The sequence below is a fragment of the Vicia villosa genome, linkage group LG3 (assembly GCF_029867415.1).
Source record: "Vicia villosa cultivar HV-30 ecotype Madison, WI linkage group LG3, Vvil1.0, whole genome shotgun sequence".
Lineage (NCBI taxonomy): Eukaryota > Viridiplantae > Streptophyta > Magnoliopsida > Fabales > Fabaceae > Vicia > Vicia villosa.
Window position 1 is genome coordinate 44,013,151 of NC_081182.1, and position 72,089 is coordinate 44,085,239.

The 72,089-nt window shown below is 33.4% G+C and overlaps 6 protein-coding genes and 1 pseudogene across 6 annotated transcripts; 3 read left to right on the forward strand and 4 right to left on the reverse strand.

The window, feature by feature from the left end:
- Positions 1-18,506: 18,506 nt before the first annotated feature.
- On the forward strand, positions 18,507-23,709 carry LOC131661192 (uncharacterized). The gene is made up of 12 exons (XM_058930642.1): positions 18,507-18,735; positions 18,898-18,996; positions 19,106-19,276; positions 19,630-19,695; positions 20,602-20,667; positions 20,795-20,911; positions 21,996-22,171; positions 22,325-22,415; positions 22,511-22,579; positions 22,696-22,787; positions 23,085-23,148; positions 23,241-23,709. Exons 1-12 carry the CDS (start codon positions 18,667-18,669, stop codon positions 23,343-23,345), a joined length of 1,185 nt encoding a protein of 394 aa, XP_058786625.1. The 5' UTR covers positions 18,507-18,666; the 3' UTR covers positions 23,346-23,709.
- Positions 23,710-28,552: 4,843 nt separating this feature from the next.
- On the reverse strand, positions 28,553-29,697 carry LOC131655564 (protein MAINTENANCE OF MERISTEMS-like). Its single transcript, XM_058925409.1, has 2 exons — positions 29,453-29,697; positions 28,553-29,364 (listed from the first exon to the last, which is right to left on the reverse strand). Exons 1-2 carry the CDS (start codon positions 29,651-29,653, stop codon positions 28,612-28,614), a joined length of 954 nt encoding a protein of 317 aa, XP_058781392.1. The 5' UTR covers positions 29,654-29,697; the 3' UTR covers positions 28,553-28,611.
- Positions 29,698-29,824: 127 nt separating this feature from the next.
- Positions 29,825-34,482, reverse strand: LOC131657960 (uncharacterized). Its single transcript, XM_058927302.1, has 3 exons — positions 34,444-34,482; positions 30,247-30,390; positions 29,825-30,157 (listed from the first exon to the last, which is right to left on the reverse strand). Exons 1-3 carry the CDS (start codon positions 34,480-34,482, stop codon positions 29,987-29,989), a joined length of 354 nt encoding a protein of 117 aa, XP_058783285.1. The 3' UTR covers positions 29,825-29,986.
- On the forward strand, positions 34,343-36,076 carry LOC131655565 (two-component response regulator ARR17-like). Its single transcript, XM_058925410.1, has 5 exons — positions 34,343-34,671; positions 34,892-34,968; positions 35,430-35,507; positions 35,614-35,684; positions 35,792-36,076. The coding sequence occupies exons 1-5, from the start codon at positions 34,536-34,538 to the stop codon at positions 35,886-35,888; spliced, it is 459 nt and encodes a 152-aa protein (XP_058781393.1). The 5' UTR covers positions 34,343-34,535; the 3' UTR covers positions 35,889-36,076.
- An 8,340-nt stretch (positions 36,077-44,416) lies between these two features.
- Positions 44,417-44,773, reverse strand: LOC131657961 (uncharacterized). The gene has a single exon (XM_058927303.1). It carries the CDS (start codon positions 44,771-44,773, stop codon positions 44,417-44,419), a length of 357 nt encoding a protein of 118 aa, XP_058783286.1.
- A 6,816-nt stretch (positions 44,774-51,589) lies between these two features.
- On the reverse strand, positions 51,590-57,932 carry LOC131661194 (probable histone H2B.1). The gene is made up of 2 exons (XM_058930643.1): positions 57,411-57,932; positions 51,590-52,141 (listed from the first exon to the last, which is right to left on the reverse strand). The coding sequence occupies exons 1-2, from the start codon at positions 57,847-57,849 to the stop codon at positions 51,708-51,710; spliced, it is 873 nt and encodes a 290-aa protein (XP_058786626.1). The 5' UTR covers positions 57,850-57,932; the 3' UTR covers positions 51,590-51,707.
- An 8,707-nt stretch (positions 57,933-66,639) lies between these two features.
- Positions 66,640-67,742, forward strand: LOC131657962 (uncharacterized; annotated as a pseudogene).
- The last annotated feature ends 4,347 nt before the right edge of the window (positions 67,743-72,089 follow it).

A 72,089-nucleotide genomic window follows, 5' to 3' on the forward strand; every position in this document is an offset into this window, starting at 1 on the left:
GGAAGTTATAAGTTTATTGTATTAACTATTTTCTATGATTAGTAAATTTGAACATTAAGAATATAACAAGTAATAATTATAGGTCTCTTAGGGGGAGTACTATTAATAAGTTTTTAAGATTTTTTTATATTTAAAAAAAAAATAGTTATGAATGATAGACAGATGAATTTTGGAATCTTCTAGATTTAAAATAGCGTACTTATAATAGATGAATTGATAAAGAAAACACTTGATTCATCATATTTATTATTAATATGATGTATACAAAGAGTTGTGTCAATGAAACTTTGAGATGTTCAAGATAAAATAATCTTGTTAGTAGATCATTTATCTAATTAGAAATTTGTCTTTTGAAACATTTCCAATTTGACAAATCATGTGACGATGGAAATCACTTCACACTCTTCATAAGGCTGAGAATCACATAAGATCACGAGATCATTATCTCTGATATACTTATCTAAAAAACCCATGTATTAAAGATCATCTAGCTTTTTTACCAGACTCAACCTCGTGTTTATGAGGAAAGCTTGATTCATCTTATACAACACATATCTCAATTCACTAACTGGGCCTTGTAATCCTGATTTGTATCTCTTCAAAGAAAATTACACTTATTTTTCTCAATTTCATCGCAAATGTTCTTATGAATCTTTTCTTACCTATGTGTGGTAGTACATAATGGAGCTAATAATTGATCTAAAAATAATAATTCTTACAAACATTGTTGTGAGAGTCCCAAATAAGGGCAACACAAGGGTCCCCGTCTCGTGAGGTGTCGCCCTCAAAATAACACATGTGTATAGTATCATTATCACACCACTAGATATGCATACTGAGTCATACAATGACTTCTTAAAAAATATGTTGTCAATAATCTTCCTAGTCAATGGGGAACAGCTACCGCTTCTTAGGGTTCCCTAAATTCTAGGCACAATGGCCTCTATAAATATAGAGCTTCTCACCTCACGTGAGCTAGCATTTCTTACCACTATAAACACCATCATACAGGGTCTCTCTCTGTCGCTGGCACGCCCTAACCGTTATAAAATTACTAAGGCCTCTAAGTATCTCCTACTCATGTAGGCATATCACGCATACGTGTACTTTTTGACAATACGTTGGTGTTCATCGTGGGGGCCCAGTAAAACTAACATGGGTCACACCTTCTTCTGTGACTGTCATACTCACTATCACCCCCGCTTTTATCCCCATATATTCTCAACCATGGTCAATAAGAGAGCACATTTCCCTATGTTAGAGGACACCAGGGGAAGTAATGGTGCCAATGCTATGGTGGAAATGTGTATCATCATTAATAAACTACAACGTTCAAATTAAAATCTAGAGAACAACGACCTTGATATCTGACAGCGCCAACAAAAACCAATCCCCTATAGGAGATAAAAGTATTGGATCCCTAACCACTTTTAGATAAAATATGGAAAGCAATTTTCCCTAAAGGATTCAAACCTTTCTCTTTGGCCAAGTTTAACGGGTGCATTGATCCTTATGAGCACGCCACCTCTATCAATACAAATATAGCTATCATTAGAGCACTTGAGTCCCTGAAGTGTTAATTGATGTCTGGCACCTTCAGGGATGCAGCCCTACGATGGTATATGAGTCTGCTTCGAGCTTACATTGCTAGTTATCAAGAACTGATGAAAAAACTTGTACACTAGTTCGCCACCAGGCATCATATGAAGAGGTCCACCATCATGTTATTCAACGAAGCCTGATTCAATGAAGCTACCATTAGGGTCGTCCCTCTAAACTAAGAAATGCTTGTGGTGGCGTTATAGACAGATCTCAAGGTGGAAGACTTCAATGAGTCGCCTACCCAAAAGCCAACACTTTTGTTAGCTGAAGTAGTCACCAGAGCAAAATGTTACATAAAAAGCGAGGAGAGCAATGCTGAAAAGAAGGTGCAAGACATCAAGGAGCGTGTTCCAAATGTTGAAGGTTCGCACCAACATATGAAGAGTAAATACACCTCTCCCATCAAGGACAAAAATGTATTCAAGAGAGTAGGCAATATGGCTAGGAGATTCACTCATATGAATACTCATTGTGGGCAAATTTGGCAAAAGGTCCTTCACTTGCATAAAATCCCCATGCCTCCAGCTCTGAAGGCAGGTGTGATTGGTCCCGAATCAGATAGATGGTGCAAGTTTCATAGAGTTAAAGAGCACCACACAGAAGATTGCTACCAACTCAAGAAATAGATCAAAAGCCTGATCCAGAAGGGACACCTCAAGAAGTATGTCAAGGGTGAATGTTCTTGTGGATCATGCAAATCAAGCTTTTGTAGACGAGATGACACGAGGAACCCTATGCCTGACATGGAAAAAGAGGCATCCACAAGGAAAGATAACAAAGTCGTGTGCCATACACTCAATATTATTGGAGGAGGATTCGTCGAAGGCAGGGAGACTAGCTCTACCCGTAAAAGGTACTCTCACCAAGTTATGAATATGGAAGACCTTTGTAATAAGGAAGGCGAAAATGATCCAAAGACATTAGATACCAAAATAACATTCTTTGATAAAGACACGACTGGCATCCACCCTCACAATGATCACTCCATGGTCATTATTGTTAGGTGTGACGAATGGGAGGTCAAAAGAGTATTTTTAAATTAAGGAAGTTCTACGAATATCTTGTACTGGATACATTTGAGAGGATCCGCCAAGACCCATATAACGTAAAGCCTTTCTAGGGTTCTTTAGTTGGATTTTCTTGGGAGCATGTGCAAGTGAAAGGATACATCATGCTAAATACCACCTTCGGATAAGAGAAGCAAGCCAAAGATATTAAGGTCGAATATTTGGTTATTGATGCTCTTATTCTTACAACATGATTATAGAGGAGGCGACCTTTAACCAGATGAGTGTCGCTCTGTCCACTTTGTATTTGTGCACGAAATACCCATTTTCTAACTAGAGGGTAAAAGTTATCCAATATGATCATGAATTTGTCAGGAGGTGCTATGTAGAGGGCCTTAAGCTAAAAAGGGGACGCAATCTAGGTGCAAACACCCTTAAACCAACAAGTAGATATAAGATTAAAAGCCTGGAAGGAATACTCTCAAGCGCCACTTTCTCTTTTTTCATTTATTTGCTTTCTTTACCACTGTTAGGGACCAAATTGTGTATATATTTATGGATAATTTTGTGGTTCTTAACAACTCAAACTCTAGCATTTATTCAAGTTTGCATTAAAAGTAGCTCAAATACAACAAGTTTGTGTTTTAGTATGTAAATATGTGTATAGCTAACTTTTATGTTTAAATTTGTAGGATTCTTGACTTTTGGCATTAATGGGAACTTGGATGAAGCTTAAAGGAGGCTTTGGATCAATGAAAAGCAAAAAAAATGAAGATGTTCACTGCCAAGCTCGCTAAGCACAAATTCTAGTGCGCTATGACCCTTTTTTGAACCCTTTGGCAGTAGCAAAAGCTTCGTATACTCGCTTAGCAAGCTCCTTCTCGCTTGGCGAGGTCCACTGAGTTGAAATTCTTATTTTCGTGAGCTCGCTCAGCGAGCTCTGTCTCACTTAGCGAGATTTCAATTTTAGGAACTTGTATAAAAAGCACTTTTTAGATATTTTGTGATTAATCCATCCATTCTCTTTGATCTTAAACCGCCCTTCTTGAGAGAAAAACATTTTTCATCCATTTCTTACTCAAAAACAAAGTTTAAAAGCTTGAATCTTTGATCCATTGAAGATTGATGCTTATTAACCTTTTTTATTACTTCTTATGCAAGCTACCTTGGTGATGGGTAGTAAAATCCTCTTTTATATCAAGACAAGATGTAAATATTCCTTTCATTTGTATGTTTTCCTTTTGATTATTGTGTAAGAACAAGTTATTAATCAATATAGATGGTAATATTTGCTTCTCTTAGATATCTATGGTTTAAATGTTCGTGAAATACAACTTTTGTATCTTGACCTAACTTTATCATCTATTAAACACTGAGTCTAGACATGGAATTAATGTTAGATATTCGCTTTGTATTAGTTTATTAATGTTATTTGTGTTGTTTAATTGGTTGAGAAATCGTTGGTTGAACAATACGGTAAAACTTGCTATACCGGTTCGAACACAGGCGGTATAGACTAACGATACGTGATAATATTGATTAGTAATGAGTTTATATGCATAATTATTGGAAGACATACAATTAAGGTTGATGAAATCAAGTCTTGATACGTTTTTAAAACCTTAAAACTTTCTAAAATTTACTCTTTGCTACTATAAACTTGTGAATGAACTTTGACAAAACCAAACCTAAAGTAAACTCTAACTCACAACAATATAAACTGTAGAACAACTGTATTATCTCATCAATCTATGTGGAAACGATAATTAAAAAGTACTCCAAATATACTTTCAACAAAATGGCGCTTTACTGAGATGATTTCTCAAGAGTTGCATCCTGTGGCCTTGAGTGGTCACCAGTTAGGTGGAAAATTTCCCAGTTCCGTTACCTTTCCAGGATTGATAATGGGTTTATGTTGGAAGACTGGAGTGGTGATTCTTACTGTTGTGCATGAGATCACCAGGAGTGTGGTTAATGATAATTATGGGACTCGCCATTGTATTCTGAGATTGGCTGGTGTTATAGCTCCCTAGCCTGAGGCAACTGCTCCTCCGGCTGGGCCCGTACCTTTTGATTAGGAGACTGCTTGCAGGTACATGTGGGATGTGATGGAGGCTCAACATCAGGCCTCCATGGTCCTTCATGATTCTTTGTAGAGATTATATCTTCATCAGTGTGTGATCCTTCACATGTGCCTACCTCCCCCTCTCGTGAGGAGTTCATAGATTATACTAACTGGCCTAGGGACATGCCATTTTTTTAGGAGGAGGATGAGGCCTTTGGTGATGATGGTATTGTGAAGGAGCAGGCGGAGGACACCGACAATGATGATAGCATCTTAGGATGATGATGGGTTTATGTATTTCTCGTTGTTTTATTTGATGTTTAATATTATGTTTTGGATTATGGTTTTATTATTGTTTTGTCCCATCCTTTTTAGCATGAGGTTTTGTGTACTTGTTGAGGCATATTTGTCGTTTGGATATCTTAGCACCATTTTGGTGTTTGTTTAATTAATGCATGTTTAAAGTAATTTTTATTTATAAGTTAGTTTAAATTTTTCTACGTAAGTATTTAAATCAAGTTTGTCCAAATAATCAACTTGAAAGAGCATGTGATTAAGCTTCCTTGTGGAAAAAAAAGTCACAAACAGTTGGGAAGGTGATGATATAATGTGAAAGTTGTACAAGCAAGGTACATATTTACTATTTTCTTTAAGAAACCATGATTTTGATGCTCTTAATTGTACAAATTAAATGTCAAATTTTCCTTGATAAATTAGTTCAATTTTGAATCACTTTAGTACATAAATTAGTAGTGAGGAGACGTTCCATTGTATGTATATAATTGTGCAAGATACCAACAATGCACATTTTAGCTCATTTTAATTATGTTTAATCTTGCGTTTTTATTGAATTGTGTAAAGCATGAAAATGATCAAGGCGTTCTGTTCTTCATTTTGAGTATAACTTCTTAACCAAAAGTGACCTACCCGGTAAGTGTGAGAGTATTTGCTAACCACTTAGAGCCGTTTTGCCAAGATTCACATCGGTTAAAAATTGTTGTTTATACTTATGTAATTCATTTCCAATTTTTGAGTGGATCTTGATGATTTTCTTTATACCTTGAACTGTTTACCATGAAATGGTTGGGATTGATTCCCTTTTTGCCTTAGTTTAGATAGTATTCTAATTATATAATGGGGACATTCAAGTTGGGAAGAAAAGAAACAAATAAAGAGAAAGAATAAAAATTAGGTTGCTCAAGTGGTTGAATAAGAAAAGAAAGGAAAAGAAAAGGAGAAAATGAAGAAAAAAGAACCAAAGCAAAGAGTTTTTTGAATAACAAAACAAGTTTGCCTTGAATTCGAAAATGGTTAACCTCTTGAGTAAGAAAAGATTGAAATTGGTTGGTGAGGTTGTGATGTAATAATTTTGAAAATAAATGAATGCTCTCTTAGGTTTTGACACATTTTTTTCAATGGCCTTGAGAAATGACACTTCCTTGTTAACCAAGCCAAGCTACAACCCTAAAAGTCCTTTGTGATTCATGCCTTTATGCTTTTTAATTCAAGCACTTAGATGATTGCATAATTAATTTTGGATGTTAGTGTCATTGTTGTGTGAGTGCTAGGTTCCTCAATTTTGTTCTCTTATCCTTTGTGATTCATGCCTTTATGCTTTTTAATTCAAGCACTTAGATGATTGCATAATTAATTTTGGATGTTAGTGTCTTTGTTGTGTGAGTGCTAGGTTCCTCAATTTTGTTCTCTTATAAGAGAGGGGAGAATAGATCCCACTAAAAAATGTGTTTGTTTTTAAAATTTGTTTTGAAAGGTGGCTTGCGGAAGCGCTTCGAGATCGACTTGCGTCTATTCTGAATTGCTATTGGTAGAATCAAATATGCGACTAAACCTTTAATAAATGTGAAATACTAAGGATGAGATGTATCTTGAATCAATTGGTTTTGAAATATGGTCGTTTGAACAATTAAACACTCAGGCACCTACTTCCAATGAAATATAATTGAAAAAATTAACTTAGTCAATTTGTCGAACACTTAGTGTGCAAATGTTATTATGCACACTCAATTTCACAAACAGTAGGTATGCAATTGAATGCAAGCAAATATTGTCTAAGTGTTGTTGATTGTGAAATTCAATTTCAATTAACAATTGCAACTCTTTACACAAAAATATTTTTTTCACAACTGGAACCCTTAGAGTTATTAGCAAGTTTTCAATTGTATATTATTGTCAATAGCAAGTAATAGAGAAATAAGAAGAGAGGAACACAAATATTTGTTTAGGAAGTTCACCGTTCTTCCTCGCTACGGCTACGTCTACCCCAAATTCCAAATGGGAATTGAGATAGTTTTTATTTCCTTGTAAATTGTTATTACAAGAGAAGTTAAAGCAACAAACAAACAAACTCAGTTTTGATGTTGATTCTTTATCTTCTCTCCCCTTAATCTTAAGGAAGATCAAGTCGCCTAACAAGGTCGAATTAATCCTCTAGTTACCGTTACTCCCTTGACTGAACCCACCGTTCTTTAAGGCTTTCACTCGGCTGAATTTCAATCGCAAATTTTGTCATCCAAGGACTTCGATTGATCATCCGTCTATGGTTACTCCCTTGACCGAAACCACCCTTCTTCAAGGCTTTCACTCGGTTGAATTTCAATCGCAAATTTTGTCATCCAAGGACTTTGATTGATCATCCGTCTGTGGTTACTTCCTTGACCGAACCCACTGTTGTTCAAGGCTTTCACTCGGCTGAATCGAATCAAAAGCTTCTTGTTAAAAACCCAAAATCAATATGATATTAGAGGACAAAAACCCAATGGTTTTAGTCAATGAAACCCCAAAAATTCTTCACCCAATTAGAATACACAAATCCCTAACTATGGATGTTATCACTCTCAATTTATGATCACTCAACAAGAATTATTATGTGTAATTGATGAATGAACAAGAAGAAGAATGAAGTTGAGAATAATGTTTGTCTTTTTCAAGTTTCAAAGTTGTGTTGACTTAGATGCATGAATCTATTTATATGTGGATGATAAAGGAAGCAAAAACTGGAAAATTCGTGTACAAAACTGCCCAAAATTAAGCAATGCATCGACCTCCAGGGCTGAAGGTGTCGACCTCTACAAGAAAGTGAGGTCTGGAGGTGAGCAACACAGTATGCATCGACCTCTGGCATGCCATGTGTCGACCTATAACATCCTGTGCGTTGACCTGCACCTTCTCTGCGTCGACCTATGCTTGGCAGAGGTGTTTTTCATGAAATTTTCTTTTTCATGCTCAGTGGAGGTCGACCTCCAAGAGCTATACATCGACCTATGGTGTGTATTTTCTCTCAAAACACTATTTTTGACTTATGACACTAATCCACATGCATATGAACAATTTTAGGATGATTGTGGAAGTGTTTTCTTGCATCAACACACCTTAGGCTAATAGGATACCGTCTAATACATTCTACTTCTAAAGACCTAGTTTTGACATCACTCAAAATAGACTTATTGAGATATCCACTTGCAGTGGACCCATTGGATAGAGGAACTCACTGAGATTATTATATCACCTTATTATTATTATTATTATTATTATTCTTTTTCAGGTTGTTTCTTGCAGGTTAAAGACAAGAGTAAGCTTGCTGATGATGTTTCGAAAAATTTCATTATCATGATCTTCCACTGTGAATACTGTGCAATGTGGAAATTATACATAAATCTTCTGTTAGGAGCTTATGTTGTGACAGTGTTACACATGCCTTCTTGATCATACTCCATGTGAAGATCCTATTTGAATAAAATTATTATTACAATTTATCTTCTCTTATGTATCATGCTTCAGTGCTTTAACACCTTCATTAGTACTACAGACAATTGCATGCATTGTCTCTAAACTTGCATACTAAAAAAAGGATATTGTTTTAACTAGAATTGTCACTATTCAGAAAAATAAATAGTAATAAAAATTAGTTTATTTTAATATAGCTTAAAGTTAACGTATGATAAAACCCAATGTAATTAATTCTCATTGAAAAAATGGCAAATAATTAAGCTATAAAATTGAAGTAAAATTACAAAAACATCATAACCACAATGTCAGATGCACACAATATATAGTACAAATGAAATATTGATCCAAACACATTAAATTTCACATTAAAATCAAACACATTAGTATAGTAGAGGTGTAATATTGGGCCAGTTTGTTTCAGCTTTAAAAAAATGGATTTTTTCTTTGTATTTTTGAAAATAGATTTTCTAAAACCGTTTTTCAAAATATTACAAGTTTTTTTATATTCGTTTTTTCTAAAATGAAACACTTAATTTGACATCCTATAACATAAACATACATAATTGAAGACCAAAACTTAGTCAAAATCGTAATTTTTTCAAAAAGTTGTATTTCAAAAATGATTTTTATGAAAATCTATTTGAAATAGCTTCAAAATTAAGTGATTTTTTGAAATTTTGATATCCAAATTTTTTCCCCATAAATAGATGAAATACCTAAAATCACATTTTAAGAATAACTATTCAAACAGATTTTTCATTTGAAGCTTTTATAAAAAGTTTCTTTGTAAAAAAAATTTTCGCAAAATTTGGTAACACTATAAAAATCATTTTAAAAAAAAGCCAAAACAAACGGGCCCATTGATCAAAACACATCAAATTTGCTTAAAGAAAAAGTTGCTTTGAATAAAACACCAGCACATGAATCAATCAATGATTAACCAAAAAGGAGATAAAATATATACGAGGCATACAAAAACTTAAATCATATTTTCACCTAAACACAACCCAAAAGGTAATAAAACCAAAAAGATCATACCTTTAATGTTACTATTCTTAAAAAACGTCTCTTCTTGTTTTTTCTCCTTGTTCTTTTTGGATATCCAAGCTGGAAAAAATCATGAAAACCATAAAATTAGAGAAATATGAAATTGAAAATAGGAAGAAATTAGGTTATAAAATTGCTACCTTGAAAGAAGTTAGGAGAATTCCTAATAGTCCGTGATTCGTTTTGAAAGAGAAATTCAAGGGTATATCGAGCGAGTGCTACTTCTAGATTGGAAACAGAAGGTTACAATGTTGAGGTATTCTTGGTGGTGGTTGGACTCATTGTAAACAAAGGTTACGAGGTTGGGGTTGCATCGTACTCAAAGAAAATGATAGTAATGAGAAGTGAGGGAATGTGAGAAAACAATTACGAGAGAAAGGGGAAAATGAAACTCAGGCACAACATGAAAGAACAGATGTCGTATACGATGTCAAGACACCAGGATGTCAAAATGTAATGTTGAACGCAATGTTAAGACATCGTAACAACTAACAGAAACATAAACAAGTTACAATAATTTGCAGGAAATAAATAACACAAGTCAATTGTTAATCCCGTTCGGTGTAACGTCACTTACATCTGGGAGTATCCAAGCTAGGAAGGAAATCCACTATAATAGTATTAGTTTGAAGTGCTAAACAACCTCTGATTTTACAAACCTCACAACTAATCACTACCCGTGCTATTTCTATCTAAGGCTCTCTTATATATGATACCCTTCTCATTTCCCTTCTACAGACAACATGTGATAAACAACAATGACAATCAAAGACGAGACACACTCCAATAAACAGAAGGAACTATTGCTGAAAAGCTTATAAGGGATTTACAATTACAACTCAACTAACAGTCCAACCCTAGCCTCAAATGATACAAGAGTGGCTCATGATAAACAATGAATATATGAAGCCCTAATAACTGACACTTTTACATATGTGGCTCGTGTTCTTCTTAGGTTTATATACTTCCTTTTTATAGCCAGAGAAATGCTTTGGCTTGGGCTTGGGCTAAAAAACGCAGCAGATCCAATATGAACTTTTGCACAAAATCTCCGGAATCTTCTGCATAAAATCAGGAACAAATTTAAGTTGTTACAAGATATGTTTTGACATTTAATATTGGCAAGCAAATTAAATATGAATCCAATATAATCTCCAAAATTAAATCCTTCTTGGACCGCAAACTACGTGAACAAAATATTCAAAGGATCCTAAGATATCTCACATCAAAAATAAATCTTTCAAGAATAAAAAAAAAAGGCACGTTTTGATGTCGTACCAACATGTTAGGACATCTTGCTGAAATACTTAATTTAACAAAATGCAACCAATAAAACAAAACCTAATAAAGAAAATAGTTACTAAATTATTATTAAATTGAAATTGATTTATGAAAGATGGAAAATAAAATAAATTTATGAGTGAAAGAGAAACTATAAAATAGGTTTGGTTTAAAGTGAGAGGGAAATTGAAAAAATTCAAGATAATCATATTTTTTAATTTGATTTAACTTTTGGAAGAGACAAAAACAATTATAGAAGTGTAGATTTGATGTTGAAATGATTTTGAGGTATTTGATTCTTCTAAAGTATAATTGATTTGTCTCCAGAATTGATTATACTTAAAAGCTAAAATTTGTAATTTTTGAATTTATATATGAATTTTACACCAAAATTTATTGTTCAACTACCTTTAAAATAAATATATTCAATCATAAATCACATCACATTAAACTCACTTTTAACTAAAATCAATTATATCAGAATCAATAGGTCTCTTATACACCACACAAAATTCCAATTTTGCTCTCTGTTTATGTAGATGCACATCCGGAAGCACTCATATTTTGAAAAAATTTGCTTCCTTCCGTAGATGCATCAACGGAAGCCTATAAAACATAGTGAAACTTGAGATTTTCCCAATTAATTGGAAAAATCCCAAGTTCCGTAGATGCATTTACAGAACACTCTATTGGCAAAATCCATCAAATCTTTCCGTAGACGTAACTACGGAAGATTTTTTTTCAAATAATTGAAAATTTGGGATTTTCTCAATTAATTTGTAATTTAATTGGACATTTTTTCAATTAATTAAGAAAATCCTAAATTAATTAAGTTTGATTACATTTACGTAATTGTTAAAACATAATGAAATTTAGGATTTTCCGAATTAATTGGGAAAATCCCAAATTAAGCTACAAATTAATTGGAAAAATCTCAAATTAATTTATCAAATAATTGAAAAAATATCAAATTAATTAAGTTCACGTAACATTCTGATTTTCTCAATTAATTGAGAAAATTTCACGTTTTACTGTGTTTAAAGGGGTTCCGTAGATGCATCTACGGAAGAAACTAATTTTTTTTAAAAAAGGTGCTTCCAGAGATGCATCTATGGAAACACGGGGATAGTTTTGTCAATTCGATGGTGCGTGAGAGATGTATGAGATATGTTGAGAAAATATATATATATATATAAATTAAACTAGTTATAAAAGATATCTTCCTAAACATTAAGCAAAGAAAGGACAAATGCTTCCTCTCTTAAGAAGATAGATGCATAGTCTAAACATTGTGAGAATGCATTGTGCATATTAGTCATGTGAAATGAGATCAAAGAAGTCCCGTGAGTTTACCATCCCTATGTTTTGTGTCACTATGCATATGACTTCTATGTCCTATCCCATCTCCATCCCCTTGGGTTTTATCCTGCAACCAAACACAATAAGACACTCAACTTAATTCTTTATACTCTCATCAACTTTGTTCACTCTGCAATAGAAGCTTAGCAAATATACAGTATACAATTTCCTAATTATTTTCGTATTTCACGCCTCAATTATTGTAAACTAATTAATATCACATGTGTGTGATTATGTTATGCGACAACTAAAGTCGATGCTACGAAGAAGTTAAGCATGTGCAGTAGGATTAGGACCACATGAAATTAATAAAAGAATGAATAAAAAAGAGTAGAACGTGGAAGAACATTGAAGTAGTAAATGTGTAATGCAAGAGAAATGGATTAAAGAAATGGTAGTAAGTACTAGGGTTTGGAGGAAGAATTAAATGCGTTATTGAAGAATGTCAAAGGAAGAGAAATGGCTATGAAAGGTCCAAGAAGTAGACGACAAAACTGTGGCAGTGTTTGGTCCCAGTGAACGAATAGCGACTCCCAAAATCATAGTGGTCGACTAGAGAATCTCACACAGCTTTGGAGTTTGTGTTTTGGTCAATCCTTCCACTTATAGTCGTGGCCTTTACAGCAATGCAATGCAATTTCTCCTCAATCTTTTGCTGCTTAGGAATCTACCCGTCTTTATACAATGATGTTGAAAAGATAATCAGGGTACCTAGCTCGAAGTGTCTTACAGCGGATTCAAACAAACAAATTTAAAATTTTGTGAATTCAAACAAAAACAAAATTTGAAGTAGTAGATAACTAAAATATATATATTTATAGTTTAACAAATCAAATGAATTAAAAAACAAAATAAAACTAAAAATATTTTAAACCGTAACCTTGGGAAATATTGTTTTATTGTTTCTATTTCTTATTGGGTCATATAATAAAGAGGGAATATTGTTTTATTGTTTCTATTTCTCATCAAAAAATTAGTGGATATGTTGATAGCAGTTCATATCACTTTCAATAAATAGACTTATCATCAGTTTAGTGTTCAAGTCGTATCACTTTCTGAATTTGTAACTTCTTTCAACTATTTTGGGTAAAGAAATGCATTTGTATTCAGAAATAAAAATATGTCTACTTGTTCTAGTATTTTTTTTTTTAAAAAAAACTTTGAAAGAGTGTTTTTCCTTCAGACTAAAAGCTATAAAGTTTGCACTTAGTAAATGCCCTAAAAATATTATTTTTTAATATAGTTTAGTTCGGGTTGGCCAAATAATTAATAAGACCAATACCAAATCTAAAAAGAATGTGTCAATTATTGACAAACATGTGAAATCTTATTCTTCAACATCACTCAAGAGCGGGTCTCACTACCATTTTAGCCGTCGATCTACAATTAATGGTCGTCTGCACTCCACTCGGGATAAATCTGGAACAATTCTAATTGTCTCTTATATAAAAGTGTGACCTTGAGTCCTGTTCAAATATTCTTTCACTCTCACTTGCAACGGTCTCGCCTCTCTCAAATATTGACTTGAGTATCAAAGTGCCACTATTTTACAACTAAACTTTTATAATCACCAAAGAACCATAATTGTTGCACTGTAATTGTTTCTATGGTGGTCGTCATCAGCCTTTCATATACTTTATGCTTGAATACACAATAATGACCCTGTTTGTGGAAATTGTCTTTTGATTCACTCGAATTCTTCATCAATTTTGTCAAATCTATGTTGTTGCACCACTACAATTGTTTTTTGTTACACTTGCGACAATTGTAATTCTTTCGTAACTACTTTTATATCTTTTTCACTGATGATCAGTTTCAAACCAGTTCGTACTCGCAACACAACTCATGATCTTCGATCATCTGTTTAGATTTTTCAAGATAATACTCAACCAATTATTTTTATCGTTAATGAAGATCAATGGGTTTCATCTATGATTCCTTAAGCGCCAGTTCAAGAAACTCATCCAAATCTTCCCCTACAGGCTTAAATTCCTCCACCTCATGATTCAATCCTTTCACTACAACCTAACCTTTCTCATCTCCAACCTCATGATTTAGTTCCCCCATTGTTTCTTCTTCTCCAAAATCTTCGTGATTTGTAAGGTGCTCCATACGCTAATGATAATTTATTGAACATTTTCATACTTAAGCAACAATTAAACACGAGGTTTTGTAACACATTTAGAGGTTTTGCAATGAAATAGACGTTTCAAACTAAGATTGCAACATAGTTAGAGATTTTGCAGCGCTGTCACTCCGGAGCCATTATGGGATGCTCCAATCGATGACGATTTGAGATCATCAAGAGCTCAAGTGTTGCCAAATTGGCATCATCCTCTCCACCGTAACAAAAACTGGTTTCTTCGTGACTTTTATGGTGGAGGTAATAGTCATACACTACTTGAATGTATTCATCCAATGAGGCTTCATCCTCCCCATCAACCGCATCAAAGACCTGACCATCACCCCGTGAATTCGTTTGTCATCCATCATTGTCGAAAATTGTTCAAAATGAGAATTAATGGATGTGTCATTTCCAAGTATTTGGAGAAACTCCTTAAGCTGGAAAGTTATAATGCCACCACAGACCTTGATAAGCATGTGTTAGCTGAAGCTTTTGATACTATGTTATCTTAATAAAGAAGAAAAAATATCTCTTGAGATGTGACAAGCTTTCGACAAGAAAGCATGTTTGCTAAATCCAGTCGAAGTCACCCTTACGTAAGAGGGAAACATTGGGTGAAGACTTAGAAATATTTTCTAAGTTTTATATTTGTTCGACGAAGTAGGTGTGACATTCGATGGGAGTTTTGAATTTAAATGAGGAATAACTGATTTTTATCCTTATCCAATTTTAACAAAAGACGCGTGGAGCTTTAGGGCGAAAGGAAGACATACCGAGGGAAACGTGTCATGTTATGAACGAAAGGCCGTTGAAAACAGTTATTTAGATTTAGTATATATAAGAGACGTAGTGTTAGGATTCAGCGTGTTCATCCATTTCTACAAAATCTCACATAAACTCAAAGTATATGCGTTATTGAGAAAAGAGTTCCTTGAAAAATGTATGTGTAAACACCATATTTTACTCAGTTTATAATTCATTATTCCAGAATTTACTTATAGAATTTTACTTTCAATTGCCTTTATCGTACTTTCTTTACAAGTTTCATGAGATTACTTTAAAGATTCACTTAGATTAAAACAAAAATTATTATAAGATTATGAATGATGTCAAAGTGTTCTTCATTTTAAAGAACAAAGTTTAAAGTAAAAAGCACATGTCCTAGGATCAATCTAGTCGATCATGTGAGTAACTTAAAAACATTTGTTTTGAAAGACAAGCACTTGTTTACAAATTTTCACGGTAAACAAATTGGCATGTCGATTGGAACTTGTGCTTCAATTCAAAATATTTGTTCTTGTGAAAAGTTTAGAAAAGTTCTTCATTATTTTCTTGTATTAGACTCCGTTGCATGAGACTTAGAAGTGGTAAATTAGCCACAAACAACGAGAAAATACCTAAAAGAAAATACATTAAGAAAATGGCAAATCAAAACCAGCCAAGTAATCAAAATTCGCCTAACAATAATGAAGTACCACCTCGGTCTCTTCGACAGGGGGAACTACGGTTTCAACGCCTACTTCAAGTGTTATTCCGTCTTCAACAAATTCGACTCCAATGCAGTCGAACGCTCAAACTGGCCCTATTTTGACTTATATAGGACCATAAGGTCCAACAGTGACCCCTCCACCAATGGGGAATGTTTCCCAAAGGCCTTGAGGGCCTCCTATTTTACTTTGCCTTTGAATGGTCGCGAACAACCTTATGGCATGCCAACGTCATTTATGACAGATTTGCATAATTTCACTTCGACTTATTCAAAACCTATAATGAATGTAACTTTGCCGTTATAAGGTTATGGGTCTGCTGTTAATAATTTGGGTCGAATTAGCCAAACTTGAATCGGTATCATCTCGTTTCAACTTTAGGATATGATTTGTGTACTTGTTACTGCTTTTGTATCTTAGATTCACAGATGCATTTCTTCCATCTAAACCATTATCAGACCTCCTGATTACAACTTCAAACCAATTTTGTAGCCTCTATGTGAATCCATTGAAGCATATGATCACGAACAAAAAATTCTTATTCAAATCTAAATTGTTTGTCAACATCTAACTTGACATAAACTAATTTGGCATATGTAGACACAATAGATTTGAGGACAACATAAGAGTGCACCATATTTAAGACCAATCGTAATAGAAAGTATTCAAAAACTGGCCAAATTCAACTCTAAACTAATTCGAAAATACAATTTTGAATGACAATCATCACAAATCTGAAAATGTGTTTCCAGACGCAACATTCATATTTTCAGACTGTAAACTAGATTAATGTAAGTAATGAGGAAGAAAATTCATGTACATTACCTTAAATTACATTTTCTTTTGTTCATTTTAATGTGAAAAAACACCCAAATGTTATTTTGATGTAGAAAAGTATTTTGAGTGTAGAAGTAGGTTTTGGTAGGGTTTAAAGAAGAAATGGTGTTTTTGATCATGAGTGAATCAAACATGCAATGTGGTGTTTTATTTAATTTTTTTGCTTGACATTTCCGAGAATGCACTTTAGGAATGGTAATTAAATTGAAAAATACATGCAAGGTGGTAATTTTTCAATTTTCCACTTGACAAATTCAAAACTACACTTCCGTATTTGTTACTGAGTTGTTAAATAAACAAAATCAATGAATGGGTTTGTCCGAAGACACAATTTCGAATTAATTTTTAGTAAAATAGGGGTGTGTCTCCCTTAGGTGTTTTTCCACCACGTAGTAGGGTGGGAGCAGTAAGAGGATTTAACCTGCCACTTCAAAAATTAAACCTGGCATCCCCCTGATGTGAGTGCTATTACTTTGATGCCCTTACAATTTTTTTTGATTTTTTTTTTGCGTTTACCAGAAATTTCAAGAGAAATAACAGATTTTGTTTTCGAAATTTTCGAAAAAAATTATCGGAATTTTCAAAATATTCGGCAGTTCATTTTCAACAATTTTTTTACATTGGTGACAATTTTGAAATTTCTGGTAAATTACAACACTTTTCAAAATTTACCAGAAATTTCGAAATTTCCGGTAGTACAATATTTTTTTTTGAAAAAATTCATACCGAAAATTTGGTATGTTACCGAAAATTTTATATAATTTATTGAAAATTTCGTTCTTCTCACCCGCAAATAGGGATGACAATGGGTAGGGTTTGGGCAGGGTACTATATAATACTCGTCCCCATACTCGTGGTTTGAAAAAAATCTTTGTACCCAAATCCATACCCACATAGGCACCAATATTGATACCCGTACTCGTGCCATATGGGTTCCTCAATATCCGTACCCGTTTACACCCGTTTGTTGTAAAATAAAATCGATTAATTATTAAAAAATCATATAATTTTAAGTTTTTTAACAATATTAATTTTTTTTATGGATGTTATTGTTGAGTTAGGAAATAAATAAACACTTTTATTAAAATGTATAATAGTTTAATAGCGATATATTTTTTAAAAATTCATAAACATACATTTTTATATAATAATATAAATGACATCATATAAATATGTAGTGCATATATGAGACAGAGTGGGTGGTAAGATACCTCTGCCCGCACCCATACCTGTTTATTTTAGTGGATAATTATCCGGACCTGTACTCGTATCCATTTTGCGGGTTTTTACCCTACCTGTTGTGGGCATTTTTTGCGGGTACCCATAGGGTATGGATTAAATTGCCATCTTTACTCCCAAATTTATTCATGGACAACTTGAGAATTAAACAAAAATGGGGGTGCCAAGTTAAATCCTCGAGAAGTAACCCCTTTATTTTTGGTTGAAAACATTTCGACCCAAAATATTGGAGAAACTAACTTGTCACCCCCAAAGAGTATGAAAAGACCAAAATAATCTTGTTCAAAGTTTTTACCAAAAAATTAAAATCTCCTGAGCGATACTGGAAATTTCAAGCACAAACTGAATTTTTTTTTTAAAAAGTGAGATTTTTACAGAAAATTTTGGATTTTACCAAAATTTTTGAAATTTCCAATAGATTTTACTAAAAATTTCAAAATTTAAAGAATTTTACCACAAATTTTGAAATTTCCATAACTTATCAGAAATTTTATATATACCAGAAATTTTCATAGTACCAAAATTCCGTTTGAAAAAAATTGTTTCTATTCACCAAAGATATTTATGAAATAATGAAAAATGGAGGGTGCCATGTATAATCTGGGAGTGGCAAGTAAATTTCTCAAAATATTGGTTAACGGGCCTTCAAATATATCGGAAAGGCCCAATCTCGAAATCCAGTGGAAGATACGAAACCATTTCTCATTTCTCAATTGAAACAAACAGTAACCAAGAACAAGACAATCCCCAAGAGAAATCAGTCACAAACTCAAACCTAAAACCCTACAAAGCGTGCAGGCACAATTTTGCTGATAGAGAGAATTCGAAGTTCAAAGCTGATTACTAATCATCATTCACCACTCCTCAGAAATGGCGTCCGTAGATTCCAGAAAGAAATCACTTGTTCAGGCTCTCTCCAAGCACTTTTCATTGAATCCTGTAAGTGCATGCTATGTCCCCATTTGACATACCTTATGCAATTTTCAATTTCAACCTGACTCAAGAAATATTGATAGATAGTAAAATATTAGATTGGTTCTTTCAACTTGAATGTGATACATATGTTTCATGTAAATTCCCTGACTCTATCATTGCTTGCAGACTGTTATTCCAGCTGGTAGTTTAGACGGTGATATTAAGTCTCTTTACTTAAGCATCGCCGCCGCGGCATCTGGACACGAGGTCAATCATTCTGATGAGGTAACTGTATCTAATGCAAATTTCGGAATGTATGCTCCATAGAATCTATTTTTTTTTTTTTTGCACTTTATCTGTTAATAATTCCGAGGGGTATATTCTTCATTTTTAGGTGTTGAAGTGGGTGGCATTTGTAGAGTCATTTCCTGTGGCTCTTGATGAATCCTTTGAGAATCTCAAGAGATTAAATGATGAGCTTTCTGGAAAGTCCGTGCTCCTTGGCAATGGATTGAAACCCTCTGAAGCTGATGTTATAGTGTTTTCAGTTGTTCATCCTTCCCTGGTATGCAAATTTTCATATTCACCGTACTTACTGTGATTTTAGAAGAGATAACTACTTCATATTGCCCTTGAACTAAAATAGTAATGACACGTGTGTTTTGTTTTGTTTTGTTTTTAATGACAATCTATGTTTTGTTTTGCTTTCAACATCGATTAGACTTTTGATTTGTGTTGGGGTACTTATAGTTATATCATGTGATTGTGTTAGATTGATGTTATTTTTATTTTCCTTTGTAATAAACAGAAGGCGCTGGTATAATTTTAAGAATAAAACAAAATACATTTAATTGGTTTTATTAAACAATGATTAAACTTTTAAGCTTTAACAGGATGTCTTTGGTTGCTTATTGCCAGATCAGCCTTCCAGATACAAACAAGGAAAAGTTGCCACATGTGTTCAGATGGATTGACTACATCCAGGTATTGCTAGTTTGCTTCTGCTTAAGTATGCTTCAGTGTTGTAAATTAACGGCTATAGCGCTCTAATGTAGTATAATTTGACCAAACCGCGATTGTGCTGTAACTTTGTGAAATTTGAACAAACTGCTATTTTCTGCAAACCTCAATTGACAACACTGCTATGCTTATATGCTCACAACTGTTTTTTTTTGGCTTTAAAGATTGCATTGCATTGTCACTAAGTGATACTGTACACGATATTTCTGGGGATTAGTGCAATGTCCTTTGTAATTTTTTGGCTTCTTGATAAACTGAATTGTAGTAAATGTATTGGTTGCTGTTGGCTTACAAGTGTTTTATTTCCGTGTTTCATTCCTACAACAAATGGCACAGATCTAATGCTATCAATCTCTTTTACATAGTACATAAAGTAAACCACTGGCCCTGGATACTTGATAATGAGAATTGGGTGATACCTTATTTGATGGGAAATGGTGGGAAATTAAGTTTCTACAGTTTGAATATTATTCATTGAACTTATTTAGTTCCACATGGATGCGTGAACCTAAGTTCATTTAAATGTTTTTGGGTGGGAAATTATGATGTTTTTATGGGGCAAGATAATCCTACGGGAAATTAAGTGTTTGCATTTCCAAAAGTTATAGTCATATAGGACCTCAAGAAGTGAGTGCATCACTATGTTTTTATTAGTATGCGCATCACTAAGTTGACTAAATATTCAAGAAGTGTTTTAACACGTTTAATGTTTATATAATACCCTTGGCGTTAGTACACACTTGTTTAGCTATGTTCAATATGCATTAACAAATACATTTATTCAGTTTTGCTCTCACCTTTGTAGTAAAACCATTTGTTAATTGTTCAAAGTTCTGACTTTCTTACTGTTATTCTTTATTGTTTATTCAGCACAAACAGGAATTTGCAAGCTTATTTGAGGAAATAGTGTTGCAGAAGCCCGAATTTGAGCCTCCGGTGAGAAATAATTCCTTCATTACTTCTGTCTTTAGAATTACTATTATGCACTTCTAAACATCATTATGGAGATTTGCCAAGTTTAATCGGCACCGAATTTTTCATTTTCTTATTATCTTTTTTCTAGGTGACTAAATCTGTTAGTGCCGTGGAAACTGATTTAAAATCAAACAAGACTGAGCAAAGCATAAAGAGTGCTAGCAAGCCAGAAACAGACATAAGCAAGGATAAAAACAAAGCCGAGGTAAGTCAATTTTTCAGGAACTGGTTTTTGAATCTATTAATGAAGTGCTTTTATTTTACTGTATTGTATGATAACCTATATAATGACATCTTACAGTATGCTAGTTTGACCTTTGACAATGTTATAAAGCCTTTCTTGGAGAAAAATTATAGCTTAGTAATTGTTGCACTGGCTGGGTAGATATTATTGCATGTTCATCTATCCTGATCCTTATGTAATAATGCCACAATACTTCAATTTTTTTAAAAGCTAAATATTGATCTTGGTACTATAAATCTCACGACATGGTAAGTAAGATTATATTCATTATAGATCTATTTTGGGCATGCTTACCTTGAAATATTCTAAATTATATTCAACAGTGATTAAGAAATTCAATTGAGTGCAATTACTTTTTTAGATTTCCTGCATAGCATAGGTAAAATTACTAAATTATCCTTTTTATACTGAGTTGATAAGTCATTAAACTACCTGCATTAATTGTTTTTGATTGAAATGGATGGTGTATTGAGAATATTAAATGAATGATATATTAGGAGTATTAGCCTTAAAAAATGAATGATATATTAGGAGTATTAGCCTTAAAAAATTCAAAAATAGTGGATTTTTGCTTATAATAGTGATCAAGATTTAAAGCATTTTTATTTGCTTATAATAGTAACCTATATACCTATGCCGATTTCACGAACTAATCAGTGACATTCTAATCACACAAAACTCCATATGTGTTCCAACTATCTCCTTCAAATTTGAAAATTGATCATCATACTTAAATTTGACAAACATAATGCCATAGTGAGAATATAAGAATAGTAAAATGATCTGAATTCTGAATACTACTTTAGCTACGGGCTAATGGTTCTTGACATAGAAGACTGAGAATGCTGATAAATATTAGTAACATTTTATTCATAGTATGAATTTCTCTGGCAGTTGTTACTTATGTGGATAATCAGTTTTATGTTGCTAGAAAAGATTGAGTGTTACAACTGACGATTTCTCCTATTTTTTGTACCTTACTAATTGCATCTCAGTACAGTTGTTTCACCATGGCTTTACAATTCAATTCTTTTATTTTTGTAAGGTTAACGGAAAGCCCACTGGAGACACTGAACCTGCTAAAGCCAAAGCCAAAGCTAAAGCCGCAAAACCTGCTGTCAAAGAGGTAGTTGCTGAGAAAGAGAATGAGCTTAGTGTCAGTTTGCTTAATATTCAAGTTGGATTAATTCGAAAAGCATGGAAGCATCCATCAGCAGATAGGTATGTTACTAGTATGTTGGCAAACCTACCAAAGAATCTTATAATTAAACAGAATGTTAAATTTTCGGCCTTCGAGTTGATGCTTCAGTATTTTGATATGTTTGACATCTGTTTAGATGAAAATTGATAGATCTATAAAATTAAATAATGCAGTTTGCTAGTTGAGGAGATAGATGTTGGCGACGCCAAATTGCGGCAGGTTGTAAGTGGTTTGGCAAAGTATTGCAATCCTGATGAGTTAACGGTAATGTAGTTACCTAACCAAGTGTGGTGATTGCCTGTATTCGTTTTGAATTGTAATTAACTCTTGTTGTCCTACTGTTTGATGTCATTGCACAGAACCGCCGAGTTGCACTTATTACAAATGTCAAACCTGGAAAACTACGGGATGTGGTGTCTGAAGGACTGGTATTTACTTTATCTTGTTGTGCCGTTACTTGTTACATAGTTTCATTGTTTTCCGTCTGTATTGTGATGGCCATTTAGTCCAAAGGGCTGTTTATGTAATTGGCTTCTCTTTCCAGGTCTTATGTGCTTCAAATGAAGGTTCCACCATTGTAGAGCCCTTGCTCCCTCCCGAAGGAGCTAAAATTGGGGAGCGTGTTTCTTTTGCCGGGTATGCTTCTTAAAATCTTTTAGACCAAGCAGTCAGATGCATATTTTTTATTCACATGACATGTTTAATTCTCTAATAAAAGCATTAAAGTGAATATCACTATTTCATCTAAGTTAGCTAGAGTTAGGTGTATATGAACGGAAGTCTACGGATAAACCCCTTAAAACCTGCAGCTCACGCGGGCTTTGGTGACCAAACCCTTGAAACCTGAAGCTCGCGTGGGCTTTGAAGCAAATATTTTTGCTCCATTTAAATTTTAATAATATTTTGCTATTATTCTTGTAATTCATCATTCAGGATTGAAGGAAAGCCAGAAGATGTACTAAACCCGAAAAAGAAACAACTGGAGAAGATTACACCGGTATGTATATTCTTTGCACAAGACTATTGCTTCTTGTAGTTATGATGATGTTCAGTAAAAGCTCATGCATATATCCTATTTTCCCCATGCAGCATCTTTTCACTGATGATAGTGGCGTGGCCACATTCAAGGGTATACCATTTATGACTTCTGGCGGACCATGCACATCATCCATTTCCAGAGCAACTATAAAGTGATCAAGAGATGTCCCATTCATTGTTGTTGACCACTCAGATTGTTAGTACATGGATTATTTAATGTTTTGAACTACGTGAATTTAAACGTAGTAATAACATTTACTAGTATGTTGCTGTTGTTTTAAGATGCTCTTAAATTCTACAAATATGATCTGGAATCCAATGTCTTGGGAAAACTTCAGACACTAAAAATAGGCTTAAATGCATTTTGATCCTCTATTAAATTAACCATATAGTAAAACCATATAGTTATTTATAAATTCCGGATCCAGAAGAGATTGTAGTAAAACCAACCAATTGTTTGATTGCATGTGCAAAGTGATGTTATGATAACTGATTCAATCCATTTGAAAGTTCTCATCGACCTATTTACAATTTTTTGTTTCTTCTTTGATTTCTTCATTCAACACTCCCTCAGTTTTATCATTACCAGTGATAGAATCACTTGAATAATCACCTTTTTCATGAGTCAATTTTTACAAGTAGGAAATTCCTTTTTTCATGAATCTGCTGATTATGTTGTTATTTTAAGGCCAGGGTTTGATTCCCGTTAGGCCCAAAAAAATTCTTTTGAAAATTTTGATTTTCTATTTTTTTAATAAATATAATAATTTTGATTTCATGTCACCGAGAATGAAAACTCCTGGTTGTGGCTGACATAGGCGTTTGAGTCATGTATACTTGATTAAACGAATTTTTCTAAAAATTATTTCTTTAGGAAGTGATTATGGCGGTGAATTTGTTAACCATCATTTTAAAAAACTTTTGCAACAAAAATGGGATAGACCATAACTTTTCATGTTCGTGCACTCACAATATAATGGTGTTGTAGAATGTAAAAATTATGTTTAAGAGTTAGCTTGGACAATGATAAGTCAAATGAGTATGTCTAAATACTTTTAGGTGGATGCTGTTAACACTCTATGTCACATCTTAAACATGGTGGTCATCATACCAATCCTAGAAAATACCTCATGAATTACATAATGGTAAAAAATTAAATATTTCCTATGTTGTCGTTTTCGAATGCAAATGCTTCATTTTAAACAATGGTAAAGACAAGTTAGGCAAATTTGATGCTAAAGTTGATGAGGGAATCTTTAAAGTATTCCTTATCTAGTAAGGTTTATAGGGTGTTCAACCTTAGAATATGTGTTGTTGAAGAGTGTATTCATGTTGCTTTTGATGAAACCATACCCCAAAAGATGGAGAAAGATAGTTCTAGTTTTAATGTTTAAGGCGCGTTGATGAGAGATTTAGTAATTGATGATGATTCGAAAGAGGACCCTCCTAAAAGTGAGGACATTGAATATGATAAATAGGAAAGCGAACAAAGTGATAATAAACAACAAAGCTACCTTAAAATTGGATTGTTAAGAAAGACAATGTGTTAGACAATATTCCTAAGTTAATAATCTCTGTAATTATTTCGCATTCATATCTCGAATTGAACCAAAAGACATCGCTATTGCCTTTACTGACGAAGGTTGGATCTTTGCGATGCAATAAAGGCTCAATCAATTTAAAATAAATGACATATGAGATTTTGACTCGCGTCCTCTAAATAAACATGACATAGTTACTACAAATAAAGCAAGACTAGTGACAAAGGGTTACAATCAAGCTCGAGGGATGGGAAATGAGGAGACATAAGCTCTCATAGTCCGTCTCGAAGCGATTCGGCTCTTTATGGCATTCACGTGCTTCCTGGATTTTAAATTGTATCAGATGTACTGTAAGTTTGCCTTCCTTAATGACTTTATAAACGAAGAATTGTATGTCTCTCAACCACCCGATTTTGAGAACCATGATAATTCTGACTATGTTTTTAAATCAAAATAAGCGCTTTATGGTTTGAAACAAGCTCCTAGAGCTTAGTATGAGCACCTTAGTGACTTCTTACTTAAGAAAGGATTGACTCGTGGTCTTACAATCCCATATGATATTATTTTTGAATCTACTAATAAATATGTGTGAAGAAATTTCGAATGTCATGTAGAGAGAGTCGAGATATCTCTCATGAAATAACTCAACTAGTTCTTAGGTTTGCAGATCAAGCAACTGGATAGTAAAAGTTTCATTAGCCAAACAAAATATTACTTGGAGCTGCTCAAGAAATATACATGAAGAATTAAAAAATAATATCTACTCATATGGCGTCAAAAATATTGATTGATAAAGATGAAAATGGAGTTGAGATAGAGATCATCAAATATCGTTGCATTGTTTATCACTCTTCCCTGTAGTTTTTTTACGTTTTAATCATTGTGTTTTGCTGTTGAAAGTATTCATGTCGTTGTTGTGCATATTTGTTAAATCTAGCATATCTAGAAGCTTGTTCATTTGGGATATAATATATCTTTATTTAGCTATTATTTCACTTTATTTTCTCTGGATTATTTTTTGTGTTCGTTGGTTATTTGAGCTTACACTCCATTGCTATCTATCTCTTTTTAATTTTATCAAAGGGGATAGAAGTTGTAATGAGTCTAGTGTATCGATTTATGTGATTTTCTTGCAATTATGTTATGACACAATGTTTTAGGGGAAACACGAAGGAAAACATTAATCACGCTTTACTTAATGCTCAAGTCAACTCAATTCCAACGTAAATTAGACAAGTTGCCGAGTATAAAAAATTGGAGACTAATGTTACCCTGCTCTTCTAGAGTTTTGGTTTTGCTGTTTATTTCGTTTATTATCGTTTATGGTTTTAATAATTGAGTTTTCTCTAACCGTCTCAAAATAAAAGTCGTTTAAGGTTGTTACACACAGATTAAGAAAATTAATGATTAAGTTTATCCTGATAACACTTTTACAAAATTACCCTTAATTATTATTGGTTGTTATACATTATCATAATTTAAAAAACGTGTAGATAATATTTATTTGGGGTAAAGTTAGTAAAAATTAATTAGGGTCTTGCTAACAAGTGCCCTCAGGGCAATAGTTAAGTATTCTAAAAAAAGAAAATATTTTATAGAAAATTTAATATTTTAATTTTCGAGGTATTAAATACGCGGATTACCGAGATAAATTTAATATTTTTAAAGTCTTAACAATTACCCTGAGCGCACTGGTTAGCATTTCCCTTTATTAAATTATATTTTATAGGGGTGTACGTGGGTTGGGTTGGACTGGGTTTGGCCTAACCCGTTATCCGACCCGTTCAAATTTTAATGGGTTGAGTTTGCTACCCAACCCGCTATTTCATTATCAAAACCAACCCGAACCAACCTGTGCATTTATGGGTTGGGTTGGGTTGGGTTCGTGGGTTGTGTTTTAAATAAAATAATAATAAAATTTTTCAATTTAAAAATATTGTAACACAATTCCATACATTTATACGCATTTCTAACACACAAAATGGATGAAACACATCACATAATATCTAATAATATTTATCAATATGAGATAACACTAGATAATAGTATAAATTTTCACAAGACACGTTATTTTTATAAAATACATAAGTTGGAAATAATACAAAAGAAAATAAGAAACAAAATTTAGTTTTACGTAAACTCAATTATTTAGTAATATTATTGGTGGGGAATAAAACATTTTTAGAAAAATAATGGTTAGTACTGAGATAATAATATATATTTTTATTTAAAATGATAATAAAAAAATAAAAAATTACTAATGTGACATTAATGGGTTGGGTCAACGGGTTTACGGGTTGCAAAACTCAAACCCGATACCCGAACCAAAAGTATATGGGTTGGGTTGGGTATATCTGTAAATGAACGAGTTCGGATAATTTATGAGTTGGGTTGGTTTGGGTTAACGGGTTCGTAGGTCGACACAAAATAAATTAACCCTTAAATAAAAATAGACACAAAATAATTCAAATCAATTGGTCAAATATTTGAGTCAATAAACTCATAAATGCATTAAAAATCACATTAAAAACTCACATAAATGTAAAATATATAGTTGAGATCCTCCATTTCCACGTTTGAATGCCACGGCATGCGAAAAAAATCTCAATGCAGTACCAAACATGCCCTAGAGTTTGCACAAATTTCATTGACTAAACAAATGAACAAGTAATGAAGGACCATCTTAGACTCCACCAAGTTCCAAAATTTGATTTGCTTAGTTAGTTGCTTTATGAAAGAACTCATTCAATGACTCTGGTTGACTAAGAAAAACCACTTTGACACGAATTTGATTTAGATTCTATGGTGAATCTTTCTCTGTAATAGCAGCAAAGCAACAAATATTTTGATGACAAAATCACACGTTGATATACTAAAACTAAGATGCAACCCGTACGGTTAAACAGTCAGTAGAACAAGAAGTATACATAATAGTATATACTATAATTATACTATAAAAAGTAAAAGTAAACCAAAATAGAGATTCTGACCCATAGATACTAGATTTTTTTGTACTTAAAAATCATATGCACATTTTATGATGCAATTCATCTCAATACTCGATGTAGATGATATGCTTAGATTCTATAACAGCTGGAGATATGATATCTGATTGATATATATGGGAAATTATGAAAACATCAAATCCTCTATATACAAGTTGCTCACGGTAATATAGCACAACAAGTCTTTTCCACCTAAAAAGACAAAAGTGGAACATGCAAATTATCTTTATATATACATTAATCATTCGTTCTCCTCACATTCTCACCTTAACTATTTTTTTCATTTCTTCCCATAATTCACATTTTGTTTGTTTCTCTAACCAATTTTTTGTTTCTGCCCCCCTTGAGTTGAAATTTTTTATAACTCAAATTCAAACAAATGGGCAACATATACCGACAATGGATGATGTTGTTTATATTGATAGGTTAATTAAAATGGAAAATTTCTTTACCCATCTCCCTATGGGGGGTCACCTCCAGCGAAATTCACAAACTACCCCTGCTTCGGAAATGAACTTCCGAAGCGTTTTTTTTTTAAAAAAATTTCCTTGATTCGGAAGTTCATCTCCGAAAACACCTCATGGGGGGTGCGTTCGGAGATGAACATCCGAAAACACCTCATGGGGGGTGAATTCGGAAGTTCATTTCCGAATTATGCAGAAACTGTGTTTTTTTTTTATGTTTTTTTCTTAAACGCAACCGCATTTTAATTAAACGTTACCGGCAAATAAAATAAACAATAGATAGACTGAAAACACTAATATGATAAATAAACAAAAAAAAAACTAATATGAAAATATTATATACAAACCGAAATAAATAAAAATAGTGTGCTAAATATACAATCCAAAATCAAAAAATGAATAAACCCCACCACTACTGGGTGTGCCTAACCCGCTCACCCTGGGCCCTCCTCTGCCGCCTGTACCCCGCCGCACGGCCCGCATCAGTGACGATCATCTCCATCACGGCGACTGCCTCTGGTCCGCCCTGATGAATGACACCTCGATGCAACGCGTCCCGCCCAAGCATCTCTATCCGCTGGCAGATCGGAAGGAGATCAATGGCGTGGTCATCCTCCGCCTGCCGGTTCTCCAGGATCTCCTCGTGTGCTGGCCTAGGAGCGCCGGGAACGTCGGGTCTCAAGAGAGGATGGGACACCCGGTAGAACCATGTGACGTACCCCTCCACACTGTGCCAGTCCTGGGTGACCCGCATGCGACGGTACTCCTCCGGTACCACATGATGCTGCCACTCCTCCCATATGGCAGTGAGCTGCACTCTGGTCACTGTGTCAGGAGCAGCCTCGAAGGGTGACCTGGGTATGATCTGCACGAACCCAAACTGCCGCATGCACCGCTCCGGGAGATACCGGACCATGATGCCGGTCCCGCATGCCAACCAGCCTGAATATAGAGCAACCCCGTCGAAGGGGACAACCTGAGCGTAGTCGGCGAACGGCCTCCAGGTGACGTCGTCGTGCATCGTGCGGTCCAGGTACAGGCGGTATGGTCCCACCGTATCGTTCCCCCTCTGGAGGGCGTATCTGGCGGCCCTGGGCATGGCGTCAACGTACGCAAGATCGATGTGGAAGCCGTGGATGCGGGAGAAGTAGGAGATGATCCAGCTCTGAAACACAAATACGATAATGTATTAAAAATAAATACGAAACATAAATAAATAAATAAATACGAGAATATGTTAAAATCAAACGTACCGTAAGCAGAGTGCAGGATCCGACCAGCTGCCTCGTCCTCCAGTTGGAGGCCTCATTCAGCTTCTGGTAGAGATATGCCAGAGTAGCTGCCCCCCAGTTCCACTGGTGAACGGTATCCAGGTCCATGAAATAGCGGAGGTAGGCCACGTCGACGTACCTGGCGCTCTTGTCCACAAAGCATGCAGCGCCTACCACATGCATGTACCAGCACCGAAGAGCGCAGCCGCGGTGGTACTCCCTGAATAGGTCGTTACCCTCCTGCTCGGCCTCGACCGCCGTGTCCAGGTGGAACTCAAAATAGAGGCTCAGTGTGTTGAACCGGACATGAGGCCCAGAAGTCGAGACGCACTCTAGGTGAGCAACCTCGTGCGGCAGGCCCAAATAGTGCATCATCCACTCAATGGCCTCGACCCTCTGGATCCTGGAGTGGTCCAACAGCGGCCCCCTAATAGGCAGGTGGAGAAGACACTGGACGTCATGCAAGGTGATCGTCAACTCCCCCACCGGCAAGTGGAAAGAAGACGTCTCCTTGTGTCAGCGCTCCACAAATGCCCCCTGCATGCCGGTGCTGATGGTGGTGTACCCGGTCATGCAGAGCCCGCAAAGCCCTGAACCTCGCACATGGTCGTTAAACCACTGAGCTGCTGGTTTAAACAGACCGAAAATCTTCCTGGAGTGGTTCACCATTTTCAATGGCTCTCTCTCCTGTTACAAAAAAAAAACAAATAAGCGAGAAATAAACGGTAAAATTATAAAAAATGGTGACAAATAAACGGCTAAGTTAAAAAAAATACCTCTCCCTCCCAGATCCGCCGAGCGACGTGATCCTGGTAGTGAATCAGCAGGGAAGTGTCAAAAGGCCCTCCCGGAAAGCTATCCACCTCCTGCTCCTCCTGCTCCTCCTCCTCCCCGACTGGAGGGTCAACATCCGGTATGACCTCCTCCTCCTCCTCCTCATCCTCATCCTCCTCCTCTCGCTGGCGGGAAGAAGATACCCGAGCCAGCCTACTCCTAGAGCCTGAAGCAGGTGAACTCTCCACCAAGTCCTGTGGAACGCGGACACGGTGTCCCCGTCCCTGCCCCCGTCCCTGGGTCGACGCCAGATGCGCCGCCGCCCGCTCGCGTCTAGCCGACGCAGTCTGGGACTCTCTCCCCTGTCTGATGCGTGCTGGCTGGTCTGACATGATCCTGTAAACAATCTAAATCGATTAATATGCGAGACAAATGAAAAAACAAAAAAAAAATGAACTTCTGGTACAGTTCGGAAGTTCATTTCCGAAAACTGGGATGGAGGTGTTTTCGGAAATGAACTTCCGAAACACCCCCACGCAGAGCTTCTCTGCAACCTCCAATGGCAGACCCAAAAACCTAAACCAAATCTATTTTTTTGCCTACTAAACATCCTAATATCAGTACTAAGCTATCTTAATGTCATTTTTTCAGATTCTAAACACCCTAATATAGTTTAATCAAATAGATCTAAAACTTGAAAAAACAATGATAAACTTACCAATTAGTGTTTAATGATGAGTTTGGTTGAGTTTGGAAGAATAGTTTGGCTACTTCACACTTGCTTCTGCAGAAATTTCGCCTATGGAAGTGTTTGATGATGATTAGGGTAAATGATTTGGGGGAGGGGGAGAGTTCTGCTTAATCTGCAGAACGCGTTTTATTTCGGAAGTTCATTTCCGAAATTGTAGTTTCGGAAATGAACTTCCGAAATAAGACACTTTTTTCAAAAAAAAAGGCGCTTTCGGAGATGAACTTCCGAAAACACCTTTTTCATGCATTTCAGAAGTTCATTTCCGAAGTCAGGGGTATAATGGGGTTTTCACCAGAGGTGGACTAGAAGATAGGGAGGTGGCCAAAGAATTTCTCTTAAAATGTTTATGATATAAAAAGTCAAGCTTAGATGGATTGTAATTCAAATTCAACACTAGTTAGTTTATATTTAGTTTTAATTTGAGTTTTATTTGCATTTATATTTGGGTGTTAGTATATAAACCCAGTGATAATTAACTTTATAACAAAATTTACAATTTCTGTTTTTAATTTGAGATAGAAGTTAGTTATATTGTCTCTCTTCTTTTATTTTTATCTTCAACTTCAATCTTGTACACCAATAATTAGTATCTAGAGTTCTGGTTTGATTCACAAAGTAACACGAGTGTGCATGAGGCGTGTGTGATTGATTTTGTTTCTTGAATTCGCGTTGAATTTACAATCAAAATCGGAACAGAATCACATTTCTTGATTCTACGGGATTGGGAAACACGAGTGTTGGTAAGATCTGAGTGAATTTACACAAGAACGAAGATGAACGGCAGAAACAGTAGCTTGAACACAAAGCTTCCAATATTAGTTGGAAAGAACTGGGATCAAGGGTTTATTCATAAGCGTGTGTTGTTTGGCGCTCAAGATATTCTTGATCTCATCAATGTCGGTTACACGTCGATTGAAGTATATGCAACAGAAGCGCAAAGAAACACGCAAAGAGAACCGAGGAAGAAGGATCAAAAGGCGTTGTTCTATATCCATCAGTGTGTGGATACGAATGTGTTTTTGAAGATCACTGGTTCAACACCGACGAAGGCTATGTGGGACACATTAGTACGGTGTTACGGTGGTGATGCATCAGTGAAGAAGATGAAACTTTAGAGTCTACGTAAGCAGTATTAGAATCTCAACATAAAAAACAATTAGAAAGTACCAAATTACATCTCTAGAGTATTGTGGTCACCAATGAGATGACCGCTTGTGGAGAAACGCTTTACACCTTAGTTTGATTACATTATTGTAGCAATTAAACATTCTAAGAACCTGAGCACTATGAGAATTGAAGAATTGTAGAGTAGCCTAGAGGCACAAGAGTTGCGCCTGACTGAGAGAAACTTTGATAAGAGGTAGAGCGGACTCTGAAAGCGTCTTATGGTAACAAGAATCAGAAGCAGTCTTGGTTAAAGGCCAAGAAAAGACACGGTGGTTCTAAAAAGTCAGAAGCCTCTAACTCTTATGAGAAAAAGCAACAAAAGGGAAAGGAGAATCTTGACAAGAGAAAGGTTCAGTGTTACAACTTTAATAGATTTGGTCATTTTGCTAAGGATTGTTGGTCAAACAAAGGAAGGAAGTCAGAATAAGCAAACATAGCCAGAGGAGATTCTGATGATGAATTTGTGCTATTGATGGATTCTGAATCAGATGGTGGATATTTTGTAGACAGGTGGTATATGGACATTGGCTGCCCAAATTACCTAACTGGAAACAAACAATGGCTGGTTGATTTTAACACAAAAATATCTTAAAACATATAGACTATCGACCGGACTTTAGGTACGGGGATTGTGTTATGATAAGTGTTAGATTAGATAACTTTAGGATCCTACCGTTGTAAATGATTATTGGAAACATTTTCAGTAAGGTAAATATTGACCAAAGTTTGACAATCGAAATGGTTATAGTGTCAGAAACAGTTAACGAAAAACGGTTGAGGCAACGCTGGCTATGTAAGAGATTGGGAGAATGTAATGGTAATTTGTGAGAATTAGAAGCCAATTTCCACAAAGTGTGTCACTATTCTAGCGTGAAATAATAAATGAGTAAATATTGATGATGATCGCTATAGAATGGTTCCCAACACAATGGTAGATGTCTCTAGTGAACGAATATGGAAGGTACCTACAAGGTTAGCACTCTAATGCTCAAGACAATAAAGTGAGAGAAACAAAATTTACAAGTGAGTGAAATGAATTGTAATTTAGTGTGACACACAATCAAACTTATATAGATATGACAATTATAATCGTCATTGGTGGATATAACACCAAATGTGGGAGAACGTTTATTGAATACCAATGGTTGAGTTGAAGAGAATGTTGTGCTCTAGTGCGGTGCTTCAATATGAGCGTCACATGTTGTATTGACCATTCATAATTGGCAGTTAGTTTGCTTAATCAAATTGTAAATAAAATATATTGAATTGAGAATAATGAACGTAATATTAATTATATGGTATAATTAATGTTTATATGGTATAATTGAAAAAAATAATTTGCATTTCATTGTAAATTAAAAATGATTTCTATTTTAATTTTTTTTACTAATGAGTCACTTCTCATAAAAATTGAAATGATAAACTAAATTATTAAATTTTTATTAAATATAAATAATTCTTTTTTTAAAATTTATCCAATGATTTATGTATATAATCTATATATGAATTATATACATAAGTTATTTAATAAATTTTATCTATAATAATGATGGAGAGACTAATTCATAATAATATAACAATTTCTTTTACTAAAATAAGAAAAATAACTTAACAAAATAATTTCAATCATTAAAGTATTATTTATTTTTCTTAATTCTTAAAAAAAACTCAAACAATTCTAAATTTGAAAAAAAAGAAAGAATCATTTTCAATTACCTTTTTAGTATTTAATCTCTATTTATGTTACCAAAAAAAATCTTTAACTTAATATTGGTTTTCACTTTTCAAGAGAAGGATTTAACATCTAACTATGTTATTCAACCAAATTAATTGAGTTATTTCTATTAGTATTGAAACCAAACAAAATCTATCTATCTATCTATCTTACTCATCCCATGCCATAATATTAAGAGCATGCATGGATGCTAGTGCAGAGAGAAGAAAAAAGTATAAATGAAATGAGTCAGAGAGAGATATGAATTGATGACGAGAGATTACAAGATTTGGTAATTGAATATAAAGGGTAAGGTGGGGGACTGAATCGAATCCTTAGATACCCCAAAAGGATCACGAAATATCTGTGACACTCTCTCTCTCTTTAAAATTCTCCTGCTCCATTTCCTTACATATAGTAGGACATAACATCCTTCATACATATCTTGTGACTTTCAACTTTCTTTCTTTCTTTTATGTTTTTTTCTCTCTACGTTTTGTTTTTCTCTTCGTCCTTTTCTATTCCACATTTAAGATTGTAGTAACTTCCTTTATTTATTGCAACTACGTTTTCTCTTACTACTATTTCTTTCTTATTCATTGTCATTATTAGTGAGAGAGAGAGAGAGTCGTTTATTCTTGTCTTTATTAAGATCATTCATGGCTTCTGCTTCATCTTCAAGTTCTTCAAATTGGGTCATGGAAAGTGGTGACATTCCTCATGTTCTTGCTGTTGATGATAGTCTTATTGATCGCAAACTTGTTGAGAAACTCCTTAGAAATTCCTCTTGCAGAGGTATACTATATCATACCATACCTACCTCTTACTCAACCATATTCTGTTTTATTCTCTTTTACTTTTAACAACTTGTTAACTGTTTTACACTACACGTATCTCTTCTCTTGTTGTGTAAAGGAAGAAGAATAATATGCTTAGTTACATCACGTTCTTTGTGTTTGATGCTTTTATTTTGGTGATTCGTTTTGAATGGGCTTTTTGTTTGAATGGACTGTAGTTACAACTGCTGAGAATGGGCTTAGGGCATTGGAGTTATTGGGCTTGACAAATGGTGAACACAACACCTTGAATGGAGTAAGTATTTTTTTTCCTTTTTGAAGAGAAACCAGAGTTCTGTTTTTTGGCACACATTTTACCTAAATGTTACTACTTGCTTAAGTTTGTCATTTCAATATTAAAATTAGGGTCGTCTTCGAGGGTGTGTTACCGCAAATTTACTCATATTTTAACATGTTTAAAATGCGGTTAAAAAAGTCTCGTAAAGTATTTGTCGTGTTAAAATACTTGTCAAAATAAGCCCCGGTCTCATTTGTCACACTTAAATAGTAGGTAACCTACACAACATTTCTAAAAACATGAGTTATCTGCACATTTCAAAAAAATTCCGGTTCCCACGCAACTGCGATTGAGAGGAAATTGAAATTATTTGATGACAGAACTGACTTCAAATCAGATTAGGCAGGCCAAAGAACTGGACACTGGTGGTGAATAAATGATTTTTCACTTGCTGACTACTAGTATTTGTGTTTTTGTAGAGATCCAAAGTAAACTTAATCATCACAGACTATTGCATGCCAGGGATGACAGGCTATGAGTTACTTAAGAAAATCAAGGTACTAATGATAGTGTTGATTTGGTGGTTTCTTCAAAATCTTGTCTAGGAGTACTATTTTGCACATTGGTGCATTAACCACAACTAATTCTATTTTTGTTAAACAGCAATCATCTGTAATGAGGGAGGTCCCAGTGGTAATCATGTCATCTGAGAACATACCAACAAGAATCAACAAGTAATTTGTCTCTACCACTAACCACATCATCCATCAATACTATTTTTTGTCTCTTGTTAGTTCTCTATTGTTTAACTTACTCAATCATTATTCTGCTGAAAAATCAGGTGTCTAGAAGAAGGAGCTGAAATGTTCATGCTAAAGCCACTCAAACAATCTGATGTAAGAGAACTGACATGTCAGTTAATGAATCTAGGAAGGTGAAAATTCATGTTCAAAGAGTATTTGGTTTCCAGTGCCAAATTCTTACCTTAGGCCTTAACCAAAATGTTGCTAATTTTAGGAATTAATGCTTATCATTATTTTGAAGATGCTGAACTCTAGTTTAGTTTAGTCTTGTCTATTTTATGTATACCAATTTATTTTTCTATAATATAAGTCATGTCTTTTTGAATCAATTTCATGTTGTTGGAACAATTTTTGTCTTTGAATATCTTGCAAAAATTCTGAATTGTTTATACAATCATGTGAAGAATATGATTAAAAGCTATTTACAGCAAAAACAGGAAGGGTAATAATGAACCAAAATTGAGAACCATTTTATTCAAACTTGTGTTAATCACCAATCAAAGTGTTTTCTATGGTGGCTATGTTTGTGTTCATCTAAACCAAAACACTGAACAACAGGGTAACATGTGACAAACATGCATCTACCAAAACCTCTAAACATGCGAGATACCAAACGACAGGGATAGGAACAACATCTTTTCATGAATTTGTTCTTTCTCTTCACCTTGTTGCTGCAACTACGGTTCTGTTGCTCATGTTGTTGATCCATTTTATCAATAATAGTGTAACCCTGACTAACAGAATTAACAAAAAGATTCATGAAATAAATATCAGTATTTGAAATTAGAACAAGAAACAACAAAATCATTGGATCAATTAACCTTACCTTGAATTTTTTGTGGTGGTATAAGAATGAGGAGAATAGCATCTGGTGGTGTTGTGACTTTTGGAGGAAAAGAGAAAGAGTGTGATTATATTAAGAATGATTATTTAAGCAATGAATATTCGTTTTGAGAAGCTTCAAGTTCATTGTGTTGTAGCCTAATCTATCTTTTTTTATGGTATTACCTCTTGGTTGGGTTAATGAATTTTTTTAAATACAAATAAACTATATTGAAATAAGGAAGGCCCAACTCAAGAGCCATTGAGGATATATTCTCATCTTATGGTGTACCAAATTCTTTTGTTTATGGTGCTATCAAATTTCAAACTATCATTCTCAATTCTCAACTATGACTAAAGCGTCAAAATAGGTAGCCTTAAACGGGTGGGTCTTGATAGACCTCAGATTTTTAAAAATCAGACCAAATAATTTCAAATATTATTATTTGAGTTCAATCTTGAACGGACTTCGGACTATCCAATCTTAAACAAACTTTTTAGTTTTTATTTATAATAAATCCTATAAGATTTATTATAAATAGGGTTTAATATACTTCACCCCCTGCCAATATAGCGAGTTTCGGTTTGACCCCTTTGAATGTTTTTTTTTAGAAAAAGCCCCTTATAAAACCCAAAACTTGGATTTACCAAACCCTTTTACCACATTTGCTGACTGGACTTTGACTTTGGATGATGTGGCAAAAGGTTGTATAAATAATTAATTAAATTATATTTAACCACTAATACAAAATAGTTTCCACCACCACCACCACCACCATCACCATAACCAACACCACCACCACCACCTTCACCATAACCAACACCACCACCTTCACCATAACGGCACACCGGTCCCGATGTCCAAGATTTTGTTCCACCATTTCTGTTTCGTATCATCATCAGTTGCATGCAAATTAGGTGTTGCTGTCCCATCCGGAATGCTACTGGTTGCCATGTGAACTATCTTACTCTTATCTTCTCTTCATTTGTTCTATATTGTTTGAACCATAAAAAACGCAGTTATATATTGTTTGAACCATTTGAATCTTTAGTTATTCAAAATTCAACCAAAAATTCAAACAATGATGAAATGAAGATTCGTAATCCGTTGCCGCTTAACGTTCAATTTCAAACACAATCCACCCTCAACAGAAACCTCTTTAAAACCCTCGGCGGAGGACTTGACGTCGCCGCCTATGGCTCCACCATTCAACACTGCTCCAACCACCGCCTCGTTCGTCAAGGCAAACAGCTCCATGCGCGCCTCTTCCCATTCTCCATCACACCCGACAATTTCCTCGCCTCAAAGCTAGGGGTGTTCATGGTTGGTTATTTTCAAAAACCAAACCATAACCATTTTAAAACCATTTAAATGGTTTGGATTTATAACCATAACCACATTTTAATCAAAACTGGTTATAAAACCGGTTATAAATTTGGTTATGATTATATAACCGGTTTTTTTTTAAAAATCCAGTTTTAAAAATTATTTTTTCCGAAAATATTTTTTTTCAAAAAAAAATTAATATTTTTAGAATTAAAATATTTGGATTTGGATAATAACCGGATTATAACCGAATCCAAAATAATTTAACCGGTTAATAACCATTTAATTATATCTGGATTATATGAATGGATAACCAAACCATTAATAACTAAACCGGTTAATGACCATTCAATTATATCCGGATATTTAAAAGTGGTTTAGGTTTGGTTATGGATTTGGACATCAAAACCGGATATTTTGCACACCCCTACTCAAAGCTCATCATCTTCTACGCCAAATGTAACCTCACACCACAAGCCCGCAACGTGTTCGACAAAATTCCCAGTAAAAACACATTCTCCTGGAACGCTATGCTCATCGCTTACTCCTCTAACTCCTTCTTCAATGACGCGGTTAACCTCTTCGCTTCCTTTGTTTCCTCCACGGTAACCTCAAGGGTCGTATCTCCAGATAACTTCACTGTAACCTGCATCTTGAAGGCACTGCCCTCGTCTTCTTCTTCGTCGCATAAATCAGTAGAAGCCATTCACGGTTTCGTTCTTTGTCGCAGATTTGACTCAGATGTTTTCGTTCTCAACGCGTTGGTCACGTGTTATTGCAGGTGCGGTAGGACTGAAATGGCGAGGAAGGCATTTGATGAAATGACGGATAGAGATATTGTGACATGGAACTCCATGATTGGTGGTTATTCTCAGAGTGGATTGTACCAAGAATGCAAGAGATTATACTTGGAGATGTTAGGTTTGGAAGGCAGAGGAATTTTACCAAACGCAGTTACTATTGGTAGTGTGATGCAGGCGTGTGGACAATCAAAGGATCTTTCATTGGGAATGGAAGTTCATCGTTTTTTGAAGGATAATGGAATTGAGACAGGTGTGTTGCTTCATAATGCTGAAGTTTTTTTTTTTTGATGGAAAAGCTATTTCATTAAGAGAAAAACTAAGAGGCATTACAAACAACAATAGACTTATGGTATAGGACAAACCCCATCCATAGTTGAGAAGTATCTAAGACATTACACATAGATTTATCAAAAGCTAAAGGAATACAACCAAACCAGAAACAACAACATATCATCAAATCACCAACTCTTGTAAGAGCACCATTAGTGGCAATATAAGAATGAATGGTAATATAAGAATGAGAATCTATTGTCTTTTTCCAAATCCAATTAAGGATGATTTCTTTGACTTGTGTATGCGCATATCGACTTTCTTTGTTCTCAAGATTGTCCATTTTCATGGAAAGCTCAAACCTTTGTTGTTGACTAGAGATAGTGTTGCTCCAAAACACAAAAATCCTTTGAGGCTTTTTATCAAACACCATGAGTGCAGTCTTAAAACCCAAATGACCAAAGCATAAAATAGACAACATAAAGACATAAAAATTTAGATCTGAAAGAGAGACAAAATACAACCTGTTGTAAAACCACGGCGGCTTTGGGGGTGCGCGAATCGTAGCCAGTAGAGCATAAACAGAGGAGAGGGGCGGATTTGAGATGCTAAGACCAACTTTGAGGATATTTTCATCTTCTAGTAGTGGTGGTGGTTCAGGCGGAGGCCGGTTCAATAGAGAGGAGGATGGTTGAGTGGTGGTTTGTGGAAAGAGGGAAAATCCGATGAGGGGGTTAGATCTGATGGACGTATGAGAGTGGGATTGGGTGAAAGGGGGATTACCCTTCATAGAGGGAGGAGTGACCACCATAAAAGTGGTAGATGAGAGCCACCATGAAGGTGGGGGGCAGCCACCAACGAACCCTAAAGATTTGGGAGGAGGTATTCTAGAGAGAAGAGAGAGCATCTCTCTCTAGAATTTCTTACTTCCATAATGTTGTAGTTGCTATTTATGCGAAGTGTGGAAGTTTGGATTATGCTCGTGAGTTGTTTGATGAAATGAGTGAAAAGGATGAGGTTAGTTATGGTTCAGAATAACCAGTTTGACAAAAAAGAAAAAAATTAAATAAATTCTGTCATTAAGTAGCTTTTGCCACATCATCTATTAAGTCAAAGTCCAGTCAGCAAATAAGGTAAAAGGGTGTGGTAAATCCAGGTTTTGGGTTTTATAAGAGGCGTTTCGTAAAAAAAAACATTCAAGGGGGTCAAACCAGAACTCGCTATATTGGCAGGGGGATAAAGTATATTAAACCCTTATAAATATAATAAAGAATTGTTATTTTAAATATAGTACTAAGTACTATATTAATTTTTATAAATATTTTAATATGTTTTTGAAAATAATGCATGTCAAAAAAGCATAAAATAATACTCACATATTTAACTTAAGAAAAACTAATAGAATACCAGAAAATTATGAAATAAAACATAAAATAATTTTAAAAATTTAGTTATGTGGCTCTACCAACTATCCACGGCCTGGGTTAACCCTAGTGAATTTTTTTCACTATGTTTGTTTTAAGAAAAAGTAGAGGGATGAAAGCTAAGTTTCTTGAAATTTGGATCTTCTTTCATTTGGTTACTAATTAAGAAGGAAAGAAAGATTGGTTTAAGTGACTTTCATGCTTAAAAATCTTTCCGTCCAGATTTGAGTAGGGGTGTGTATGGTTGGTTATTTTTAGAAACCAAACCATGACCATTTTTAAATTATTTAAATGATTTGAATTTATAACCATAATTATATTTTTATCAAAATTGGTCATAAAACTGGTTATAAATTTGATTATGATAATATAATCGGTTTTTAAAAAAAATCTAATTTTAAAAATATTTTTTATTTTGAAAATTAAAAAATTTGGATTAATTTTATAATATATTTGTTGTTTCTTTATTGTTATTGAGTTTTAAATAATAGGTTAGTTTGACATGAGTGAACTATATTGCCTTTTAATAAAAAAGTTAATGATTTTTTTAAAACATTTTAAGTAAGATGATTAATAAATTTTATCATCTTATGTAAGGGTATTTTTGTCATTTTTTATTTATATCTCTTTCTTTCCTCTCTCATTCTATTCACTTTCACTTCTACCAAACAACTAAATAATCATCTTACTTTCTCCTCACTTTCCATTCACTTTCATTCCTTAAACATTCTTTCTTATTACTTTCTTTCCTTCAACATTCTTCTCTCATCCAAACAAAGCCTTTGGGACCGGGCTTAAAAAACCTAAAAAATATGGACGCCCCTGTGATTTTTCAGTCTTGGCAGACCGGCCCATATGGACTAGCCCATTTTGACGGCTCTAATTATGATTATGAAGCTGTTGATATAGTCTAACGACGAACATTCTTGCAGGAGTTAAAATTTATGTTGATAGAAGAACGAAACTAAATTTTGGTTTGCACATATGCAAGAAAATTGTATCTCATACCCCATATTTATCCCCCTACCTATACATTTTACTAATTTTGACCAAAATATCACAACATAAATAGTATATTTAATTTTTTTCCCCCACTTTTTTATTCATTCCTCTTTCAAGATATTTGAGCCAGATGAAAAAAATTTGTACCAAAAGTCATTGCAAAAGTATTTTGGTCCATAAAAATCAAACCGAAAATCGTTGAGTAAGTGTTCTGGTTTATGAAACATATCATATCTGTTTAAGAAAGTATTATGGTCCCTTGATACTATCAGAACTCTTTTTAACTTATCTGGTTAGTAGGAAAACAAAACTGAAAAATCTTTATGAAAGTATTTCGCGAAGAGCAATTTTTTAGAAATCAGTAATCTTTCAGAAAGATATTCGGTTTGACTTTTTTTAATTTGTGAATGTGTTTTTTTATGGCAATGACGATAACCTGAGGACATGAAGGTCGGATCCAATGACATGTTGGTGTAAATATGGGTGATAAGAGTCGCTACTTGACAAGATTGAGCATATTGGTGGATTTGCATCTGCTCCACAACCGATAGAATTTCCAGGGAGTCGTACGATACGTCTCTTCTAGTAAAGTATGAGGATCATGTTGCTCGTCATTTATGGATTTGTGAGGTAAGTAAATGATAGTTAGTTTATTTTGAATAATATTTAATTTTTTATTTTGTGTTTTATTTTATATATATATATATATATATATATATATATATATATATATATATATATATACACATATATAAAACGAAAACTCGTTGGGCATAGGATCAAGCTTATAGGAAAGGTTCCTCATTATCTCCCACCAAAGATAGAGAGTTGGATGACTCAATCTAGTATATCTTCACTACAGAGAAACTGTTTAAGGATGATAGACACAAACGTGGAATCACCATTTATAGAGAGACGGGATCCAGAGACATTGTCATTTCACATGCCACTTGATGAGATGAGCATTACACTAGATCGCGCTTCTTATCTGCTTCACCTACCCATTAAAGGCTTGTTATGGACCCTTCGAGATGTCACTAAAAAAGTTGTTGTCGCCCTTGCTGTTGAGTACCTGGGAGTGTCATTTAGTGAGATATAATGTCACGTCTGTTCTTGAATGAGTGCTTATTATAACATTTATTACAATCTACACATGCTTACTCAAGTTGTTGCAATTGTTTATCATACTCAACCTCATCACTAACACATTTAACTTTCATTCATAATATGTCTATCGCCTCTTGCATATCATTCACCGCTTATTGCTTGCATTTTAAATCAATATTTATGTTGATGTGAAATCGACAAAGCAAATTAATCATCCTTGAAAACACAACTTCAATTGCTTTGATCAAGGCAAGATCTATATCAGTCAAATTCACTTGTAGACACAAATCTTTCTTGACCAGTAATTGTTTCAGCTTATCCAACACTCAACAAAAGTTCTCTGTCTGCTCAGATTCCATATAAGCAAATACAACACCAAATGTCAACTCAATTGATGTCATGTCAAAATTTTCAAACAGAGGTTGTCTATATTTATTTATCTTGTAATTATTACCCATAACTAACACATTAGGATAACTTAACCACAAGTTTTCTGGTACACATATATATCTTCATCAGAAAACATTGTCAAAGATATTTGCTACACATTACAAACTGGATAACTTCTAAATTAGTTCTACGAGAAAAACTAAATAGAAATCAGATAACATAACTTTAAGTTATCTGGTAAAAAAAAACGTATAGGAACTCTTTTCTGACAGCTATCCGGTACATACTTGAGGTATAAGCTCTTCCAAATGTTCGAAAAATTTCAATGAATAAATGATAATTTAGTTAAAATCAAATAGGAGAAAGGTTGAAATATTTTACAAAATGTAGGGTACGGGAATAAGTATAGGTGTATGATAAGTTTTCCATATTCAATTATTGAAAAAGACTATTTAAGTCTATTTACTTTTTAAAATGTTTCACCCTTTATATTTTATGTATAATTCACTCACAATTTCTCATCCCATCCCATGAGTCTCTTACGCACCACCGAATTGACAAAAGTGTATTGTGCTTCCGTAGATGCATCTTCGAAAGTATCCCTTTTTTGTTTAACGTTGTTTTGTTCCGTAGCTGCACTTACGGAACTCTTCCGTAGATGCATCAACGGAAGTCTTAAAACACAGTAATTCTTGGGATTTTTCCCAATTAAGTGGGAAAATCTCAAATTAATTAAGTTCATGGCATATAGGAAGCGTGGGATTTTCCCAATTAATTGGGAAAATTCCAAATTAATTTCTTAATTAATTGGGAAAATCCCAAGTTCCACTATGTTTCTACGGAAAAAATTATTTTTTTAAAAAAAATGGGTGCTTCCAGAGATGCATCTACGGAAACTAGGGATATTTTTGAAATTTCACGCGTGTATGAGAGATTCATGGGGTGCATTGAGAAATCGTCTTTATTTTACTTTATGTTTTATGTATAATCTATTAGAGTGTGTTTGTTTCAAGAATTAAAAATATAATTCTAATAATATTATTTTTGGGAACATTATACAGAGAATTTTATTCCTGTCTAGATGTTTGTGAGTAATTTAATTTGCTAAGAATATTTATAAAATATATTTAAATTAAATTTTAAAATAAAAATTTAATTTGCTAAGAATATAAAATAAAAATCTTTGAAAGTGAGAAGTTATAAGTGGTTAGTTGTTATTCCAATAGGAATAAAAGATTCTCAACCTAATATGATAATAGAGAGTGACAAAACTATATGTATATGTAAAATAAGTTTATGAGATAATATCTTAAAACTTGAAACAAACATTGGTTGGAAAAATATTACAACCTATCTTCTTTGGTTTTTTTTTGGTTTATCACCCGGTTTAGTCCGGTTCGAACCGTGGTTATCCCTACCAAATTTAGCGCCAATCATCACTAAATTAATTAACGATTGGTATCTTCTTTGGTAATTTTTTTTTTTTGCTAGCAAGGAGGACCTAAGCCCAAAGAACAACTAAACAACCAAAACCCTAGAAGTAGAAACCCCTCTAATATCACTATCTAAGGCCTTACTTAAAAAAGCAGGTATACTTTGATGGATAGTAAAATTCCCACTCATCCTCGTACCTGCAATAGCTAACAGGTGGGCACACTTATTTGATTCTCTATACTCATGCACAAGCTTGAACTCTTCAAATTCTCCAATCAGACTCCGAATACGATTCACCAGGCTAACCACCCCTTTAGAACGAGGGTTGTTATGGAGGATAGATTCCACTGCAACCTTAGAGTCCGAATGCGCTACCACTCTCCTATGACCATTACGAAGAGCTAGAGATATGCCTTCATAAATCCCCCAATACTCCGCCATAAGAGCATTACAAATGCCAACACACTTGGAGAAACTACCAATCCATAACCCTGTCGAATCTCTTTGGTATTTTAGTTAGTCTATAAATCGGACGCATATCCAAAATACTTTGGTATTTCATTAAACTACTTTATTGCACTTCAAATTTTTGGGTTTCAAATAAAACTTCAAAACAAATTACCAAATCCAAAAAAGATGATAATGCTCCCTTCAATCAATTCAATTCAAAATCTAACTAGAAAACTTAGTACATCCAAAGGATCGACACTAAGAATCCATTTCCATTGGGATCAAATACAAAATCAACGTATTGTGAGAGATTTGCACATATAAAAATCGTGCATCCGTCAATCTTTGCAATGCCGTTGAAACTCAATTGCACTAATGAGCTTCAACTTTTTGGGTGTAAATAAAACATAACATTATGCGGCTATGTAGCATATAACATCACTAATGTCCATTCAAAGTTTGTCCTCGTAGCTAATGTCCATTCATAGTCTCCCTGTCGTCAAGAGTTTAATAAGTATCCGTTCAAAAATCATCATAAAGGAAGAAGCAAAATAAGTTGTTGTTTCAAGCATAGAATTGACGATAGAAGTTTCTATAACCTCTTTTTTTTTAGGTAGATTGTCAGCCTTAACAAAATATTATCAGATTTATAGGCTGATACAGAGATTTGTTTTTGTGAGATGATAATTTCCAAATGGTTATTGGCATTATTCGTATTGTTTTTTATTTCAAAGCTTACATGTTTTTAATACTATAGTAAGATTAGATTACTAAACTTAAACTTGATTATATGGGTTTGTAGGGTTTGGTTGTATATTGTGCAGGGAGTTGATCAAACATTGCTGAGTTTGAGGCAAGGTGGATAGGTATAAACCAGAGTGCAAATTGCTTATTAAAAAAACATTATGAATGGGAAGGTAATATTATAAGCAATCTCTATATAGAATATTCCTAAACATAGACAACATTACTGCTAAGAAAAAAAAAACACTAAAATCACTAGCACTTATATTTGTTACATACATATTAGACCATTTTTCTGAAATTATGACCCTTACTGTTGGATCACGATTTTAACAAGTTTGCCACCGAAGAAATTACCGGGTCGAGTCGCGGATCAGTACGCTTTCTTTAAGACGTTTCGCGGTACTGCCCAAATTATGCAAAGCAGCTCTTAATAACCACGACGCCTCCAGGATAAAACAGCCCAGTTCTATACTATACGATTACTACTTGCACGGTAGATAATCGGTCTAGAAATACACCCTCAGATGGTACTAAGACCATTCAATATGGTATACATACCATCTTAGTATCTGGTATAACAACCAGTCGTAGTAATTTCTCAAACCAAGAGAAATTTCAATAATTCTCTAAAGAGAATCCAAGAAAAAATTATACTTATAATTTCCCAACTCAAACGAGGAGAAATTAACATTATTCTCTAAGGAGAATTCAAGAAAGTACTCGGAAAATTCAACGAGTAGAAAGAAAGGGGGAGAAGTTGGCGCTTCGACAATTCGAAAGACGCAGAGTTATGAGAGTGAGGAAGGAAAAACTCAAAATAAGTTTTTGGTGTATTTTGGAATGAAACAAGTGACTTCTTTATATAATGAAGTAAACTAGCCAAGATTTCTAATCTAAGCAATGTGGGACTAAAGAGTTTTTTCAACTAACATACAATGTGGGACTTTAATTTTTTCAATTCATCAATGTGGGACTTTAACTTTTTCAATTCATCTCCCTATATTGGAATATATTCATAATGTTCCAACAATCCCCCACTTGAATTTAAAAAAGTGTTTCAGAAGTAACGCCAAACGTTTCTAAGATTGTGCATAAGCAAAGGTGTCTACGACTTGAACCTTTGTGTAGCAAGTAGGATTCCGATTCAACAAGAGTGACACTATTGTCTTGAACTCTATCTCAGACATCAGACCCGCACACAACCTTTTCTTAAGGTGTATTCTTAATAGCCCGTGCTTTTAATGGCCCTGCACGTGTATCCCGGTTTAGTGAAGGCTCTAGGAATTCTGCCTCGAAACTCCATAGGAACCGACCTCAGTTCCACAATCACATAGGTGAGTCTATCAAGAGTACTCCTGTAGCCTAGGTACTCCCTCATATAGAGTATAGATCTCATTAAGAGTTTCTATTATCTCATCCTCTTATTACTTCAGGATTCATGCTTATTTTATTTACTCTAGCATGATCGCCTCATATTACTCACAACTTGTTATTACCCATTGAACCTATTTCTTGGGATCTCCAGTCATTTAGGTCGGGTTACCATCATGAGCAACTCATTTCTGTATAGGCATTAGTCCCATCTTTTTGGATGTATTATGGACTTTCTCTCTAGCTAATCCTTTCGTCAAAGGATCTGCTAAGTTTTCATTAGTGCGTACATGATCCACTCTTACAGCTCCTTTAGAGATACAATCTCTAAAGGCGTTATGCTTTCTTCTTATTTGACGTCTTTTACCATTATAATAACGGTTCTCAATTTTTGCAATAGCCGCGGTACTATCACAGTGGATCAACACAACTGGCATTGGTTTTTCCCATAAGGGAATCTCAGCTAGCAAGCATCTTAACCAACTTGCTTCTTCACTAGAATTTGCTAATGCTATCATTTCAGATTCCATCGTGGACTGAGCCAGGATAGTCTGTTTCTTTAATTTACAAGATACAGCTCCTCCAACTATGTTGAATACATAGCCACTAGTAGCTTTGGAATCACTTGACAAGGTATTCCAATCTGCATCACTGTATCCTTCAAGTACAACAGGAAATTGCTGATAATGTAGGCCGAGATCTATGGTCCTTTTAAGGTACCTCATGACTCTCTCAATAGCTTGTCAGTGCTCGTTACTCGGTCTACTCGTAAATATGCATAACAATCTTACGACATACACAATGTCGGGTCTAATACAATCAGTGGCATATCTAAGGCTTCCAGTGATGCTCGCATACTCTGTTTGTCTTACACTTTCACAAGTGTTCTTAAACAATTTCACACTTGGATCATATGGTGTGCACACAGGTTTACAATCAAAGTATTTATATTTCTTTAAGATCTTCTCCACATAGTATGATTGATCTAAAGAAATTCCTAACTCGGATCTAGTGATCTTGATACCAAGAATCACACTTGTTTTTCCGAGGTCTTTCATATCAAAATTGTTGCACAATAATGATTTCATAGCATTAACGTAATGAATGTTTGATCCAAATATGAGCAGATCATCTACATATAGACATATGATAGTGCATATGCGATTCTCAGATTTATAATAAACGCATTTGTCACTTTCATTCACTTTGTATCTATTCGATATCATTAAGTTATCAAACTTTTCATGCCATTGCTTAGGAGCTTGTTTTAGTCCATACAGAGACTTATCTAACTTACAGACCTTGTTTTCTTATCCATGGATCACAAACCCTTCCGGTTGTTCCATATAGATTTCTTCTTCTAAGTCACCATTTAAAAAGGCAGTTTTAACATCCATTTGGTGTACTATTAAATTATAAATAGCAGCAATTGAAACAAGTACCCTAATGGATGTAATTCTAATGACTGGAGAGAAGGTATCGAAGAAATCTACATTTTCTCTTTGTCTAAAACCTTTGGCTACAAGGCGAGCCTTGTATTTATCAATAGTTCCATCAGGTTTTAGTTTCTTTTTCAAAACTCATTTACAACCGATTGGTTTGCATACAGGAGGCAAGTCTACTAAGTTCCAGGTCTTGTTAGACTCTAGAGATTCTACCTCATTGTTTATAGCTTCTTGCCATAAATATGCATCCATAGATGACAAGGCTTCTTGAAGATTTACTAGATCTTCTTCTACATTATAAGTCGCATAATCAGTCCCATAGTCTTTAGAAACTATTACTCTTTTACTTCGTCGAAGTTCGGTTTCTACATTGTTGCTGCTTTCTGTGCTTCTTATCACAAGAATGTGACTCGATTGAGTGCCCCCACTATTTCTCGATTTGAAGGGAAATTCGTATTCTTAGAAATCATCATCATTTGATTCTATGATCACTTTTGCATTTAGGTCATAACACCTATATGCCTTACTGTTTGATGCATATCCAATGAGTACACATTCATATGCTCTACTAGCGAGTTTAACTCGTTTTGGATCCAGAATTCTGCCATAAGCCAGACATTCCCAAGTTCTCAAATAAGACAAGTTTTGTTGTCTTTTCTTTAATATCTCATAAGGAGAGATATTACTCTTTGACTTGGGAACTCTATTAAGGACATAACAAACCGTCAATAAAATTTCCCCCACTAGTGAGGTGCAGCACCAGAATTCATCATAATTGCAACAAAAAGTTCAGTAAGAGTTCTATTCTTTGTTTCTGCTTTACCATTCATTTCAGGGGAATATGGAGCAGTCGTTTCATGTACAATTTCATGTAGTTTATAAAAATTATTAAATAAACTAGAATCATACATATTACCTATCACTACAAATTCTTACTAAATCATTTTCAATTTCTTTACAAAGTTTTTTTAAAACTTATCAATTTCATTCACAAAAAATATCATTCTTTGTGATGATGGTGTACAAATCTACCCCAATAAACTGACTAAATCTTGCCTTATTTAGAAGAAGGAAAAAACATAAACATGATTCTTTATTATCCCGGAAGCATACATGACATCCTTCAAGATTGAAGTCTTTTCACAGGTGGACCTTGTTCCACTTCTCCAATATCGACAACATTAGTGGTGTGGATATCTCCCAACAACACTTTCTTATCTTTAGTATTCGTGTATGTTTTAAACATAACACGATCATAACAAAAACGACGAGAGACGCCTGTGGTTATCCACCAACCATCATATCTATCAACCATGTTGATTTCAATGATCATATGAATAAATTTTCCATTAGCCAGGTTAACCCGTGCATTACGGGCTACACCAAGTTCAAGCATTACATGCTACATCTCTTAGCCATATGACTTAGTTTTCCACAGTTGAAACAAAAGGAAAACAACGTCATTTCTTTGAGGTGGTGGTTGTTGTCTAGTTGGAGCAATTGGGGCCATAGAAGGGTTCCCATTCTTAATTCGGTTCACAATATTGCAGTTCTAATTCTATAATGATTTGCCATATGGCTTTAGAACCACACCGAATTTATTTTTGTTGTTTAAAACAACCAAGACTTTTCTATTTAATCATGTATCTGATATTCTTCTTTAATGAGAAAAATCAGTCTCTAAATAAAAAATTATTTTGTTTTCTAACAAAGCATAATTCATAAAAACTTTCAAACTAGGGACAGTTTGTCAATAATTAAAGAAATTCAAATTGTTCATATAAATACATACCTTTAGTGATTATTTCATGAGCAATTTTTGAAGTTCGTGACTTTGAGTTTCCACTGACCTTTCATCTACCATCTGATACTTCACGTAGCTGCTAAAATCATTCTTCTGCTCTCTAGCTTCTTCAATGTCATACTTGTTTTTCAGATTCTCTTAAACATATTTTGAAGTATCGCAATTACTATAATAGTCATACAGATCATTTGCGATTTCATTCAGAATGTTATAATCATTCTTTCTATAAGGTGATTTCTTTTCTGAGCAGTAAATTATTCTTTTTAATCTGTGCAACAGATTCAACTTCAACACTATTACGTGTTCCTTTTTTTAATCCTCAGATTTCTTACCGTTAGTTTGTTCGGTTGACCCAAAGGGAGCAACAAAATGTCCTCGGTCAAAATGTTAGCTATCTTTTTCAACATTAAGAAGAAAATTATTTGTAGCCAACATTTGAAGTGACAACTCTCGAACATGAACGGTTTGTCAAAGAAAGTATCCGCAGAAGTACCAATAATTTCTTCAGTAGCCATGGCAATTCGAAACGTCTTAAAATTGTTGGATCACGATTTTAACAAGTTTGCCACCGAAGAAATTACCGGGTCGAGTCGCGGATCAGTACGCTTTCTTTAAGACGTTTCGCAGTACTGCCCAAATTATGCAAAGCAGCTCTTAATAACCACGACGCCTCCAGGATAAAACAGCCCAGTTCTATACTATACGATTACTACTTGCACGGTAGATAATCGGTCTAGAAATACACCCTCAGATGGTACTAAGACCATTCAATATGGTATACATACCATCTTAGTATCTGGTATAACAACCAGTCGTAGTAATTTCTCAAACCAAGAGAAATTTCAATAATTCTCTAAAGAGAATCCAAGAAAAAATTATACTTATAATTTCTCAACTCAAACGAGGAGAAATTAACATTATTCTCTAAGGAGAATTCAAGAAAGTACTCGGAAAATTCAACGAGTAGAAAGAAAGGGGGAGAAGTTGGCGCTTCGACAATTCGAAAGACGCATATGAGAGTGAGGAAGGAAAAACTCAAAATAAGTTTTTGGTGTATTTTGGAATGAAACAAGTGACTTCTTTATATAATGAAGTAAACTAGCCAAGATTTCTAATCTAAGCAATGAGGGACTAAAGAGTTTTTTCAACTAACATACAATGTGGGACTTTAATTTTTTCAATTCATCAATGTGGGACTTTAACTTTTTCAATTCATCTCCCTATATTGGAATATATTCATAATGTTCCAACACTTACAGATAATGGCCTTGGTTAGGTTTTTGATTCTTGAACAATGTCGTAAAGCGCAACTCACAACTTCTAGAGTTGCCACCGTAAAGTAACAGTATTCTCTAGAAACTCAAATTATTTTCAACAAGCTATTCCTAAATTCATAATATGAAATAAAGATAGTGCAAAATGAAACAATCATTTGTACGCTTTAATTCAATTCATATGCAAGACATTCATTTGATGTTTAAAAGAAAATTACACACTAATTCAGATCTAATCCCAAAGAGATAAACATTACTAAGAACCGCTTCAGAAATCATACAGTTTAAGAACTTGTAAACTTGGTAACAGCTTTTGTTCCTTCAGATACGGCATGCTTGGCCAACTCTCCAGGAAGAACAAGCCTAACAGCGGTCTGAATTTCCCTTGAAGTAATCGTCGGCTTCTTGTTGTATCTTGCAAGTCTGGAAGATTCGGCAGCAAGCTTCTCGAAGATGTCGTTGATGAAACTGTTCATGATTCCCATGGCCTTGCTTGAGATACCAATGTCTGGGTGAACTTGCTTCAGAACTTTGAAGATGTAGATCTTGTATGTCTCTACGCTCTTCTTGTTTCTCTTCTTCTTCTTGTCCCCGGCGGCAGCACCACCGTCCTTGGGGAGCTTCTTTCCGGCCTTTGGCTTCTTCTCAGCCGGAGTTTTCTCGGCTACGGTAGACTTCTTCTCCTCTACGGGTTTCTTCTCCGCTGGCTTCTTCTCTCCCTTTGGCGCCATTGAAGGATTTGAGAATTTGAAATTTCGGTAAAAAAATTTAGGGTTTGGAATTAGGAATGAAATAAGACGCAGAAAATGAGGTTGGGAGAAAATAAGGACCGAGAGGATTTATATATAAGATGTTTTTCGCGTTGTTATTGGCTTATGTGCTTATTCACAGATCGTTGACGTGGAACTTCTTTAGCCGTTACATTGTGCGTAATAGACGGTCACGATCTTGCTTTGACTCAACTATATTGAAGATGCTATGGGTGATGATTATGGATATATGCGGATCCGCTTTAATTTAATGATTTTAATCCCAACAAAACTATTTTCTGAACTTTGACCGTTGTTTAAATAAAGCATAATTATCTATTAGAATTTAGAAACTTTTAATTTTTTTAATGGGTTCTTAAAACATGTTTTTAGAAAATTATAAAAATTTATTTATAACCTTTTTTAATTATAGAATGAATTAAATATAATACTTTATAAAGATCATGCACTTATCCATGTATAAATATCAACAAAAATGTAAGGTGATTTTTTCCTAGTTTGTTCCGTAGCAGCATGGTTGTTCCTGAGTTTCAAAAGGCCCGAGGCAAATAATAAAATGGACTTTAGTAAAAAATTGAATAATTAATCAAAATTAGAATCGTCTCATACAATTATTTTTCATAACTTTTTTGTGTAAATTTTTTTTATTTATTGAATTTTTATCATATCTAAGAATTATTAGATCAATCATACGTGTCTGACAGATAAAAAATATAAATGCACAAATAATACTTATTTACAGGTACATATAAATAAATAATTTTTGTACAAAACATATATTAATACATGATTTTTCTAAGGATATAACTTTAAAAGAATACTCAAAATTTTACATTAGTTATATAGTAGTATAAATAAAATTGAAATAATAAAAAAAAATTAAATACTAATTTAAGAGGTGTGAAATGGTGGATATCATAGGTATCATTTATTTCTATAATTTTTGAATGAATTGATGTTTTAAAACAATTAATTGAAAAAAGTGTGACATTATCTTTTGGTACCTAGGTTAATTTATTTACGTTCGACCAATTTAATTAAATAATCTGAACAATAAATATATACAGCCTTAACACTATTTATATTTTTAAAATACCCAATATATAATTTAAGGCCCCTAAATTTTTGAGATCCTGGGTTGTGGTCTGCTTGCCCTGACGCAGGACCGGCCTTGCGTAGCATAACTATAATGAATTGATAAGTGAGGATATAGAGTTTGTCGTAGTGGTTGTGTTTTTGATGAGGTCAAAAGGGGATAATTTGCACTGTTAGCGGTTACATTGGATTTGACAGGTAGCAAAAAGTAGTTTTGCAAAACAAGAGTTTGTAACTCATGTCTCGGTTCGACCATCGAACATGAATAGGGATGTCAATTTACATTTGTTAATGAAAATCTCTCTGAGAATTATTTGTTCGAAGCATTGGAATTGTGGATTTTTTTCTTTGTGGAAATGGAGGGAAAAGTTCCACTGAAGACACTTTGGGACGAAGATTGGGAAAGTATCACCCATCCCGTGGATTCCCCAACTCCGACCATATTATTTAACTTTATATTTTATATATTATATAATAAATAATTATATAATTTTAAAAAAAATAGTAATGTATTATAAAATGAAGAGTAATTAGTGGATCATTTTATTTTTATGTTTCATTGTATAATTGTATAATATTTTTGTGTTGTTCCATAACGGAACCATAATTGATTAACAAGTGAGGATGCATAGCTTGTTACTGTGGTTTTGAGCTTTTGATGCGGTAGAGAGGGGGTTGACTTACAAGATTAACACTCCAACGCACAAGTCAATATGAGAGTCAAAATAAATGTAAGAGAGAGAATGAATTTGAATACCTGAAAAATAACATGTTTTTCTTATAAATTGAAAAAAGGCTGGTAACTAAAAGCATGGATAATGGTTAGCCGTCCGATTGATCTAGACTATTAGCAAAGTCCTTGCAATTGATCTAGCCTATTAGCAAAGTCCTTGCATACAGAATTACCTACTCAAAGTAGAAAAAGAGACTACATGTTCTCCATTTCATTCTCATTTCTCTATTATCAAGTCTTTATCCATGAGTCGGCCCAAAACATATAATAAACTATTTACTATACTTTTATAAATAAAAAGTATTATAGGTGAATATTAATATTATATGATTTTATTTAGTAAGAGGAAAAATATATACATTTAATAGATTTATTATTTTATTTTTATCCGGATGTAAAAAAATATTATTTAAAAATATTGCAAGTATCATAGATGTTAAATTATGTTGTGAAATAATCTTTCGGTCTGAAATTATAAGTCACTTTGTTAAAAAAATATGTCTCAAATTATAAATCATTTTACAATTCTAATACAGTAGAAACTCTTTAAATTAATACTCGATAAATTAATAAACTCTCTAAAATAATAAATTTGTCCGGTCCCGACTTGGGCCAATGTAAAAAATTAAAAAACTCGATAAAATAATAAGATAATAATTTTTCGGGAGATCCCTTTATAATTTTCGGTCCCAAGAAAATCATAAATTAATAATTCATAGAAACTGAAAAAAAATATATTACACTCTATTGAAATATAATTCAATAGTTGTCTGTTTTACTTTAAAGTTCAAGTCTATTTGGAGCTCATCTCTAACTTTTCTTATTGCATCCAATAGCATATGAACACAGTAGTTACTAATTTATGTTGAGTCCAGAGGTTCGATGCAACGTAATTCTAAGAGGCATAGACTAATTTGCCTTTTTGTTTGGTATGTATAATATAATTACTTAAAAACTCTTTAAATTAATAATTATTAATTTATCGATAAATTAATAACTCTCTAAATTAATAAATTTCTCCGGTTCTGACATTATTAATTTAAAGAGTTTCTACTGTACATCATTAATGACTTTTTTTTTTGTAATATAACTTTTACTATTTAATTCTCTTTCTTCTTTCAATTCTTTTAATTTCGACTTCCAATATAATTATTGAAGGACATTTATGTAAATTCTTACATATTTCACTTTCTCATAAAGAAATAATTATATTTCTTAATTCGTGTTTAATGGCCAAAATGTCTTACAATTTATGATAGAAGGAGTATATTTTTAGCATGAAGTATAATCTTTATTGAGATTGCATTTTCGTTATTTTTTTTTATTTTGTTAGTATTTTTTTGAAATAAAGAATGCTTGCAAAAGAAGCAAGCCCCAAGAAAATATATAAAATAAAGAGAAAAACAATACAAAGAAAATAGGAGGCAAAGACCTGGCCTTCAAAAGGACCTAACTAAATTTAAAGAAGGGCAATTCCAATATATTTTTAGTAAAATCTTCTCTAAGTTGAGGAGACATTTTAAACCATCAAGTGTATTAAAGGCCAGAGAGTGACCTAAGTTTGCAAGTTTGACAACATAATAGTTCTCTTCTCTATAAACGTGAATAACAATGAAAGTCATAGATGATATAAAATGAAGCCAATAATTCTCTCATCTATTTCTTAGTTGCCAAGTAATAACTTTAGATGATTTGAAAGCTAGAAAACCAATATAGAATTAGTTTTCAACCAAAGATTAAACCAACCTTTTTTATTATCTATCTACTACATACACTGCTCCATTAAATTTAGCGACCAAAGATTTTGAAACTCCTAAATTGTAAGCAAAAGCTCCAAGAAACTTAGCTTTGAATAGACCACCACAAGAAGATGGTCCAGAGTTACCAATTGAAGCATCATCGCTATTGCACTTAGGGTAGTGCTATTTAGTACGAAGCAATTTGAAGAAGAAATGCAAGAATGAATATGTATCACTATTTTAGTGGTGAATTTTAAATTAATTTTAAATTTAATTTCCTTTTTAATTAGGATCATGGGGTTGTGATGATAATAAATGGTTTGAATTTATTCTTGTTTTTCCATTTTCTTACTAATAAGAATTTTTCTTCCCCTTAACCCAATTGAAAGTTGGAGGATGAGTATTCTTTAACTTAACATTGATAACTTTTATTATAACAAATTCAATAATAAAAAAACTGGCACACAAGATATTATTATTTTCAGAGAAAGAAACTCCTATGATGATGAGGCTCTACAATCCTATCATAAAATCTATGTTGGTTTCTACAATACCAAATCACACTAAAACAATTTATGATGGCTGCCACCCACGACAACTAATTCATAAAGAGGAGACCAATTTTTAGAGCAAAGCTTTAGAGGATCATTTAAGACAATAAAATTGCATTAAAAATTTAGGATAGAACCTAACCAATACCAAAAGTGCTTATTAAAAATAGGGTTAAATAAGTTTTTGGTCCCTATAAATATCTCAAATTTCGTTTTTAGTCCCTATAAAAAAAATGTCGACATTTAGTCCCTATAAAATTACTTTTTCATTCACTTTTAGTCCCTCTACAGGGACCAAAAGTGAATGAAAAAGTAATTTTATAGGGACTAAATGTCGACATTTTTTTTATAGGGACTAAAAACGAAATTTGAGATATTTACAGGGACCAAAAACTTATTTAACCCTTAAAAATACAATCTAAAAAAATGTGATTGGAAATTTCTGAAGCAACACCACAGAGATTGCATTCGGAAGGAAGGTTGCAGCCTCTCTAAGATAGGTTGTCTTATGTTGGACACTTACCATGCAATCATGTCTAGAGAAGAATAGATTTGGACTCGGGAATAGTTGCATCCTAGATAAGCTTGACCCAATTAACATGATGACCAACAAGACAATAAAAACTATAGGCATCTAGCTCACCATCATGCAAATGGTTCCACATGTACTTATAATCTTTATCAACCAAAGAGATGGTGATCTTGTCAGCTAGGGATTGAAGGGCTGAATAGGCAAGCAGAAGTTCAAAAGGAAAGTTCAACTTTTCATTAGAAATAAAACCGCTAACAGTAGAATGCAATAGAGGATGCAGATTATGAAAAAAATTTACAGGATATTGATCAAAGATTCACCACACCAAGAGTGCAACCAGAAATTAATATTTTCACCATTTCAACTAGCCATTCCTTAATTCAAAGAATAAAATAAAGATATTGCAAACACAACAATCATTTGTATGCTTAAAAGACAAATTCAATTCATCCCCTCATTAGATTTTCAAAAGAAAATTACACACTAATTCAGACCTAATACCAAGAGAGATAAACATTAACAAGATCCACTACTGAAACAATCCTACAAAGTATACACTTTAAGAACTTGTAAACTTGGTGACAGCCTTTGTTCCTTCAGAAACAGCATGCTTGGCCAACTCTCCAGGAAGAACAAGCCTAACTGCAGTCTGAATTTCCCTCGAAGTAATCGTCGGCTTCTTGTTGTACCTCGCAAGTCTGGAGGATTCAGCAGCAAGCTTCTCGAAGATATCGTTGATGAAACTGTTCATGATTCCCATGGCCTTGCTTGAGATACCAATGTCAGGGTGAACTTGCTTCAGAACTTTGAAGATGTAGATCTTGTATGTCTCCACGCTCTTCTTGTTTCTCTTCTTCTTCTTGTCTCCCGCGGCAGCACCACCGTCCTTTGGGAGCTTCTTTCCGGCCTTTGGCTTCTTCTCGGCTGGAGCTTTCTCGGCTACTGTGGACTTCTTCTCCTCTGCGGGTTTCTTCTCTGCGGGCTTCTTCTCTCCCTTTGGCGCCATTGAAGGAATTGGGAATTTGAAATTTCCGGGGGAAATTAGGGTTTGGAAAGTGATGTAAGATGCAGGAAATGAGTTTGAAGGAAAATTATAATCGAGAGGATTTATATATAAGATGGTTCTCGCGTTGTTATTGGCTTATGTACTTATTCACGGATCGTTGACATGGAACTCCTTTAGCCGTTGCACTATGAGTGATAGACGGTCAGATCTTGCTTTGATTCAAGGATCTTGAAGATGCTATGGGTGATATGATTATGGATCCGGATCTCCTTTAATTTAATCCCTACGAATTACTATCTTCTAAATTTTCTAGAGAAAAAAAAATTAGGCTAAATTATTTTCGGGACCTTTAAGTTATTTAATTATAATAAATGATTCTTTTATATTTTTTTTATTATAGGGAGGTCTTTTGTAAGCGGATCAGAAAATTTAATTAAATCGATAATTCAAACTAAATCAAATTAAATCGAAATAAAATTGATTGTTATTGGTTTGGTTCTAAAATCGAACCAAACCAATAAAAATCGATGTGGTTTGGTTCGGTTCTCAGTTTTAGTTTTTAAAAACCGAACAATGGAAACAATGACGCTTTAAATATTTTATTTCATCCATAATTAAACTCAATTTTTTTATTTGTCCAACCATTATTCGTCTTTGTTTATACTTCATTCCTTTCAGCAAAACACGCAGTTAGAACCAAACTCTAAAACATAGAAAATGGAAACCATAAGTTGCAAAAAACATGTTTTCACTGAATTGTTGTCTGCAACCATTGTTCCTCTCACTACCACCTTTGTGATATTTTATGGTGGTCTTCTTCGTGTTCTAGTTCTCTTAGTTAATTTTCATATTTTTTACCTTTTTTATTTTTTCTTCTTCAACAAAATTTCTTCTAGTCTTGTTACAAAATAGTTTTGATGTGTGTTTGAGGTGTGAAACATGTTAATTTATGTGTATTTTGTTGTGTTAAATTTGTTAAGCTTTGAAATTTCTTTCTAACATTCTCATGTCAAGTGTTAACTTTTATATTTGATAGTGAACTTATTTCATGATGCAATGAAAATCATGTCATTGTTTCGTATGGGTTAATAGCATAAAATACACCAAAAAATACGATAGTGGAGAATATATTGATGAACATAATGTTTTAAAAAATAAACATTGTAAACCGATCTTCCAAATCGGTTAGTTTTGTTTGGTTTCATTTTTGAAAAATGTTGAAAACCAAACCAAACCAAACCGATGAAAATACTATCGGTTCGGACCTTTTTTTGTACAAAAACTAATCCAAACCGATTTGATTACACCCCTAGACTCTTATAAAAAAATTATGAAAAAATTCTTAAAAATATTTCTTCTCATTTTACAAATTGATTAAAAATTATGTAAGCTATCAATATATTTATCCTATTTCAATTATTAAAAATTTATTATTTATTAATATAATTTTAATTAAATTCATAGTTTCAACAAGTTAGATCGGTCTAACTTTAAAGTTGCGCATTTTTTAGCGTGGGTATGTAATTTCTCAATTTTAATGATATTTGCTTTTATAAAAAAATAGTTTGAACATCAACTTTGGACATTCATATCTGAAAACAAAAACAAAATTAGTGTTCATTTTTTGAAAATCACAACAACAAAAAATCTGGATTTTTTAAAATCTCTTAAATATTTTTTTTGACAATTTTTTAAAGTTATATAAAAATATATTTTTTAAATATCTCTCACTCTCTTTCTCTTTTATGACTCCTTAAAGGTTTATGTTTCTGAGTCTTGCAGCCTATTTGGCTGCATTCAAAGGATAACAATCAAGGTCAGCATTAACATTATCTTTGAAATGGTATAATCTTTCTACTTGACTTATCACGAGTCAAATGAAAATTCAGAAGTCATTGTAAAATTTTCCTCACTAGAAAAAGGATTATAAGCCTTAGTTTCCTCCTCGTCCATATTCTCCATTGCAAGAGCCTCAATCTCAAACTAAGTCTTATCTGCCATGGTTTCTAACATATTCATCTCTATAACTTTACTCTTCCTCTCTCTTTACGGGTCTCAGTGAAAGTAACATATTTGCTTATTATGAACTTTGATCCTCTAGGTTCCTTTTCACATAGTTTGAAGCCATTCATATATTCTAGATAAACATTGAAGACTCACAACACAACCTTACCATCAAACTAGACTAGTTTGATTCGCGGGAAATTTTTTTTGAAGGCCTTCAAATTAGATTAGTTTATTGGTTTCCTACTTCACACCTCCATATGTTTCTAGAAGTTTACCCTTGTGAATTTACATACTCTGACCATGTAAGCTTCTTTGGCATCGATTAGAACAAGTTCACCATCTTTCAATTTCAAAGTCTCAAAGTATTATTTTCTTTGACACATATGATAAGAGCATCTTGAGTTCATGACCCAACTTTTTCAGTTTCCAAACACGACACCACCAATGCACCAACACTCTTATGACCATACTCATCCTCATTTGAGAAAATTAAATTATTAACATAATCATCCTTTCTTCCCATCTCATGACAATCCTTCTAAAAGTGACCAGTTTTTCATATATCAAAAATATTTTCTTCTTCTCAAGACAATTCTTCTTGAAATGACCAATTCCTCAACAAATGCGTCCAACAATGAAGTTTTTGAGGTTTCAACCACAATTGCCAATATTAAGGTGGCTTCGAGAGATCAAAATAATATTACTCAAGATAAGTATGATCATCTTATATCATTGCTCCAACAAAAAAAATTAGTTGCCTCAACGTCTAATGTTGGTTCTAGTTTCAACTAACGCACTCCTACTTTTATGGCTCATTCTGGTCTTTCGCCAAATGGGTCATCTACCTTAGGTGTCCATAATATCATATAGATCTGTTAAAATGGGCTATCTGGCCCTAAACAGGCTAGCCATGGCGGACCTCGGGCTTTTTAGGGTTGAGCCAAAAAAACTCATTTAAATATGGACTCAAAATTCATTACCCGAGCACGACACTAGACGGGTTACGGGCTACCCGACCCTAAACGAGCCTTTTGTAATAACTTTTTTATTAAAAAATTAAATGAGAATTTCATAATATTTATTATAAATATAATATATAAATTATATTATTTTAAATATAATATATTTGTAAGTACAATAATATTTAAAATAATATTTTAACATATTTTGAAATACAATACAAATTTGAAAGTGTTCTAAATAATACACACATGTTTAACATAACACAAATTAATAGAATAAAAAAAATATGAAGTGAATAGTGAGATAATTAAATATTAATTTGATTTTATTAATTTGTAATATTTAACATGTAAAGATTGAAAATATTAAAAGAGATAAAATTTAATGAAATGAGGTAATTCAATGTATTATTTTTCAGTGAAACAACGTAAAGTTTAGAATAATTTCTAAAAAATTAATTACGCGGGCTAACCCTAATGAATACTGAGTTTTTTAGGACCGGATTAAGAAAGCTCATATACAATCAAGCTCCAATTGTAAGGCCTAAGCATATTAATTAGAGAATTTCTTTTTAAACCTCCTAACCTTCTTAGGGGTCTCTGGCGAAATTCCTTTTTTATTCTCAGAATTCATAGATGCATCTCCGAACGCACCACATTTCATTTTTTTAGAGGTGCTTTCGGAGATGTATTTCTGAATTCAACCATTGGTGGATTTCAGAGTTACATCTCTGAAATACAATTTCCAGAAACAAAACCTAAAAACCAGAGACACTTAACATAAATTTAACATAAATGCTCCAAATTACATAGATATTGAAACAAAAAATTTACATTACATATTGTTATAAACGGGTAGCTGAGAACGTTACAACATTTTAACGACATCTTCTCCAGATCTCTAAATCTTCGCATTGACTTCAATTGGACCCTTAGTGGAGTATTGGCAAAAAGTACTCCACATAACCTTTAAATCGTCATCCGTCTTCAGTGCAAACTTGATGAACTGCACATTTCCTTTAGTGTCGGTGAACGATAATCGAGCTTGACTACCTTCTAATTTTTTAGATATTGCAGGAGAGAATTGAGTATGGTAATCAGCTTGGTGAACGACATGTCCTCGGAGAACCTAAACTGAAGTGACAGTTTTGTACCATTGAAGTAAACAAAAGCAAGGTGAGGATATGTTTGGGTTAGAGACATATCTTTTATTTTCAGATATGCATATCCGAAACATTCCCTGGTTGATTTTTTTATAAACAATTCAAAAATGTATTTATGAATTATGCAGAATCAGAAACATAAATTAATTAGGCAGAATCAACACCATGGAAATGTAAAATCAACTAAATCGGAAAAAGTAAGCGCGGTAAAATGTTGAATAGATATATTATATATGTATTGAATTGTACATAATTTATATTGTGCACGACAATACATACAAAAAATGGTTCGATTACATTCTAAAATGCATCAAAGAAATTGTCACAACTTAAATCTAAGATCGGTTATTTCTTCAACTTCTCCCTATGTGTTTCTCTCTCAAGCTCCAGCAATTTAGTGAACTCTTTGATTCTTTCCAAAAAGTGATTCGGCTAAGTTTCGTCCTCTTTTGCGAAATGTGCCATCCACTCCACTTATGTAGCTGGAATAAGACACCCCGATTTCAAATAAACCTGAAAAAAATGGAGCGATCTAAGATACCAAATATAAATGATACGGTTGAATGGATCTTAAGGTGGGCGAATCCGAAATGGGAAAAATGTCTCCAAAAAATCACATCTCGTCAGATCGATACACACCATGTCACATGCACTTGCTATAAAATGACCCATTTCAAGGAAGCACATTCACTTTTCAAGTGGTGTCGAACCGGTAGGCGGTAACACATGGAACAAGAGCATTGTGAACTTTATCGAATTCTTCCTTACTCCCATATAGTCGTGTGTAAGCTTCCCTAAACAATGTTAACCCCGAAATAAGTGTTTGTCGCACAAGAATATGGTTCTCTTCTCTTTTACCAAGTAAACTGGGCACAACCTGAAATCCACAATTTCCATCACCGCTCACATCTACAATCCTTTCAATTTGTTTGTGCATATAATGTGGCATCTCATCAATGTGAATAATCGGTGGTGGAATGGTGGTTTCTTACTCTGAGGTGTACGAGGTGGTTTGGAAATGCGAGTTCCCTTGAAAACACTTTTTTGGGATTTTGGGGTTGAAAAATCTGGGAAACGTGACTTAGCAACTTCATGGTAAGACAGAGTCCGTTTTGTTGAATTATCATCACATGTACTTTTCACCTTTTTTGAGGCGCCTTTGATTTTTACCGGTTGCGAAGGAGGTTTCAAATTATTGGTTATAGGATAGGAAATTTTCCGGAGTTGTTCATTAATATGCAATCTCATAGTGTCTTCCGCTTTAGAAAATCTATCCTTGATCACTTTTAACTCGGTTGTGATGGTTATACTCTATGTACCATCCTTCATCGGACCGTATTCATCAAATCGGAGTCTTTTCCAATGAGTGTAGACCTCTTCCATGCGTATGGGGGTATTAAGCTTCATTTTTTTGGACAAGATACAAGCACGTGAAAGCCCGTAAATTTTCCTAATTGTACATCCATACTTTAATTTATCCGGCCCCATTGTCTCTTCACGCTTCACTTCATGAAAGATAAAATTCAATCCCGCTTGAGATATGCTAAGCACCAATTGTGAGTATATAATGTTATCTTTGAAACGGTGTTCTACCACGGTTGTGCTCCGACCAAAAGTTGTTTGAATTTCATTATGTTGGTTTTGAAGCATTTGGTTCACCGTGTCCCATTCTCTACACAAATCTCATTTGCTATCACCCAACTGTTTCTTCAATTCTGTATGTGCATATTCGACTATATTAGTTGTAGTGTTTCCCAAATTTGTAACCCAATTCATCCAAGCACACACAACTTTCTCTTTCACCTGATCAAGAAAAGTAGATTCCACATATTTTAGAAATTTTGGATACTTGACACATAAGCTCTTGAAGTGTACATCATTTTCAACATACAACTATTCTGTAGACGAATTTATAATATTTGTCCATGCTCCCATTATATTCTCCACCACAACACTAGATTTGAGTATGTTTCCGTCTTCACCCTTGAAATCTTGAGTTCCAACCGCAGGTTTGAGTTTGGATCTCATTTTTGTTATATGAAACCGAAAAAGAAATGCATTGGATGTAGGAAACACACTACCAACAACATTCATAAGGGCGTTATCTCGGTCGGTTATAATGACACTAGGCATATTTGTGGATCCTTCAACAAACTCTTGCATATGTCCAACGCCCGTGTAACGTTGTCTTCTTTCTCACATTCGAGAAATACAAATCCAACCGAAAATGTCTTCTCTATAGAAGTGACACCAAGAAGCGGAATCATATACTTGTTGGTCTTGTACGTTGAATCAATTATAAGAACGGTTGAAAACGTGTTGAACAACTTGATATTTTTTGTATGAGTCCAAAAAATGTCACAGACACTTACTTTATCATCGGTCATTCTATACCTTAAAACATAGTGGTTATCATCCAAAAGTATCAAAAGTTCTTGCATTTTAGATCACGGGCCTCTGCTTGCAATGTTCTATTTATAATGTTTGTTGTATACCCGCTTGATAGTTGAAACATTTTGTGGTCTTTTGTGTTTCAAATTTGCAAGTATGTTTCTCAGCGCAACATTAATATCGATATTTTTGGAATACTTTTTTTTCTCGTTCGGCTTAATTCGATCTACAATTGGATGACCTTGTAGCTTGGTGTCCAACGCGTGATTATGTTTATCACAAATGACACTAAACCGCCACATATCATCCACCTTACATGATCCGCGCAATTTAAACGAATACTCACATTTTTTCGATCCGTTGTCATCATGTTTTAACTACTGAACTTTTGAAACATATTTTCCACCTCTCTCACATATCATTGTTACAAATGCTTGCCTTCTACTACTACCATTGTCGGACCTTCCAATCACAACGCGAAACCCGAGTTTGCTATCTTCCATTCAGACCCAGTCAAACATATGTTGACGATTATTGAAAACTTGATCATTTGAAAACTATTGCCAACATCTATCTCAACAACAACACTTTAGCATCATCATTCACCTCATCCGGCTTAGCATCATCATTCACCTTGGCCGAAACAACTTTGGGAAACATGTCGGGGTGCACCATATCTAAAACAGGCAAAGCAAAAAATCTGTTAAGAATTATATTTCTGAAACAAACAGTTTCAAAAACGCACTTCCGAAATAATTTAGGTGAGTTTCGGAAATGAATTTCCGAAGCAACACAATATTTTGATCCAAAAATCAGCTACAATGTAAGAAAATGAGGGATGAAATGGTGAAAGTTTATCTGGAATTGCAACTTTTTATGCTCTCTTTGATATTATAAAGCACTTGAAATTTGGTTTGAAGACGAAAAATGGATTGAGAATGGATGAAGTTTTTGGAGTATTTTTGGTTATGGAGTGAAAAGAGGAGAATGGAATAGTTCAGCAGCAAGTAGGGTAGTTCAAAAAAACCATGAACCGAATTGCTGAACTGTACCAAACTGAAGTTAAAATAACCAAACCATTAGTAATTGTTAGAGCAACTCCAGCGGGAGGTTTCTTGCTCTTGGTTCGCCAGATGTCAATATTTTATTATTATTTTCTCATTCTATGTGAGTTAATAGTGGCAAATGGTTCATAAATAAGCAACATGTTCTTATGCTTTTTTTAGTTTTTTAATAATATATGATCAAGTAGCCGTTGATAATCATATGCTTTATTTGCTTTTTTTAATAATATATGACTTCAAGTTGGTGATGAAAAAGATGAAAGGGTTATCGTTACAAAAAAAATCTCGAGAGCAATTTACAAGGGATGAGGATATACTCCTTATCCAATCATGGCTCAATGTTTTAAAGGATTTAATTGTGGGAGTTGATCAAAAAGCTTAGAGTTTTTGGTACAGAATCGCTGCCAATTAAAATCAGTATCACGGGCAATCGTGGGAAAAGTTAGCGGGGCAATTAAAATGTTGATGGCATCAAATAAATGGCTCTATTCAAAATTTTGTTGGGTGTTACAAACAAGCTGTTAATGGAAAGAAAAGTGGGACATTGGAGATCGATATCATGGCTGTTGCACATGTTTTTTTACTTGGGATGAAGGTAAAACATTCAATCTTGAGTATGCATGGAGATTTTTAAAAGATGAACCTAAATGGATGGGAGAATCGATTGGAAATTCTTCAAAAATAACTAAGAATTCTGCTAGTGGGGCATCATCGGCTACTCTAGATACACTTTCAAGTTATGAGTTTAACTCATCATCACCAATGGAACATCCAATGGGACCAAAAAAAGCAAAAAGGAAGGGTAAGGCAAAAGAAATTCCAAATGACACGCAAGATGTAATGAATAAAAGAGCAATAACAATGGCAAAACTAGCTCAATGTAAGGAGGACGAGATAGAAGTAAAGACAATGCAAATCATCATGAAAGACACTTCTGCTATGAATGATATTCAACGAAGTATACATGAAACATATTGTAATAAGATGGAAAAAAATATGGACTCTAGTTAGTATCATTTATGTAAAATGGTCATTAGTACCACTTTAAGTTATCAATACCTATGTAAAATGATCATTAGTGCCACTTTAAGTTATCAACACCTATGTAAAATGGTCATTAGTATCACTTTAAATTATAATTAATATTAATATTAATTTGTTCAAACTAGCCGTTATTCAAACTAGTTGGTTGAAGAAGAATTTATGGACGACAATGATGAAGACCAATCTGGAAGTTCCTCTAGGTCAAAGAGAATAGTGGTAGATCAAAGTCGTGAAGAAGGGCACAATCGATTATTCAATGACTACTTCTCAGAAAATCCAGTATACACAGATGTTCAATTCCGAAGAAGGTTCAGAATGCATAGGCATGTATTTCTTCGAGTTGTAGATGCCCTTGGAAATCATGATGCATATTTCCAAATGAGGGTCGATGCAACTGGTAAAAGGGGTCTTTCACCGTTACAGAAATGTACATCTACTATTTGTGTGTCGGCGTATGGGTCTCCTGCTGACCTTACAATGATGTTGGACATCTTTTACATTTAGGGGAGTCATGTGGCTTTCCAGGTATGTTGGGTTCCATTGATTGTATGCATTGAGAATGGAAAATTGTCTTGTTGCATGGAAAGGAAAGTTTTGTCGAGGTGATCATGGTAAGCCCACAATCATGTTTGAAGTAGTGGCATCAAAAGACTTATGGATTTGGCATGTTTTTTTTTGGTATTGCAGGTTCAAACAATGATATTAATGTGCTAAACCAATCCAACGTGTTTAACGATTTGGAAGGACATGCTCCCAATGTGCAATATACAATCAATGGGACACCATATAATATAAGGTATTATTTAGCAGATGGTATATATCTTGAGTGGGCTACATTTGTCAATACCATTTCAATGCTACAAGGAGAAAAGAAAAAATTATTTGCTCAACATCAAGAATCAGCTAGAAAAGATGTAGAGCGAGCATTTGGAGTGCTTCAATCTCGATTTGCAATTATACATGTCCCAGCGCATGCTTGGCACATAGACTCCCTCAAACATACCATATATGCGTGTATCATATTGCACAACATGATTATGGAAGATGAACGACATATATATGAAGGTAATTTTGATTACTCTTATGATAATGAGGATAACAACAACTCAATAACTGAAACATTTAGCGGTCCTCATCTGAATCTTGCAACAAGACTTCAAGGAAGAGCAACTATTCCTGAAAAACAAGTTCATCGTCAACTTCAAGGAGATCTAGTCGAGTATATTTGGGAACATTTTGGACATGAATATGATGAAATTTAAGATTGATTAATTATGTGATGTTATTTATTTTTATTGTTTTTATATGTCATGTATTTGAGATTAATTTTAATTATCATTATAAGTTTAATTTGAATTTTATTTATTTTATATCAATTTTAATTAATATAATTAAAATTATTATTTTAAACGATATAAAATTTAGTATGAATAAAATATTAATATACAAAGTAAAGTTGTGGGACCCAACATGAGTTATTTAGAGTTGCATTATTGGAGTAAAAAACTAGTTGGGTTGCTTCAAGCTGATGTGGCTTAATGGGTCCCACAAAGAACCAAAAAGTGGGTTGCACCATTGGAGGTAATCTTAGTGAACCAAACTTATATTTTATTAATGGTTCAAGAACCGAACCGTTAAACAATTAACCAATCTCAAATTAACTCTGAACCTAACATGTTATTTTAGTTTTTAAAAAACAATTTAATTTTTGATTTTTTTAAAAATAAAAAAAAATCATTTTTTTCGAAAATAAAAAAATTCGATTTTTTACAAAAAATAGAAAAATCAATTTTTTTGAAAATAACTAAAAATCGAATTGTCTAAAGAAAAAAAGTCGATTTTTTACGAAAAATAAAGAAGTCAATTTCCCTAAAAATAAAAACCCGAATTTACTGAATTTTTGAAGAACTTGATTTTACTGTATTTTTAAAAAGACCCTAATTTTACTGTATTTTTGAAAAACTCGATTTTAGTGTATTTTTAAGAAAAAGCCAATTTTACTATATTTTGTGAAAAACATGATTTTCCCGTATTTTTTAAAAACTCGATTTAACTTTATTTTTTTAATAACTTGATTTTATGATATTTTTAAAAAAACACAATTTTACTATATTTTTCGAAAAACTTGATGTTAGTTCATTTTTTAAAAAACCCAATTTTACTGTATTTTTAAAAAACTCGATTTTATTGTATTTAGAAAAACAAATTTAGTGTATTATCAAGAAAACCCGATGTTACTGTATTTGTGGAAAAATGCGGTTTTTTTGTATTAAAAAACCCTGATTTTACTATATTTTTTTAAAAACACAATTTTACAGTATTTTCAGAAAATCCCGATTTTACTGTTTTATTAAACTTCATTTGACCTTACTTTCAAAAAATCTGATTTTATTGCATTTTCAAAAAACTCGATTTTACTGTATTCTTTAGAAATTTCAATTTTACTGTATTGTTTAGAAAAACTTGAATTTATTGCATTTTAAAAAAAAACTCGTTTTTACTGTAATTTCAAAAAACTAGATTTTATTGTAATTTCAAAAAAATCGATTTTAGTGCATTTTCTAAAAAATGAGTTTTTCTAAAAATACAGTAAAATCAAGATTTTTCACAATCACGGTAAAATCAAGTCTTTTCACAAATTCAGTAAAATCAGGTTTGAAAATACAGTAAAATCGAATATTGCAAAATACAGTAAAATCTGTTTTTTTGAAGATACCGTAAAATTGAGTTTTTTTTTTCAAAATACAGTTTAGGCGAATTTTTTGGAATACAATAAGATCGAGTTTTTTGAAAATATAGTAAATCAGGATTTTTGAATATACTGTAAAATCAAGTTTTTTGGAAATCCAGTAAAATCGAGTTTTTTGAAAATACAGTAAAATTGAGTTTTCCCAAAAGTACAGTAAAATCAGGTTTTTTGAAAATACAGTAGCATCGTGTTTTTTAAAAATACAATAAAATTGAGTTTTTTAAAAATACAGTAAAATCTAGTTTTTTTTGAAAATACATTAAAATTGAGTTTTTTTTTAAAATACAGTAAATCTAGTTTTGTTAAAATACTGTAAATCGAGCTTTTTGAAAATACTTTAAATTTTGAATTTTTTAAAGGGTCATGCTAACGAGTGCCCCAGGGGCACTCTTTAAGCATTCTAAATAAAGAAAATATTCTTTCAAAAGTTCACCATTTCAATTTTCGATGCATTAATTACGCATATTTCCAAGAAAAACATACTTTTTAAAGCTATTAAAGAGTGCCCCTGAGGCACTTGTTAGCATTTCCCTTTTTTAAAATACTGTAAAATCGAGTTTTTTTGGAAAATACACTAAATGATTTTTTTTTCAAAAATACAACAAAGTTAAGTTTTTTCAAAAATTTGAAAAGTCATTTTTTTTCGAAAATTTGAAAGTTTTGTTTTTTTCGTAAATTTGAAAAGTCATTTTTTTCAAAATAAAAAAAGTCGATTTTTTTTCAAAAATAAAAAAATTAATTTTTTGCGAAAAACAAAAAAAAGCATTTTTTTTCCTAAACCAAATACAACGGTTTGCTTCCTTAACTAATAATTTAGGTTGAAAATATTGGTCTTCTAATGATTTGGTATGGTTTGAAATTAAGAACCGTTATACCAAACCAAAACCTTTGGTTCAGTTTGGTTTTAAAAAAATTGAAACAGTTTAGTTCACTTTGGATGACCTTATATTATGGATCGGTTCAGCTTTCTTACAGAACTGTTACATGAACAACGCTACCAATAAGGTGGTAGTATCAACTGAATTATTTTGGAAATATATCTCTGAAAATATCCCTGAATGTTTAAATTTAACATTCAAAATGTAAATAGGGTGTTTTCTCAAATGCATCTCCGAAACGCCATAAAATTTGATATGAGGTGCGCTCGAAGATGCATCTCTGAAACGCCTTAAAATTTGATATGAGATGCATCTCCAAAAAATATTTTGGAGTTTTCAAGAATTTTTTTCACCCGTACAAAATTAAAAAAGATATTCTCATAAGTTATCGAATTTGGCAAACTGTCATATAAGCTAACCCAGTTTGACGACTCTAATATCACATTATGTTCATTGCAATGCAAGTCTAATTAATTTCGGATAACTAACTCTAGTTTCAATTATCATAGTTTCTCTTCACTTTATTTTTTCAGTTCTTTCTATAAAATTAAACCTTTTAGTTTATTAAGTATATAATGTTTCTTTTGCATCCAAATTATATCTCACCAATATTTTGTATTATGTTGGTTTCAAATTAAATTTGATACCTGGATCCAACCTATGTAAATCTTTGTCATGCATTGTCGGATTTTCTAATAAAAATTGTTTATACATGATATGAGAACTCTAAAAATGATAGTTTGGGTGAGGAATTGGACGACTTAAATATACTACTGTTGGATACTTTTGTCCATGATGATTTTCCATGTTTTATGCCAAATGTTTTATGCTTCAATCCTTGATGTAGACTATTTTAAAGTTTTTGACTTTTCTATGTTATGCTTCAAATTTACAATCTCATAAACTAAGCTTGAAAGATTTTGACAGATTCAATTCATTTAATAATGCAAATAAAGCAAAGGTAACAACGATAGGTCTAGCTAGTGTCTATGATGTATTGTACATATCAATTTCTTTATGCCAAACCCTACCTTGATTATGATATTTCTGGGTTGATTATGATATTTCTGGGTCTCAACTTGTAATTGCAAGGGATGCCCCCCAAAGAGTTAAGTGACTGCCCCCACAACAATCCACGAGTCATTGAAAATTTGAAACATTTCTCAAACACATCATTTAATTCATCTTGGTTGCTGCAATGACTTGATTTTTATTGATAAAAACAACCACTTGGTACAACAAGACAAATATTACCTTTTTATTACTATTCAATGTATATGCATCCGCTGCAATGAATTAGTAAATAATTATCACTCTTTTAATAAGTCATTACTTTATAAATTAATCAACCGATTGCTTGGTATTAATAATCTGAAACGGTTGTTTTCTTCAAAGGCAAAGAGTGAAAGAAATAAAAATTACTCCAAGCACAAACAATTAATCTCAACTTGGGTGACTCTAATTCGGATACGGAACCACTATCCGGTAGGAGTACGGAATTCTCTATTTTTAGAAAAACTAGTAGTTTGCCCGTGCGATGCATGGATAAGTTTGTATAATTTGCTTTTAATAATTTGTTAATCATATTTTTAATATAAAAAATATCAATCGTAAGAAAATAAGTAAAACATAGATTGAAAAAGGGAAAAACGTGCGAGTAAGATGAAAAGAATATTACCGTAGTTTTATTATGATATAATGTGATTTTTTTAATGAAATGAAAACAAAATATAAGAGAAAATGAAGATGAAGATATGACCTTAAAATAGTCTCAACATAACATTCAAAAATTTAATTCTTATGCTAGCATGAAGAAATATATAATAGAGGTGGGATAATAGTGGAACGTTAAAAAAAAATTACATTATTGATTAATTATATATAGTACATATTAGTCCGTGACAAATAATTATATTTTTTAATAATAATGTAATCACTGAAAAAGAAAAACTAAATGGTAAAATGAATTATTGAAAAATAAT

Bases quoted from the DNA above. Each gene is read 5' to 3' on its own strand.
- LOC131661192 (XM_058930642.1), top strand. From the start codon at position 18,667: ATGGCGTCCGTAGATTCCAGAAAGAAATCACTTGTTCAGGCTCTCTCC. The intron at 18,736-18,897 runs GTAAGTGCATGC...CATTGCTTGCAG, and splicing joins AGCACTTTTCATTGAATCCT to ACTGTTATTCCAGCTGGTAG. The intron at 20,668-20,794 runs GTGAGAAATAAT...TCTTTTTTCTAG, and splicing joins AGCCCGAATTTGAGCCTCCG to GTGACTAAATCTGTTAGTGC.
- LOC131655564 (XM_058925409.1), bottom strand. From the start codon at position 29,653: ATGCATGTGGTAGGCGCTGCATGCTTTGTGGACAAGAGCGCCAGGTAC. The intron at 29,365-29,452 runs GTACGTTTGATT...TTTGTGTTTCAG, and splicing joins GATCCTGCACTCTGCTTACG to AGCTGGATCATCTCCTACTT.
- LOC131657960 (XM_058927302.1), bottom strand. From the start codon at position 34,482: ATGACAATGAATAAGAAAGAAATAGTAGTAAGAGAAAAC. The intron at 30,391-34,443 runs GTAGTTGCAATA...GAGGAGGAGGAG, and splicing joins AAATAGTAGTAAGAGAAAAC to GTCATACCGGATGTTGACCC. The intron at 30,158-30,246 runs GTATTTTTTTTA...TTTTTGTAACAG, and splicing joins GGCGGATCTGGGAGGGAGAG to GAGAGAGAGCCATTGAAAAT.
- LOC131655565 (XM_058925410.1), top strand. From the start codon at position 34,536: ATGGCTTCTGCTTCATCTTCAAGTTCTTCAAATTGGGTCATGGAAAGT. The intron at 35,508-35,613 runs GTACTAATGATA...TTTGTTAAACAG, and splicing joins AGTTACTTAAGAAAATCAAG to CAATCATCTGTAATGAGGGA. The intron at 35,685-35,791 runs GTAATTTGTCTC...CTGAAAAATCAG, and splicing joins ATACCAACAAGAATCAACAA to GTGTCTAGAAGAAGGAGCTG.
- LOC131657961 (XM_058927303.1), bottom strand. From the start codon at position 44,773: ATGGCGGAGTATTGGGGGATTTATGAAGGCATATCTCTAGCTCTTCGT.
- LOC131661194 (XM_058930643.1), bottom strand. From the start codon at position 57,849: ATGGCGCCAAAGGGAGAGAAGAAGCCCGCAGAGAAGAAACCCGCAGAG. The intron at 52,142-57,410 runs GTTCTTAAAGTG...TGGCGCCAAAGG, and splicing joins GGCTGTCACCAAGTTTACAA to GAGAGAAGAAGCCAGCGGAG.